At 45.9% G+C, this 71,002-nt stretch overlaps 2 protein-coding genes across 3 annotated transcripts in view; one reads left to right on the forward strand and one right to left on the reverse strand.

Annotated features, from left to right (window-relative positions):
• Positions 1–1,372: 1,372 nt before the first annotated feature.
• Positions 1,373–30,960, forward strand: CDR2 (cerebellar degeneration related protein 2). The gene is made up of 5 exons (XM_003261443.4): positions 1,373–1,762; positions 11,672–11,784; positions 27,058–27,206; positions 27,464–27,628; positions 29,089–30,960. Exons 1-5 carry the CDS (start codon positions 1,684–1,686, stop codon positions 29,945–29,947), a joined length of 1,365 nt encoding a protein of 454 aa, XP_003261491.1. The 5' UTR covers positions 1,373–1,683; the 3' UTR covers positions 29,948–30,960.
• Positions 30,961–42,687: 11,727 nt separating this feature from the next.
• POLR3E (RNA polymerase III subunit E) overlaps positions 42,688–71,002 on the reverse strand; it is a 38,046-nt gene continuing 9,731 nt past the window's right edge. Inside the window, exons 4-22 of one of the 2 annotated variants that reach the window (XR_004026992.1) lie at positions 69,887–69,964; positions 69,072–69,187; positions 68,602–68,684; positions 64,418–64,525; positions 64,017–64,066; positions 62,943–63,062; positions 61,460–61,545; positions 61,107–61,151; positions 60,940–61,031; positions 59,271–59,391; positions 54,993–55,074; positions 53,531–53,590; positions 53,284–53,441; positions 52,688–52,749; positions 51,667–52,190; positions 49,224–49,301; positions 45,598–45,723; positions 43,468–44,162; positions 42,688–43,342 (exon numbers count right to left, since the gene is read on the reverse strand). Coding sequence is in view for 1 of the 2 variants with exons in the window: in XM_030799852.1 (XP_030655712.1) it covers positions 44,106–44,162; positions 45,598–45,723; positions 49,224–49,301; positions 51,667–52,190; positions 52,688–52,749; positions 53,284–53,441; positions 53,531–53,590; positions 54,993–55,074; positions 59,271–59,391; positions 60,940–61,031; positions 61,107–61,151; positions 61,460–61,545; positions 62,943–63,062; positions 64,017–64,066; positions 64,418–64,525; positions 68,602–68,684; positions 69,072–69,187; positions 69,887–69,964 (2,046 nt within the window). In the remaining variant the exon portion in view is untranslated. Of the gene's footprint in view, positions 43,343–43,370; positions 44,163–45,597; positions 45,724–49,223; positions 49,302–51,666; positions 52,191–52,687; positions 52,750–53,283; positions 53,442–53,530; positions 53,591–54,992; positions 55,075–59,270; positions 59,392–60,939; positions 61,032–61,106; positions 61,152–61,459; positions 61,546–62,942; positions 63,063–64,016; positions 64,067–64,417; positions 64,526–68,601; positions 68,685–69,071; positions 69,188–69,886; positions 69,965–71,002 lie in introns of those variants that run through there. The other variant, XM_030799852.1, reaches the window with a different exon arrangement.

Genomic DNA, 71,002 nt, shown 5'->3' on the forward strand with positions numbered 1-71,002 from the left:
TTTTGTATTTTTAGTAAAGATGGGGGGTTTCTCCATATTGGTCAGGCTGGTCTCGAACTCTCGACCTCAGGTGATCCGCCCGCCTCGGCCTCCCAAAATGCTGGGATTACAGGCGTGAGCCACCGCGTCCAGCCTCGAAAAACTCTTAATTGCTTCCCATTTTTAGTTCTGGCAGCTCTCTCCATATTTGTGGAAACTATTCATTGGATTATCAATGTAAGGTATTATCTGTCAACTCACTGCTAAAATAGATAGGATTTAACACTCCTCTTCACCTCTTCCCTTTCTGAATTTCTAACAGTTTATTACCTCATGTTCTAGAGATAATCTTTCAATTGTATACTTAAACCTCGATTTTTTTGTTTCGTTGCTCAAAGTTAGCTAGATATTGGCCCTGTTGTCTTCCATCGGCTGCACCTTTACCTTTACGTCAAGGTTGAGAACACTGACCTTCAGGTCTGTCATCCTGCTTAAGAGTTTCCGTGCTTTGTCTGCAAGATGGTGCTTAAAGCTTTACCTACAAGCAGTTATTTGCTGGGTTATGTCGGTGGAGGACAGCGTGCTCTGCCTCGCTGGCTACTAAGTGCTGGGGCTGCAGCCTGTCCCCTCCAGGTGCAATGTCACGTCCCCAGATGCTTAACTTGTGGTCTAGGGGTACCTTTTAAAAATCGTTGCAACACTGCTTACAATTTTCCCCCTCCAAATGGACAGCTTCGGGCATCCGTCACCGCCCCAGATTCTCAAGGGGGTCTGGTGCCCACCGTTTTAGGGAGCGTGAGTTTAATTCCCAGGGCTCAGATGTCAAGGAGATAAAAGCTACTGCTCAGTGGGCGTTTTCTCAACCCTAAACTCCCGATCGACCCCGAGTCTCCCGGCCGGACCCGGAGCAAATCTCAGAGTCAAGATGCGAGAAGGGGTGGCCGGGCGGCGGACCTCGGGCTTTCGGCACCCTTGCGCTTCCCGCCGGCACTAAGGACTCGCCTCGACAACCGCCCGCCTCTCAGGGGCCGGAGTCCTAGGCCCTCCGGCCTGCGCTGCCTGTCCACAGACGCGCTGGCCTTGGGACACCCGCCACAGGGGTAGGACGCGCCTCCGCCAGCTCCCCAGCCCGGAACCCAGAAGGCGCTCCTAGGAGCCTCACAGCGCAGATCAGGGGGCGGGCTTTCGGCCGCACCCCTTCACTCTTTCCCCGCCTTCTTTGTTTATTCCGGACCCGCCATTGGCTGCTTGCCCTCGAGACCGGGCCAGCCGCCGGTCTTCGGAGAGACGCGATTGGACGAAGTCCCTGCCGCTCGGCCAGCGGCCCGCTCGCGATTGGTTGAGGCGCCGCCGGGGGTTTGAATCGCATCCCCGGCCGGGGAGGGTTCTGCCAAAGTGCCACGTTGGGCCCGGCGGCGGCGTGAGACCCGGCGGCTGCGTGAGAACCCGATTCCAGGCGTTCGCGCCGTTAACGCCCGGCCGTTGGGGCCGTTGGGAGGCGCGAGGCGAGTCGAGGCAGCCGGCCTGTCGTTGGCGGCCGCCGGCGGGAACCGGGCTGAGGCGGCGCAGCGGGGTCTGGGCGGCGGCGCCGCGTCCCGCCCGAGGGCGGCTCTGGCTGAGGGCGGAGGGGCCGGGGAAGAGCCCGGGGCAGCGGCTGAGGCGGGACGGCGGCGGGGGCCGCTGCCCCTAGAAGACCCAGCCGAGATGCTGGCGGAAAACCTGGTAGAGGAGTTTGAGATGAAGGAGGACGAGCCGTGGTACGACCACCAGGACCTCCAGCAAGGTGAGGGCGGGGGCGCCCCGCGGGCGGGCGGCGGCCTGGCCCGGGAGGCCCCCGCTGCGAAACTGTTAAAAAGTTGCTTTTTCTGGCGGCGGAGGGTGCAGGTGCCGGGAAGGGCTCGGGCTCACCTGGCGGCGGGGCCGGCCATACCCACGGATCCCGCCCGCAGGAAGCCTCGGCGCGGGGCCCACGGCCCTGCTAATGCGCAGTTGAATATCAGCCCCGAGGCGCGTGGGGGCCAGGGATGCGCCAGGCACCGTTTTGAGCGCTTTCCGTGGATTAACTAGTTTAATCCTCACTGCATTCCTCCGAGGCAGACCCGGGTGAGCCAGTGTGTCCCGCAGTAAGTGGCAGAGCCCGCGAAGCCGCCCCCTCGCAGGCTGTCTAGCCCAGCGCCTTTCATGGCCAGTGCGGAGGGCCGGCTGCTGCAGGTGGTAGTTGTTTTGCGGTGTAGCGGGAGCTGTGCGCTCCGCACCGTAACTCCAGGAGACAGTAACTTTTGAAAAATTTATTAACGTTTGAGGGTACATAGTAGGTGTGTATATTTATGGGGTACACGAGATGTTTGGATACAGGCACGCAGTGTGAAATAAGCACGTGATGGAGAACGGGGCGTCCATCCCAGCATTTATCCATTGAGGTACAAACAATCCAATTGCACACTTTTGTTTTCCATTTTCCAGATTAGGAAAGCGAAGGTTAAAACGGTTAAGTGGCTTGCCTAAAGCTAAGTGTGGGAGGGAGTGTTTTTTGAACCCACACACTCAGAAGGAGGAGAGTTGTAGTCACTGCCCAAACCCCATCTCTTCCTTACCATCCTCGTTTACAGGTTTATTTTCAGTTGGGCGTTAAGCTGTTAGGCATACTTCACCAGATGCCAATTGAAACGACAGAAGAAAGAGCTCATCTGCCTCTGCCACTTTTCTTCAGTTTGCACGCCAGCTTTCACTTAGAAACATGCCTGCCGATGGTGTCTCCAGAGAACAGTCGTAGAGCAGCCCACACTTTGGGGCCAGTGGAGCCCCCCCTTTTTCTTATACTAATAGCAGGAGCTAGCAGTTGGGGAACACTTTTTATGTGCCTAACACTGATAGGCCCATAACACAGTTGCTCATTTAATTCTCCCAGTAACACAATAGAGGTAGTAATATTGGGGAGTGCTAGGGTTCCCCTTAAGACTCCAGAGCAAACATTCTTTTTTTTTTTTTTTTTTTTTTGAGACGGAGCCTCCCTCTGTCGCCCAGGCTGGAGTGCAGTGGCGCAATCTCGGCTCACTGCAGGCTCCGCCTCCCGGGTTCACGCCATTCTCCTGCCTCAGCCTCTCCGAGTAGCTGGGACTACAGGCGCCCGCCACCACGCCCGGCTAATTTTTTTTGTATTTTTAGTAGAGACGGGGTTTCACCATGGTCTCGATCTCCTGACCTCATGATCCGCCCACCTCGGCCTCCCAAAGTGCTGGGATTACAAGCGTGAGCCACCGCGCCCGGCCCAGAGCAAACATTCTTAACCGCTGTACTGAATACTGAACAATCCTCAGGAATTTTTCCAGGCATCTTCAGTTTCTGCAATTCTGTATAAATGCTTTCAGCTCTAATCTTGCAGTGAAAATTAACATCTCATTTAGTTGAATATTAAATGATCATGATGCTTGCTCATGCTAACCACTGAACATGGCAGAAGAAAAGAATGTAGACCTGAATAACTCAGAAAAGGAAAATAAAATGAGCACCTCTTTTGGAGGAAGATAATTCCTTAAATTAACATGCAATCACTTTAACTAAAGTAATTCACCTTTATTACACTTATAGAGTCCAAGCTACTTAGGGGTTGCAGTGCAGTGTTTGGCACCATCTTCTTTATGTCCAAGAGGCAAATTTATCATACATATTAACAAACCTGTTTTCAGATTTCCCCATAAGGATTGATGGCCTAGTTTGATAGGTTTTCCAGGATTTGTGAGGCAACCACTGTGCCATTGCAGTATTTCCCTATAATTTAATTTGTATCATCACAATTAAATATTTTTCTTTCCTGTATTTAAGAAGCATAAATCTTTAAGGGCATAGAGGGGGCAGGTTCTTTTTTCTTGTATTTCCAGCATCTAGCATAATACTTGGCACATACTGGAAGCTCAATTTTAATATTTGTTGAACTGCACTGAAGCACTCGCACAGAATCGTTTTCATGGCTGTTTTCCATCAGGTGCCTTAGTCCATGCTACATTCTCCCCCTGTGGGAGGTTGTTAGGAACAACCAGCTGTAACACTTCAATCTACCGAGCAGCAAGTGCAACGTGTCAGGGTTACACGTGGAATTCTCTTTAACCTCTGATCAAAATAAGGTCATCAGCTCTTCAAGTTTAACCTTAAAAACACAGGTCTGGGCTGGGCGCAGTGTCTCATGCCTGTAATCCTAGCACTTTGGGAGGCCAAGGCGGACGTATCACCTGAGGCCAGGAATTTGAGACCAGCCTGGCCAACATGGTGAAACTCCATCTCCACTAAAAATACAAAATTAGCCGGGTGTGGTGGCAGTCCCCTGTAATCCCAGCTACTCGGGAGGCTGAGGCAGGAGAATTGCTTGAAACTGGGAGGCAGAGTTGCAGTGAGCTGAGATCGTGCCATTGCACTCCTGCCTGGATGACAAGAACGAAACTCCGTCTCAAAACACACACACACGTTTGAACCTCTTTACTGCCAGTTGCATTTCTGTGTTTTTCAAAGGGCTGTTACGTTATCACTGTAGACTTTGACGTAACTCTCTGTGTCATAACCAACTATATGGAGTACGAGTAGAAGATGTGAAATTCCAACAATTATAACTTGTGAATATGGCCTGTGCAAGAATAAAGGCTACAGTGTGAATAAAAGAGTATCCTTTCTCCAGTTTTGCTAAGTTATATGTTAACTCCTAAACTTTTAACAGATTTTAAAACTTGTTCATTTCTCAAAAATGTATCATCTGCTCTTTGCCAGGTATTCGCCTGGGCCCTGGGGCCACAGCGCCTCCCCACATGAGTGGATAGGCAGGATTCCTACTCCCATAGAGTGAATGTTCCAGGAATCTGTTCGCTAGAGAAGCCTGGAGGTGCCACCTCATGGGATGTGCCCACTACAGCACCTCGTACATTGTAGGCCCTTGGTAGACACTTGCTGCTGAATTAAGTTTGGAAGCAGGTCTGTCATGTTAAACAGATTATTCAGCAGGTCTAGTGGGATTTTATGTGCAGGCATCTGTCCATTTTTTAACATCCTCATTATTACGGAGCAAGGCTTATTTGGAGAGAACTGCTGAAAAATTTTTTTTTGTTTTTTTTTTTTGAGGTGGAGTCTCGCTCTGTCCCCGGGCTGGAGTGAAGTGGCACGCTCTTGGCTCACTGCAATCTCCGCCTCCTGGGTTCAAGCCATTTTCCTGCCTCAGCCTCCCAAGTAGCTGGGATTACAGGCACGCACCACCACACCCAGCTAATTTTTGTATTTTTAGTAGAGATGGGGTTTCACCATGTTGGCCAGGATGGTCTCGATCTCCTGACCTCGTGATTTACCCGCCTCGGCCTCCCAAAGTGCTGGGATTACAGGCATGAACCACCGCACCTGGCTGGAAAACAACTTTTAATGATCCTGTTCTCAGTATCTTACAACTACAGAATGTTTTCCTTTAGCAGTAGAAGCCATGATCTGAATAGATTGAATCTTTGTATCAAAGTTTCCTAGGGTATCCTTTTTTAAATTGAAATTGCTGGAAAATTCTAACCTCAGTAAACTCTGGTCTACTATTCATACCTTGTTAGAAACATGTAAAGCTTTTGTGTAGGCGGGAGGAGAAAACCCTTTGCTGTTACAAAACACTTTGATGAAGAGACTGTCTTTTGTCAGAGAGCTGAGTTGGCTCAGTAGGAATACTGACAATAATCTCTGTGGGTAAGATCTTTTCTGGGACAGCAGGAGCCCTCAATGCAGGTAATGATGGTGCCTGCTTTGAAACATGCCCCGGGAACAAGGTGGAAAGACTTCAGAGACTGGATTTTCTTCTAAACCAGCTGCTATTGTCATTTGGTGAGCTGTGTAAACTTAGAATAAGGATTCAGGTTTCTGTTATGTGGATCAGTAAATGAACTCTTAGTTTAAAAGAATCCTAAAATTTCAGGATGAGTACATCCTCCTTGTGTACAACTATTTTGCTGAATCACTGTTTGGAGGGTTATTAAAACTGACAACATCATTTTTCTTGATATTTATATTCAAGTTTTCTGCTTTCCCAATTATAGTAACGTTGGCAACAGGAGTTAAAACAGAAGCATCACTAAATGACGCATTTGACTTTGTAATAGGAAAAACGTTCAGCCTTACTGTTAGTGAATTACTCCTACAGACTACCAGCTAACATGGGACTATGTTTTTTTTTATTTAAGAAACTAAAGTAAAATGGGAAAAATATAATCACAGTGGGATTTAAAGGTTTCAAAACTCTGGAAGAAAGGTTCTTAAAAAAAAATTACTTGGCTGCCAGTAGTAATTTTTTGCCTAAAGCATAGAGCTGAGTATCTGTTTAAAGCTAACAGTTTACACCATTAAAAATATATTATTACCTGCAAAGACTCATTAGTGAAAGAATATTCAACATACGAAGGTATTGATATGTTGAAATTCTCAAGCCTGCAATAAATCTACGGTATTTTTAGTAGTTGCCTAAGCCAGGCCAGTTCAATAGGATTTAGAAAAGACCCTCTTAATGAAAATTCTTTTTGTAATCCTGTAGAAATGAACAGGTGTACAAGGCTTCGAAACTATATTATTTCCTTTTCTTTTGTGCCTTAAAACTATAAGGGACAAGGCCGAGCGCAGTGGCTCACGCTTGTAATCCCAGCACTTTGGGAGGCCGAGGCGGGCGGATCACGAGGTCAGGAGATCGAGACCACGGTGAAACCCCGTCTCTACTAAAAATACAAAAAATTAGCCGGGCGTGGTGGCGGGCGCCTGTAGTCCCAGCTACTCGGAGAGGCTGAGGCAGGAGAATGGCGTGAACTTGGGAGGCGGAGCCTGCAGTGAGCCGAGATTGCGCCACTGCACTCCAGCCTGGGCGACAGAGCGAGACTCCGTCTCAAAAAACAAACAAACAAAAAAAACTATAAGGGAGATTCAATATTCTATTCCCTCTGCTAATTATTTAGAAAACTTTCTTGGGCTTACTGCCAGCTTTTGACCTCTTTTGGTTATGGAAGCCAGCTGCTACTCAACAGGAAATGAACTTTTTTTAAAGACAAAGTCCGGTGTCTTTAAGCTAACAGATGAAGTAATATCCTATTATACAGTGTGACTTCACAGGAGCTTTCTTGTAGTTGGGACTTGTTAAAATTCTATCCTTAACAGCCTATAAATATTTAGGAGATCGAGACTTCAGGTTTCTGAGCCAGGTTGGTGCTTTGTTTTCCTGGAAATAAGGATTGAGATAAGGACAAGTCTCAGATTCTTTTTTGTTTGCTATCTACTAAAGAGTGCTGTCCTTGGTATCTCTTTCTGCAGGAGCAGGGAAGAGGTTCCTGGCTGCTCTTAAGTAGCACAGGTAGTTCCATAACTGAATGAAAGTGGTTGGTGATAGTCTCAAGTCAGTCTTGATTCTGGGAGAGGTTTCAGCCCAGTTGGGTTTTTTTTTTTTTTTTTTTCCCTGCTAAGAGACAAGGTCCTGCTATGTTGCCCGTGCTGGTCTTGAACTCTTGGGCTCAAACAGTCCTCCCGCCTCGGCATCCCAAAGTGCTGAGATTACAGGTGTGAGCCACCACACCCGGTCCTTGGCTCAGGCTTTGATTGCTGGTTAAGAGCATCGTTGGTGAATCTGAGCCTTCCCAGTGAGGAATTACCACTTTACACATCTAAGAAGGAAAGACTTAAGTAATACCTAGTTAATGTTTTCATACTTTGTCTTTAATACAGTGTGGTAGCTTCCATGTGGGTCTATGTATACACATTACACACTCTGTGAGTACAAAATCATTTTTTCTGGAACATGTTGAGCCATACATAGTTCGTTTTTCATTTGGTGAAAACAAGGTATTAACTTGCCTGGGGTTGTATGTGCTTTCAATAGCAGAACAGGCAATAAAAACCCAAATAGTTGAACTCTAATTTCTCATTGCAATCTGTGAAAACAAGTAGAAGAAATTAAGTACCTCAACAAGGGGGACATTTGTATTCACTACCTTAAAGAAGCCTGCAGACCTCTCTTTCAATTGCCCTAAAACTCTGCAGATGAAGATAACAAAGAATCGTGATGAGAGTGAGAGTGAGAACCTGTTGACCTAAGAGTTTCTGTCTGATCCGTGACTCACCTTGGAGCTTGATTAGGTCAGTTAACAGCTTTGTGCTTCAGGCTGTCTCATCTGAGAAACTGGACAAAATACCTTTAAAGATATAAAGACTAATAATGTCTCTAGAAAACAAAAAGTAGGCTGGGCGCAGTGGCTCACGCCTGTAATCCCTAGCACTTGGGGAGGCCTCGGTGGGCGGATCACTTGAGGTCAGGATTTCGAGACCAGCCTGGCCAACATGGTGAAACCCCATCTCTGCTAAAAATACAAAAATTAGCCAGGTGTGGTGGTGGGCGCCTGTAATCCCAGCTACTCAGGAGGCTGAGGCAGGAGAATCGCTTGAATCCAGGAGGCAGAGGTTGCAGTGAGCCAAGATCGCACCACTGCACTCCAGCCTGGGTGACAAGAGTGAGACTCCATCCCCCCCAAAAAAATAAATAATGACAAGAAAAAGACTAATGTCTCTTAAATGCTTTGAGCTGTTTGTAAAAGTTCTGTGTTTTGTAAATACAAGTTATTTCATAGACTTAATGAAGTCTTTTTTTTTTTTTTGAAACAGGGCTTCACTGTATTTTTGGTAGAGATGACGTTTCACTATGTTGCCCTGGCTGGTCTCGAACTTCTGAGCTCAAGCAGTCCACCTGGCTCACCCTCCCAAAGTGCTGGGATTATAGGCATGACCCACTGCACCTGGCCTCTAAAGTCTTAATGAATGTAATAACTGTAATAGACATTGTTAGTTTTGAAATCACAAGAGAATGTATTTTAGCACCTATCTACCAGCAGTATACTGTTTTATTTTAAGTGGGGGTAAAATGTTTTTAAATGATCTGGAGTTGGGTGTGGTAGGTTTTGCTTTTTCCAGAGTGAAAACTAACCAAGTAGAATACTAATTATGCACTTGAATGGACATTACAACAACTAATGCTGTTGTTACCATTTACTCAATGCTAAGTTTTACTATCAGTAGTGGTGGATAGCCATTAAGCCTTATTTGTCAACCTCTAAAAATTAAGTTTAAAAATCATTATGTAGTGAGTTTCCTTGTTTTTATGATAAATGTTTTTCACAGTACTTTTATGACATTAACTGAGGCTACTTTCCATCATACCTAGAATAAAATTTAAACTTTACCTACCATGGGCTATAAAATCCTATGTGATCTGATCCCTCATGCTTCTATCATACTGGCTGCTTGTCAGGTTGTAGAATATGCCAAATTCATGGCAAGTTCTTCATCCTTCAAGCTTCAGCTAAAAGGTCTTCTCAGACCTTCCTTATGACCTCCCTTTCTAAACTGGGCCCTAGGCTGGGCACAGTGGCTCATGCCTGTAATCCCAACATTTTGGGAGGCTGAGGTGGGAGGATGTGTTGAGGCCAGAAGTTTGAGATCATCCTGGGCAGCATTGTAAGACCCTGTCTCTACAATAAATCAGTAAGTAAGCTGGGTTTGGTAGTGCATGTCTGTAGTCCCAGCTATTTGGCAGACTGAGGCAGGAAGATCACTTGAGCCCAGGAATCCAAGGGTACAGTCAGCCATGAGTGCACCACTGCACTCCGGCATGACAACAGAGCGAGACCATGCCTAATAAAGAGACAGAAAAAGAAAGCCCTTTGTTCATTATCACCAAATCCAGGTTTTTCTCCCCCACTTTATCTTTTAGACTTTATATTGAATTAGTCAACAAATCCTTTAGCTTTACTTTCAAAACATGTCAGAATTCTGCCCCTCCTCTCCATCTTCATCTCTGCCACCCTGGTCCAAGCCACCATCATCTCTCACCCAGATGACTGCAGTATCTTTCTGTCACTCTGCTCCCACCTTTGTCCCATTCACTCTGTATAACATCAGCCAGAGTGATCCTGTCAAACCTCCATTGGATTCCTTCATTTAGGGTAAAAGCCAAACTCCTGACCTCTTTAGTTAGGCCCTCCCCAAACTGGCCATCTTGGAGCCCCTCTGATTTGAGTCTTCCCCCTCTCCTCCCTGCCCAATACAGTCTGCTCCACCCTCCTCGGCCTCCTTAATGACTCAGTCATGCTTGCTCCCAGGTGCTTTGCACTTGCCTTGCCTCTGCCTGGAGTGCTGTTTCCCTGGATGGATCTACATGGGTCACTTATTCCGTTCCTTCACATATTGATTCTGATGTGGCCCTGGTCACATGTTCTTAAATTTCAGCCTCCCACATCCACACTCCTCCTGTACTTCTTCCTTGCTTTATTTTTTTCTCTTTAGCATTTATTGCTATCAAGTTTTATTATGCTGTTTCTCCCAGTAGAATATAAGCTCCATGAGGGCAGGGATATTTTTTAATGTGAGTTCCTTATGGCTCCTGGGCACCATCCCAGTGCCTAGAATAGTGTCTGATACTATTGAGTATATGCATGCATGCATGAATACTGTTTATCACAGTATGTGAGTTTAGTTACTCATTTGTCTGGCTTCCTCCACTAATCTGGGAATGTCGGCAAAGCAGGACTTCATTTTATTCAATGTTCTATAGCTAATGCTTAGCATAGTGCCTGGCAACAAAAACATTCATTTGTGAATCAATGAATATTAATAGTATTTTGCATGCGTATTGCAACTTAGTTTGTAAAGTACTCCTTTATGTATTATTTCATTTGATTTTCACAATCTTATATTGATAAGACAGTCATCTCTCTAAACAAGAATGCTAACTATAGGGGCCTTAAAGTCACCATATTGAAAGTGTTGTGGTAAATGATAGAACTGGGCCTGAGACTTAACTGCCCAGAGTGCAGTGCATTTCCCACTGTATCAAAGGACTGCTCCATAAGATTTACTATGCAGAGAAGTATTTCAATGACCTATGTTACAACTAGTGTCCTTTCTTATATTGTTAACTATTTTCATTTCTGGGAGTTGAGTATAATATAAACAAATCCTGTGTTATGGACATTATACGTAAGAATAGAGAGAGTTGAAAAATGAGGTTTAAAATAAAATATGGTTCTGTGCTAAATGGAAGTATGAGCTGACATGTAATTACCTCAAAAACCACATTTCTGTTTTGCTTTTCTAGTTGCTCATCTTACAGAAGGATACGAAGAGAAGTAGAGTGACCTGGGGCAGTGTTCTTAATGCTGATGTATTTTTCCTTTTCTTGACTTAATAAATTTTAGTCCCCTTAGGAGTCCAGGATATATGACAATAAACTTTAACAGTTGTATTCACAGCAGCCAAATTCATGGGAACTTTAAAGATTTTTGAAAGCTCCACCTGTACCTTGGCTCAAGGGTCCATTCAAAAAAGTAGACTGTCAGGATATGAATACATTCATTCTACTAGCAAATAGGATTTTAGAAGTAACACTGCGGAATGATCATTCCTGAACAAAATAACTGCATCTCCATAAAGTAGATGACTGTTTTTCACTTCTTACAAGTATGGGTACATAAGAGAATACATTACCTGCTGGAGGTATCAGTTTAACTGAATTTTAAGTAGAACTCTGGTTTCCTTCTGTGCCACTCCACCTTCCATTGGGATGTGACTTAAACTACATGTTCTTTTTTGAAGGACTGGGTTATATAAATTGTTGATGTGAGATCATTTGTATTCTAAGATTCATTTGTTGTGCTAGATCTTCAACTTGCCGCTGAGCTTGGGAAGACATTACTGGATCGGAACACAGAGTTGGAGGACTCTCTTCAGCAGATGTATACGACCAATCAGGAGCAGTTACAGGAAATTGAGGTAATTCACTTAGCAGGAGAGTTACACTTTTGACACTTCAGTGTGTTGCTGTTATGCCAATGACATACTGGTAAAATAACACTTGCAATTAGACGCAGCATTTTATTTTTTTAACACAAACGTTTTAGAGAATAAGAACCGCCTCCTGAGTAGCTGGGATTACAGGTGCCTGCCACCACGCCCGGCTAATTTTTGTATTTTTAGTAGAGACGGGTTTCACCATGTTAGCCAGGCTGGTCTCAAACTCCTGTCCTCAGATGATCCACCTGCCTCGGCCTCCCAAAGTGCTGGGATTACAGGCATGGGCCACCGCACCCGGCCTAAAAAATGCAATATTTAAGATATACAGAATGTCGTAAGAGAACAATACAATGAATACCCATATATCCACCACCTAGCTTAAGAAAGAAGACTACCCACACTGCTGAACTTCCCACCGGAGAGGGAACTTATACCTCCTCCTTGGTGGCATATCCCTTCCACCTACTACCAAACCATATCCTAAATTTGAAAAAAAATAAAAAATCATAGTTTCTGATTTCACAATGCGTTCAGATGTTTTGCTTCATTCAAATAATCATAAAATACATGTTGCTTTCTCTCTGCTGTGATCTTGATTTGTTTGCATTGTTGCTGGATATTTTATTAAAATACTACATTTTTGGCTGAGTGTGGTGGCTTACGCCTGTAATCTTAGCACTTTAGGATGCTGAGGGAGACAGATTGCCCAAGCTCAGAAATTCAAGACCAGCCTGGGCAATGTGGTAAAACCCCATCTCTACAAAAAAAATACAAAATTAGGCTGATGTGGTGGCGTGTGCCTGTAGCCCCAGCTACTTGGGGGACAGAGGTGGGAGAATCACCTGAACCTGGGAAGTCAAGGCTACAGTGAGCCATGATCGTGCCACTGTACTCCAGGTTAGGTGATGGGATCAAGACCTTGTCTCAATAAAAAAAAAATAATAATAATAATACCTTTTGCCTAGCTTAACAAACTAAAATGACAGATGCTAGACTAGGGCATTAAAATGGCCCTCCATGCTGCTAATCTTATAAATGGTCCACTTCAAGTAGTTCAGTTATGTGTAGGCCACTTGACTGTAAAGATAATCATGGATATTACCCAGTGTCCCATCAGAACACCTTTCTCCATGTCCCAATCCATGCTCCCCCCAAAAAGGGTGTGTACTTAAAATATAAGCTCTTCCCCCTCAAATTGGTACAGTAGACCCAGGACTTTCGTGTCTGTGCACAGAAAAATGTAAAAGACTCTAGAACAGTGAAGCAGTTCATCATAATGAGTGCTTACTAAAGCTTTGATTATTTCCTGAACCAGGTGCTGGGAATTCAAACAAGTGGAGAATTACACAGTCCTTCCTTAGAAGTGATCACATTATACAGTTTTAAACTTTTGAATACAAATAAACCTATCATCAAAACAAAGGCAAATGTACAATCTCAATATCCATTAATTTTACCTAGTAACATAAAAGGTGTATACAGTAGACCCTCCCCTTGAGCAGGATTTCTGAAATACATTTTTATAATTCTAGGAAGGTATGGCTTGCAATGATGTTGAAGTCACCAGGTACCATTTTTAGCATATTCTACATCAAAAGAGCGTAGAATATGTTTTACACTAAATTGAATTTAATGACCTACTGTAGGCTGGGCGTGATGGCTCAAGCCTGTAATCCCAGCACTTTGGGAGGCTGAGGCAGGCAGATCACTTGAGGTCAGGAGTTCGAGACCAGTCTGGCCAATGTGGTGAAACCTTGTCTCTACTAAAAATACAAAAATTAGCTGGGGATAATGGCAAGCACCCATAATCCCAGCCTAGGCAACAGAGCAAGACTCCATCTCAAAAAAAAAAAAAAAAAAAAAAAAAAAAAAAAAAGACCTACTGTAGAGTTTGCCAGAAACCTAAAATGCAGAAAAACTAGGCATTTAAAAACTATTAGGCCGGGCGCGGTGGCTCACGCTTGTAATCCCAGCACGTTGGGAGGCCGAGGCGGGCGGATCATGAGGTCAGGAGATCGAGACCACGGTGAAACCCCGTCTCTACTAAAAATACAAAAAATTAGCCGGGCATGGTGGCGGGCGCCTGTAGTCCCAGCTACTCGGAGAGGCTGAGGCAGGAGAATGGCGTGAACTTGGGAGGCGGAGCTTGCAGTGAGCCGAGATCGCGCCACTGCACTCCAGCCTGGGCGACAGAGCAAGACTCCGTCTCAAAAAAAAAAAAAACTATTAAACTAGGCTAGGCATGGTGGCTCACGCCTATAATCCCAGTACTTTGGGAGGCTGAAGTGGAAGAATTTGAGGGTTTGAGACCAGCCTGGGCCACAAGGTGAGACCCTGTCTCTAGTCTAAAAACAAAACTATTAAACTAGCCAAATGTTTTATGTGGTCAAGGAACTCTTTCCTACTTTGTTTCGTAGACTTTGTTTTTTAACTCAGTGGGAGATTTCAGAATAGTCCTAAACGATCATCACTGTTTGTATTTGTGTAGAGACATAGTCTTAATTGTATTATCGTAGTCTATGACGTTTATCTGAGGCCTGATTATTGCTAATAGTTAATAAATTGTATTGATGTTTCCTGTTAGAGCATTTATAAAACACTATAACTGGTACTTATTTTAGCATGTCTTTCAAGTGTAGCTGAAAGAAGTGTAAATATTTGTAAGTTGGGAGAATGATGCCTATTGATTAGTGTAGGAGATTACAAACAACTGCTTTATGATCTAAGTTGTCTTTGTTTTCTGTGGTATCGAGGATAATTAAACATTTAAGCTATATCATTGGTATTCTGAAAGTATCCAAAGATATCTGAGATTCTCTAAATCTACAAATAACCCTTCATTATCTAGTATTATCCATAAGATATTGCAAAGCATCATGGAAATGAAATAATCCAGTTCAGACCTTCATGATTAACTAAGTATAAAATTCGACCGGGCGCAGTGGCTCACGCCTGTAATCCTAGCACTTTGGAAGGCCGAGGCGGGCAGATCACGAGGTCAGGAGATCGAGACCATCCTGGCTAACACGGTGAAAGCCCGTCTCTAGTAAAAATGCAAAAAATTAGCCGGGTGTGGTGGTGGGCACCTGTAGTCCCAGCTACTCGGGAGGCTGAGGCAGGAGAATGGCGTGAACCTGGGAGGCAGAGCTTGCAGTGAGCCGAGATCGTGCCACTGCACTCCAGCCTGGGTGACAGAGCGAGAGACTCCGTCTCAAAAAAAAAAAAAAAAGTATAAAATTCATGTATAAAACTATTCAGGAGATTTAGCTTGGAATATTTCGGGAAACATATTCATGAGTCTCTTTTTTCTGTAATATGTAGTCCACTGGTTCCTAGATCTGAGCATTGCACAATGCAGTATTTTACTCTATCCAAAGCTGTTTTTTGGCTAAGAATAATTACTATCTTAGATTTCTTCACCACCATTACAGTTGACTTTCTTTTTTCTTTCCTTTTATAAGTTGCTTCATGAAAGTAAGTTTACAGTCTCAGTAGGGGAGATGAGATGGCAGTAATGGCTAAGCTCACTTACCAGCCAGGGGATTCCCACAGACTGTCCTTGCTGCGTGTGCCATCACAACTGTGCCTGGGCAGACGTAGAGATCACCATGTAGATTTCTGAGGTCCCTCTAATAGCCTAAAAGAATGCCCGATGCTCTTGTAAAAGTAACCAGGCAGCTAAAGAGCCTACTTCCTTGCTAAACGATGACCCTTGCATATGTTCCTCTTATTGCAACCTTCAGGAGGCCCCCTAAACTTTATAAGGGCCCTTTCCTTAATTTGAACCTTTTCAACATGTTTCTCCTCAACTTAAACTTTTTATTGAAATCTACATTACAGAAAAGGGCACAAATCTGAAGTGTATAGTTGATGAATTTTCATAAAGTAAACATGCCCATGCAACCTATTCCTAGATAAGGAGTTGAGAGCATTATCAGCCCATCCGGTCACTACCTGGTGAACTAGCATCCTAACTCCAACACCCTAGATAAGTTTAGCTTGTTTTTGACCTTTACATCAATGGAATCACTTGTACAAGTTTTAAAGTAATTGTTTAGAATGTTTATTGGGAATTAGATTACAAAGTAATCCACAACTGAGTGCAGTGGCTCACGCCTGTAATCCTAGCACTTTGGGAGGCTGAGGCGGATGGATCGCTGAGGTCAGGAGTTCGAGACCAGCCTGGCCGACATGGCGAAACCCTGTCTCTACTAAAATACAAAAAGTAGCTGGGCATGGTGGTGCATCCCTGTAATCCCAGCTACTCGGGAGGCTGAGGCAGGAGAATCCCTTGAACCTGAGGGGCAGAGGTTGCAGTGAGCCGAGATCCTGCCACTTCACTCCAGTCTGGGCGAAAGAGTGAAACTCCATCTAAAAAAAAAAAAAAAAAATCATTTTTTTAATTCAGAAAAATATATAGTTGAAGAACAAAAAATCAGCTCCTATCCCACCACTAGTGAAATTTAAAATGAGACAGTCCAAAAAAATGGTCTGGGAACAAACTCCTCTGAGTGAATGAAAAATAGTGCAGAGAACTGGTGAAAATACTAGGACAAGATCCCTAAGATTCTGACTTATTATGGAAATAGACAACTTGGACACTGCCAAAGGGTATTTTGTAAGTAGAACCACAAATATTCTTTCAGAGACTCTTGGAGGGTTTCAAACAATCCCCCTAAAAATTGATCAGTATTTTTGGTAGGCATAATTTTTAATGTAAAAACGAAAAAACAAAAATTTCCTTTAATGTAAAAACGAAAAAGGATTAAACTATTCAAAATAATGGTTAAACTGGCTTCAGAGAAGCCTGTAGCCTGTCTTACTTTTTTTCAGTGCTAATTTGAAAAACTTAGATAATTTTTTAAGAATCCAGAACAAGTTTTTTCTGTTCTAGGTGGGAGGAGGGGAGGAGAGAACTCTTACTTGGGAGAGTAATGAGATCAGACACCACTGGATTCATTTACACTTTCCTACAACCGTGTAAGCAGCCTACAGCCTTGTGTTTTGGTTACTTCCCTGCTTAGACACCTGCATTATCCCCTACAGGAGTTGTGCCTGGCACTCAAAGTAGTCTGGCCTTCAAGGCATCCCTTCTTTCAAGAGTTCATGCCCTCTTTGGAAATGAAAAAATATTTTGTGCTGCTTTTACTGTATGTATCAATATTCTGTTGTATATGATACTTAATTGATTTGCTTTATTTTCCTTTCCCCTTATTTCCCATTGCAACAATGAGCACTGTTGTTGTGTTTATTCATGGTCTTTCACACATACTAGGTAATTGATACTGTGCTGAAATCAGTATTTTAACAGAGGAGAAACAGCTTACAAAGGTCTTCTAATAATTCCTAAACTTTGGGTTTCCACCTCTGGAGATTTTTAAGGGAGGCAGAAGGGACTCTGGCCTCTGTTTTAGGAGATTCAGGTTTAAACCCTCAATTTTAATTGCAAATAGCTAGAGAACTTAGACATATGAATTACCCCTCAGATTCTGTTTCCTCCGTTGTGGAATGGTGATAATGCTTACACTGCTTTGGTGTAGGATTTTTCTGAGGGGATGAGATGATGGAAGCATATATATTTTGAACAGTATAAATTGTTACTTTGGTATAGGATTTTTCTGAGGGGATGAGATTATGGAAGCATATATATTTTGAACAGTATAAATCGTTGCGTAGTTTACCAATGTTTTGAGAATTTTAGTAGTGAGCCGGTGGTGGTGGCTCACGCCTGTAATCCCAGCACTTTCGGAGGCTGAGGCAGGTGGATCACGAGGTCAGGAGTTCAAAATAAGCCTGGCCAAGAAGGCGTCTCTACTAAAAATACAAAAATTAGCTGGACGTGGTGGCGGGAGCCTGTAATCCCAGCTACTCAGGAGGCTGAGGCGGAAAATTGCTTGAACCCGGGAGGTGGAGGTTGCAGTGAGCCAAGATTGCGCCACTGCACTCCAGCCTGAGTGAAAGAGTGAGACTCCATTTCAAAAAAAAAAAAGAATTTTAGTAGTGAAAAAAGTCTTTAAAAATTTGTATGGATATATAATAGCTTTACATATATATGGGGCGCATGTGACATTTTGATACAAACATACAATGTGTAATGATGAAATCTAAATTGAGATAACCATGACCTCCAACATTTATCATTTCTTTGTGTTGGGAATATTCCATATCTTTTCTAGGTATTTTGAAGTATACAATAAAATATTGTTAACTATAGTCATGAGAGAACTTTAATTCTGAAAAAATAAATCTTCCAGAATTACTGGCAATAGACTTTAAAAACAATCTAATCCCACAATTTTAATAATGGGATTATAGGCGGTTTCTATTTTCATATTCATGCCTCCTGCCACCAAATTTCTACAGGGGAAATATATTACTTTCATCAGGGGAAAGAGATTTTTCAAAAGTAATAGGAAATATTTCTTCACTATTGTGGAAGTTAATTTTGATACTAAATTCAGAGGATTTAGGCTGTAATCCTTAATTTCAGGATAATCCCAACACTGCTTACAAGCCAGATTTCCACTCCATTTCTATGCGTTTTTACTTGGGGTCGTTTGTTTCTGTCTTTCCCTGTGTTCCAGGTTAGGATTCCACAATTGCAAATAGGTATTTATGTAATTCTGCTGGCCTTTGTTTTTTAAAGTTTTACCTTAATTGTAAAGGTGGGCTGTTTGTAGCTTTTATACATAACTAGAACCTTGTACTCATAGTTGAGGTGACAGTCTGTGCAAATTCCTGTACAGTGAGATAAACCCAAGGCATTTTGCTACAAGTTGACATTTTTGCCCACATTTCTGCTACCCCATGACCCCCTTCCCCCACTGTTTTGCTTTAAATGTCTCCCTTTCCTGTTTACTATAGCAGTCAGATTCATTGGAGGCTGTGTATCAAAGAGAAAACCAGCATGTCAGCAGCATGTCTGTACCTTGAGATGAGAGGTAGGAAATAAGCTAACCCATTTCCTTCTAGATTCAGAAAAAAATGAAGCACTGACTCCATAGACCTAGGTGTCTGGCCTTACATCAGTACTTGCTTAGAGATCTCATCATTTTTCTTTAAGTTGCTGACTGGTTTTGTCAGACTCTTCTGTAGGTCCCCTATAACTGAATCTTGGAGAAGTGAAGGGCTTTTCTGATTAATTTTGGTTTCATATAATAAGATTAAGCTCCTACCATGTGAAAACAAGCTCCTTGGCATTCTTTAGATTGTTGCTAAAGCCAAGTCATCTAAGACCAAAATATCACAAGTTCTTAAATGGTTTCATTGTGTTGTTATCACAGGTATCACAGGTTTTTATATATCAAACAAGGAACTTTCTATAGTTTCTTATATGGCCTGTTTGTACTTATTTGCATATTGACTTGTTTCCTGTATGTTGGCCACAACTCTAACTTGAACATTCTATCTTTAAGAGAGCAACAACTTGAGACCCATCTGGTATCTGGTAGGAACTGTAAAAGTCTCCCCTTCAGATTACCGGGGGCAATTGGTACCATGGGAATAAATACAGAGAAATAATCTATAAATGGAGAAGAGGGGAGAGAATTCATGGCTAATAGGCTGTTTTCCCAAGAGGGCTAAAGCCAAAGCCCTTCTCAAAACCTTTCAGTTAAATCCCCCTTGACATCTCACAGTCTGAGTCATGCCAAGCACAATAAGCTGTTGTGAAGAAAAGTCTAGAAACTGCCAGTTTGCCGGTATTTTTTTGGCCCCTACTGTGTGTCAGGAATGGACTAGATACACAAGAGCCTTCCATTCTTAGAAGACTACAGTACTGGCCTGGCATGGTGGCTTATGCCTGTAATCCCACCACTTTGGGAGGCCGAGTCAGGTGGATCTCCTGAGGTCAGGAGTTCAAGACCAGCCCGGCCAACATGGTGAAACCCAGTCTCTAATAAAAATACAAAAATTAGCCTGGCGTAGTGGTGCAAGCCTGTAATCGCAGCTACTCAGGAGGCTGAGGCAGCAGAATCGCTTGAACCTGGGAGGCCAAAATTGCAGTGAGCTGAGATTGCGCCTCCAGCCGGGGCAACAGAGTGAGATTCCATCTCAACAACAACAACAAAAAAATTGAATATTATTGTATTGTTTTGAGAGAAATCAAATTTAGGGTACCTTGGGAATGCTGTCGCTTTAGACCTGCTTTAAGGTGGTCTTCTTTCTTTCTTTTTTTTTTTTTTTTTTTTTTTTGAGATGGAGTCTTGTTCTGTTGCTGAGGTTGGAGTTCAGTGGCATGAACTTGGCTCACTGCAACTTCTGCCTCCCAGGTTCAAACAATTCTCCTGCTTCAGCCTCCCCAGTAGAGTAGCTGGGATTACAGGCATACACTACCTTGCCTGGATAATTTCTGTATTTTTATTTTATTTTTTAGACGAAGTCTCGCTCTTGTCCCCCAGGCTAGAGTGCAATGGCATGATCTCGGCTCACTGCAACCTCCATCTCCCGGGTTCAAGTGATTCTCCTGCCTCAGCCTCCTGAGTAGCTGGGATTACAGGCACCTGCCATCATGCCCGGCGAATTTTTGTATTTTTAGTAGAGACGGGGTTTCACCATGTTGGCCAGGCTGGTCTCAAACTCCTGACCGCCTGCCTGAGGCGTGTGATCCGCCTGCCTCGGCCTCCCAAAGTGCTGGGATTACAGGCGTGAGCCACCACACCTGGCAAATTTTTGTATTTTTAGTAGAGACGGGGTTTTGCCATGTTGGCCAGGCTGGTCTTGAACTCCTGACCTCAAGTGATCTGCCCACCTCAGCCTCCCAGAGTGCTGGGATTACAGCCATGAGCCACAGCGCCTGGCCAAAGTGGTCTTAAAAGGCTTCTGAAGAGGATATGTTTGAAATGAGGCCAGAAGGATAACTGGAATTTATAATCTTTGGTGCCATGGATCCCTTTGATTATCTAATGAGATCTATGATAATTCTCTTAAAATTCATTGAATTACAAAGGAAATCTGTTATAATGAAATACCTGTCAAATATTGAAAAAAGTAAATTTGTGATATTATATAGATATGTGTTAACATATTTAATAACAAGATCTAGAAACCACCATGATTTCAAATAGTGATGAAGGTAGGCAGTAAATCAAGATTTCTGCAACTATATTGCAATATGAAAATACCTGTGATTTCTGTTGATGAAGAAGTCACAGATAAACCTAATACTACTGGTGGTTTATTGCCTCTGTCAAAAGAAAAAATTACGACAAACATAGTATAAAGATCTTAATTAGCTTTTATTTGAGATTCTAAAGTTGGGCAACACCTCATTCTTAGAGAATGAGGGTTTCAATGAGCTGAGCAGAGGAAGTTGGTTTTATAGACGGGGCTGAGGAAAGCAGAAACAGAAAACAAAAAATGGGTGGTTTCAAAGTTAATTTATTTGTAAAGGTTAAAGCAGAGGGAAGTCCCTTATGCTGGCTAAAACTGGCATGTTTGGGGGTTTGGCTATTATCTCTTCTAATTTCTCAGAAGTCAGATGAACAACTTTGCTTTGGCTTGCTGACATGGAACTTTAGCATAAGTGACTCCATTTTGGTTTGGTTTGTTGGGCCTAGGGCAGGGACTCAGTCCAAACCAGTGGTCTCCTATAAATTTTAACAGATCAATTAGTACTTGAAAGAAATATCAAATTTCATTTAGAAGTTAGCAAAAATGAAGATGTAGCTGTTCAGACCCTTTAAATTCATCCATGTTCACAGACCCTCTAAAGTCTATCCATGGACCCCAGGCTAAGAACTGCTGGCTTAGGTGGAGCCAGCCAGGAGAAGTACATCCTCCTGGACAGGGGATGGTAAAGGCATTAGAGGAGGGAGGCACTTGCCTTGCAGTGTGGCAACTCCAAAAAAGGCAAAGATATCTCCCCTAAGTGTGAAATTTTAAAAAAATCAATAGCTAACAAATGAAGCTGGAAAAACCACTTAAGAGACAATTGGGAAAATATTAATGCTGAAACATAATAGATGTTAAGGAATTATTGAGTTTTTTTCCCTTAGGAATTGTGGTTAAAATAAAAAGTGCTAGAAATGTATGAAGATGTATACTTGAGATGCCTTGGATTAGCTTTAAAATGATTGGAGAATGAAGAAAGTAGGAGAGTAGAGATGAAATAAGATTGGCTGTATGTTGATAATTGTTGAAACTGGTTGATGGGTACATGGGAGTTCATTAAACAATTTCTCTGCATGTATATATGTTTGAGATTATCCACAATAGAAAGTTTTATTTATTTATTTATTTTTAGACATAGTCTCACTCTGTCGCCCAGGCTGGAGTGCAATGGTGTGATCTTATCTCACTGCAACCTTTGCCTCCTGGATTCAAGCGATTCTCATGCCTCAGCCTCCCAAGTAGCTGGGACTACAGGCGTGTGCCACCATGCCTAGCTAATTTTCTTTTTTTTTTTTTTAAAGTAGAGAGAGAGTTTCATCATGTTGGCCAGGCTGGTCTTGAACTCCTGACCTCAAGTAATCCACCTGCCTTGGCCTCCCAAAGTGCTGGGATTACAGGCATGAGCCACCACACCTGGTCCACAATAGAAAGTTTTAAAATGCAGTGGATGAGATTAGCCATCTGTAGAAATTCAGTATTTGTGTGGACTGAGAAGTTAGGAAGGATCACTCAAGCAAGGTTAAGGTAACTAGTTTGTAATTTCAGGGAATTAATGATTGTAAGAACATACCAAAGTGAAACGTTATGATGAAGAATGCTGCTGTGGTACAGTTAAAATATAACCTAATCTTAATGGATAACTGCATCTGAGCTGAGCCCTACGCAGGGAGATGGTGAGCATTAAGCTGAAGAGTCATCATTGATCCAGTGAATGCCTGTGTCTCCTAGACCCAAGAGAAAAGGACATTGGTCAGGGCAGGGGACTTCCAGGATTTTCCATGTCCAAGATCAACATTTCTCTAAGTGTGATCTGTGGACTGCCTGTACTAATATCACCTGGGTTTGTTGCTAAAAATGCAGAATCCTGGCTCTACTCCAGTCTCAGCCTTTTGAGGGGAAGGGACCCAAGTTCTTAGACTTTAATAAATCATCTTCCAGGTGAATCTTAGCACATGTAAAGTTTGAAAACTGTAGCTTTAAATAAAGATGACAGTAGCTTCTCCTTATTGAGCAATTTACCATCTGCCAGCTCTCATGCTGAGCTCTCTACATATATTAACGTTTATGTAAATTATATATTTGTATATGTCAGGGAGGAAAAATATTTTTTTCCTCAACCTTCATGAGTGCTTAGTTGGAAAGGACCCCTGTAACAAAAGACAGGTTAACAAGAGAAAAACAGGCCTATTAACATATCTATTTCATATATATGTGTGGGAGAATGAGTCATTCTCAAAGGTGGCTTTGAATTCCAGCTTATATAGTATCTTCAACAAAGAATGGTAAATTTTTTAGAGAAGTGACAAGACAAAGGGGAAGGACTTTGTCTAGGGGCAGAACTTGTGGGAAGGCAAGTAAGTGGTGATAAAGGCCCGTTAGCAAAGCTTGTTAGTGTGGATTCCTCTGGTGCTGTCTTCTGGCCCATAAAGGTCTAAAGTTGTTAGTGGTTAACCTTTGTTCTCCCTGGTAGAGAGGGAGGAGGCAGGAACCTTTTTATGCCAAAGATGCATGCTTTGGGGTGACACAGTCCAGTCTCTCCCACACACATATTTATCTTTACAGCCTTATGAAGTAGTTGACGAGGAGAACTCACATTAGAAAAATGTGCTTGCTGTAGGTCACCCAGTTCTAAACAGCAAAGCAAGACCTCAAACCAGGTTCTAACTCCAAAGCCTGTGCTCTTAGCTACTATACCACTGCCTCCCATTAGACTCCTCTGATCCCGTGTCTACCAGAGACTGTCATTCATGAATCGGCCTTTCACATGCCCTTTGTGGGGCAACTATGTCCTATATAGAGGATGTGAATATTCTTGTCACTGGGCAGGAACAGCTCCTGTTGTATATTAGTAAATTAATGTCTGGTTTATGCATTAGCCTTTTTAAAGGTAGTTCTGAGTCCTAAAGAATACTTGATAATTTATACTTGATATAAAGAAGCTTGAAACATTTCTGCAGCTATTATGTACATATTCTTGTGATTCTAAGCCTTTTTTCCGCTCCTGTGGAATCTCATCAATTCCTAAGAGATTGAACATGTTCCCATCAATGACAAGAACCTACTATGGCATTACTAGCCAGAGGGCAGGATTAAGGGCCTACCCCTTTAGTTCTGAAAAAGCTTCACCCATGAGAATTAGTGGTTGATTTCCAAAGGACCAGAAGAAGCTGGTGAGAGTTGAGGCAGTGAAGACTACAGACAGGCTTTTATAGACCGTGCTGTGTGCTCACCTTTCTCATTTAATTCTGCCAGTTCTACAGGTAGGTACTAACAGATCCACTTACTAATTCCGAACTCAAAAAGCTCTATAAAGCAAGATTTTTTTTTCCCCTTAAATTTGCATCAGATTCATTTGGTAGTAGATCTTTACCTGAACTGATGTGAGGCTGTTTATAGTCTTAGTTCATACTTTTTGATGCAGAAATATTAATGCTTGATCACAGGGTGCTGCCCAGACCTCACAGGTGGTATTATAAAGTGTCAAGTGTGTGTCAGGTATGAGCGCCATGTTGTCTTTCTAAAATTTAAAGAATTTTCCAAAATACTTTTGACCTCAAGAGTTTCAGATGAGAAAGTTGAAGTTAGGTTAAGTGTTTGTTCAACCCTTTGCTGCTGAGTTATGTAAATGGATTTGAAAAAACCATATATGCTTTTTTCAACACTTTAAGGGCCCGTTGAGTGTCATTTAGCCCATTCTTTGTTTGTTAGCCTTGCAAATACTTCTAGAGTTGTAGAAAAAGCCTCAAGAAGAGTGTGTTGTGTTGTGTTTGAGACAGTCTCTGTCGCCCAGGCTGTAGTGCAGTGACACCACCTCGGTTCACTGCAACGTCCACCTCCCACGTTCAAAAGATTCTCATGCCTCAGCCTCCTGAGTACATGGGATTACAGACGCGTGCCCACCACGCTAGCCTAATTTCTGTATTTTTATTAGAGGTGGGTTTTTGTCATGTTGGCCAGGCTGGTCTTGAACTCCTGGCCTTAAGCAATCTGCCTGTTTTGGCCTCCCAAAGTGCTGGGATTACAGGTGTGAGCCACCATTCCTGGCCAAGAAGAGTGTTTTTAAAGTCAAGTTCTGAGTCTTTTACAGTTCGATCATCAGTGAGCTTCAAACCATTTCTCCCCTTTCTGGTTCTGTCCGGGGAAATACTGTGACTTTTTCCTTTGGAATATATACTGTGTTTTAGTGTCTTCAGGTAGAGCTGAGCAGGGAGGGAATCAAGGTGACTTACACTGCGGCATTAAGGTTGGGATTATTCCCCTTTATCCTTGGCCATTTAGGAAGCAGTCTTAGCAGGACCAGAATAAATCATCTGATAAATTTATCATGAATAAGGAGGATAATGGTGATAAAACTCTCATAAAATTAACAGGAGTCTTTGAAGCATATTAAGCTAAAATATATTTCTCGTCAAAGCAACATACTTTTCATTTTTTTTGGTCCAGAATGCCTCACTCAGAGAAAATGGATTTTTTTTCCAAGTTAAGATCCTCCACATAGAAATAGGAACGCTTTCACACTTGGTGGGAGTGTAAATTAGTTCAACCATTGTGGAAGACAGGGTGTCGATTCCTCAAGGATCTAGAACTAGAATTACCATTTGACCCAGCAGTCCCATTACTGGGTATGTACCCAAAGGATTATAAATCATGCTGCTATAAAGACACACGCACACGTATGTTTATTGCGGCACTATTCACAATAGCAAAGACTTGGAACCAACCCAAATGTCCATCCGTTATAGACTGGATTAAAATGTGGCACATATACACCATGGAATACTATGCAGCCATAAAAAAGGATGAGTTCATGTCCTTTGCAGGGACATGGATGAAGCTGGAAACCATCATTCTCAGCAAACTATCACAAGGACAGAAAACCAAACACTGCATGTTCTCACTCATAGGTGGGAATTGAACAACGAGATCATTTGGGCACAGGGCGGGGAACATCACACACTGGGGCTTGTCAGGGGGTGGGGGATAGCATTAGGAGAAATACCTAATTAATGTAAATGATGAGTTGATGGGTGCAGCAAGCCAACATGGCACATGTATACCTATGTATCAAACCTGCACATTGTGCACATGTACCCTAGAACTTAGAGTATAATTTTAAAAATCCTCCACGTTAGGCTTAATTTCTGTTAAACATGATGTTTTTGCTTAAAACTTTGATCACATGTTCCATGTTTTTTGTCTTAAGGGATTATTATGTCTCACTTTAGATTTTTTGGTTGAATATTAATTTTATGCATGGTATATGCTTTGGAAAATTAGACTCACAATGCACTGGGGTATTGGTGAGCATTAGAGGAGCTAAGCATATAAAGGACAGCCTGTGCTCATTATGAAGACAGGGAGTTTAATTTCTTCTTTTCTTAAAATAAACATATGGTATTGTGGTATAATAAAAATTATATATTTGGTCTTTGTCCCTGGTTCCTGGCATAGAACTCCTAAAACCCTTGGAATTTCCTGATAGGATGAGGTCTGGTCACCAGAGAAAGCAACCACATGATTAGAGGATTAGATCTATCAGTCCCAGCCCCACAACCTCTGGATAGAGAGAAGGGTTGGAGCTTGAGTTCAGTCACCAATGGCCAATAATTGAATCAATCACACTGATGTGAGAAGGCCTAGAGAAAACTGAAATGGGTCTAAAGGAGCTTCTGGGCAGTGCTGGGAGGCCAGTGAGCCCAGAGATGGAGACTGTATGCCAGCCCCACCCTGACAAGAGTTGGTGCTGAGAATCAGAGAATTGGTGTTGGAACAGCAGGTATCTTTTTTTTTTTTTTTTTTTTGAGATGGAGTTTCATTCTTGTTGCCCAGGCTGGAGTGCAATGGCGCCATCTCGGCTCGTTGCAACCTCTGTCTTCCGGGTTCAAGCAATTTTCCTGCCTCAGCCTCCCAAGTAGCTGGGATTACAGGCATGTGCCACCACACCTGGCTAATTTTTGTATTTTTAGTGGAGACGGGGTTTCACCATGTTGGTCAGGCTGGTCTCGAATTCTTAACCTCAGGTGATCCACACGTCTCGGCCTCCCAAAGTGCTGGGATTACAGGCGTGAGCCACTGCGGCCAGCCAAGAAAGAGCAGGTATCTTATCTGTTTGTGTCACCTGGTCCTGATCTTCTTTTACAGTATCTGACCAAGCAAGTGGAACTTCTACGGCAGATGAACGAACAACATGCAAAGGTTTATGAACAATTAGACGTCACAGCAAGGGAACTGGAAGAAACAAATCAAAAGCTAGTTGCTGACAGCAAGGCCTCACAGCAAAAGATTCTGAGGTAAATTTTCTAGAATCTGACAAGGAAGGACTAGGGGGAAGTTCTTTAGTATAAACTAGAATAGAACATGGCTGCAGTGGGTTTGGGTCAATATGGGATAAGGTTTAATTTAATTCTTCTTGGAGAATGGAGATTAAATAGACGTCCTTTCCAATTAAGAAAGCCCAGTGTGAGTGGCTCGCACCTAATCTCTCCTCACCGCTTTTGCCCTTGATTCAATATGACAAGCAGCAGTGGCTTCTGTCTGTTCCTCACAGCCTGACTGAAACGATTGAATGCCTGCAAACTAACATTGATCACCTCCAGAGCCAAGTGGAGGAGCTGAAGTCATCTGGCCGAGGGAGAAGGAGCCCGGGGAAGTGTGACCAGGAGAAACCGGCACCCAGCTTTGCATGTCTGAAGGAGCTGTATGACCTCCGCCAGTAAGAGCCTGCCTTTCTGTGGAGTTACAGCAGGGACTGTCTCATGTCATTGGCAGATTCTGAATTCCAGTAGATTGAAAGTACCATTTTAAGAAACGCCACTTAGCTATTAAGCTACCATTGGTTTGAACAAAATCACTTAAACATATAAATTACAGAGTTCTTAGATATTAGTAATTCTCATTTTGAAAGTCTTGGAGCACTTATTTCAGTGCTTTTAATGTGTTAAATCATAGTTTAAGGTGAATTCTGATAGACTGTAGATTTGGGAGTTGTGTTTTACATTAGAGTAAAGAAAAATAGAAATACTGGTAAAACAAAAATTCAAGCGAACAGGAGATTTTTTGCTTAAAGAAGTACCTTTATAATTTAGAATTACAAGTCTGAATCTTTAAGAAGTATTTATGGAACACTTGTATGGCAAGCTCTATGCTAGACCCAAGGGTTGGCAAGCAAAATAGAGTTTCTACCCCTGTGAGCTTTCAGTCTAACGGAACAGCAGATAACAAATAAAAACACAAATAAATAGTCAAGGTGCCTCGGACTGAGCAGGAGAAATCAGGTGGTTCATTTGGTGGGTCTCAACCTTGGCTATACATCAGATCACCTGTGGAGTTTTTCAAAATGCAGATACCAACACATTTCCTCAGGCCTAAATCAGAATTTCTAGGTGCGGGTAAAAAGCTGGCCAGGCAATTCCGATGAACGTTCCTGGTTAAAAATCACCACAGCAACAGTAATTTGCTATAGTGATTCAATCGTAATTACATATTATGAATCATTTGGAGAGCCTTTAGAAACCCTCAGGCCAGGTAGCAGACCAACTAGGTTGGAATCTGTGGGTTAGGACCCAGGCACCAGTACTTTTCAAGGTTTCCCTTGTGAGGTCATTGTCATACTGCCAGTCTTTGGGAATAGATGTTCTCTAGTACTTTTAACATTAAAAAAAGATTCGTCGCAAAAATTGAGTTTGCTTTCATGTATTTATTTACCAACCTCACACAATTCCATTTTAGCCATTGCTCCAGTGTGGCTAAAAACCAATCACTGTTGGCCAGGTGCGGTGGCTTACGTCTGTAATCCCAGCACTTTGGGAGGCTGAGGCAGGAGGATCACCAGAGGTTGGGAGTTCGAGACCAGCCTGACCAACATGGAGAAACCCTGTCTCTACTAAAAATACACAGTTAGCTGGGCATGGTGGCACATGCCTAAAATCCCAGCTACTCAGGTGGCTGAGACAGGAGAATCGCTTGAACCTGGGAGGCTGAGGTTGCAGTGAGCTGAGCTCGCTCCACTGCACTCCAGCCTGGCGACAGAGTGAGACTCCGTCTCAAAAAAAAGAAAAAAAAATCAGTCACTGTCACAGCTCCTCAAATTTATTTAGTTGAAAAAAATCAGTCTTCCTCGCATCATTTTCAGTGGACCTGTGTAATACATTCTTTCAATATTTTTTTCCCTAGACACTTCGTGTATGATCATGTGTTCGCTGAGAAGATCACTTCCTTGCAAAGTCAGCCAAGCCCTGATGAAGAGGAAAATGAGCACTTGAAAAAAACGGTGACAATGTTGCAGGCCCAGCTGAGCCTGGAGCGGCAGAAGCGGGTGACTATGGAGGAGGAATATGGGCTCATGTTAAAGGAGAACAGTGAACTGGAGCAGCAGCTGGGGGCCACAGGTGCCTACCGAGCACGGGCGCTGGAACTAGAGGCCGAGGTGGCAGAGATGCGACAGATGTTGCAGTCAGAGCATCCATTTGTGAATGGAGTTGAGAAGCTGGTGCCAGACTCTCTGCTTGTTCCTTTCAAAGAGCCCAGCCAGAGCCTGCTGGAAGAGATGTTCCTGACTATGCCGGAACCACATAGAAAGCCTCTCAAGCGCAGCAGCAGTGAGACGATCCTCAGCAGCTTGGCAGGGAGTGACATCGTGAAGGGCCACGAGGAGACCTGCATCAGGAGGGCCAAGGCTGTGAAACAGAGGGGCATCTCCCTTCTGCACGAAGTGGACACCCAGTACAGCGCCCTGAAGGTGAAGTATGAAGAGCTGCTGAAGAAGTGCCAACAGGAACAGGACTCCCTGTCACACAAGGCTGTGCAGACCTCCAGGGCTGCGGCCAAAGACCTGACTGGAGTGAACGCCCAGTCTGAGCCTGTTGCCAGCGGCTGGGAACTGGCCTCTGTCAACCCAGAGCCAATCAGTTGCCCTACAACACCTCCAGAATACAAAGCGTTGTTTAAGGAGATCTTTAGTTGCATCAAGAAAACTAAGCAGGAAATAGATGAACAGAGAACAAAATACCGATCACTCTCCTCTCATTCTTAAACCTCTAGCTCTACTACTAATTTGCCTATTGCCTATCGCCTATCACCTCTCTCTCCCATTCAGACAAGTGTTTGTAGACTCTGAAGCCTAATGTTGCTCATGACGTTTGCCTCATTGCTTTGCTTATTTAGCAAATGCATACAATGAGGAAAGGAGGTGGCTTCTGGTATCAGTTCTCTGATCCACTTCCATTTAAGCTCCCCAGGAAATCCCATGACAAACTGGCCTCTGGCTGGTGCGCTTATTAGACTTCAGTTCCTGAAAAGGACCAGTGGAGGGAAGAGCTATACTTCTGGAGAAGTAGGCCTGGAGTTACTACAGTATGGGGGAAAAGGGTCGAGTTGGAACAAAGCTAAGGCAATTCCTATTGCTTCCTTGCGCAACTTCTCAAAAGGATGTAAAGTCAGAAGGCTGTCAAACTCAAATATCTTTGCAAACACTGTTTGAATACTGTGAATTCATTACGAAGAATGAGAGAAAGCAGGGGTCTAATCCAAAAGAAATGTCATTAACCAATACTCCAAGTCCTTGAGTTTTGTTATATCTGAACTAGTTGAACTGTGACTGACAGGCAATCCTAATATATCCAAATCCAACTGAATACCAAATTGTTTGATCCAAGTTAGCTTGTTAGCATACACCCTAGAGGGCCTCCGCCCCTACATTCTAATGTTTTTACTCAAAGCTGTAGCCTTTAGGATAGGTGAATATGTAAATCTTTCATCACTTTCTCAAACCAAAGGGGAAAGATCAAACCCTTTCCCCTCCTACCTGTTTTCTGAGCTGGCTGACTTGCCAGCCACAAGCTGCTTTTGTGGAGTTCTTACCATTCCTGTAAATGTTTTGACTTGTTGCAGAAATTCCTGTCTACTTTATTAAGCAGTATTGATGTTCTGACTGTGGAAACATACTTATCCTCTCACTTGTATACTTTTAATTTAAAACTATTTAAGAACTGAGGTTCCAATTATTGTATATATTTTTCTAAAAACCAAATAAAGCTACCTATGAAAGCGAACAGATGGATCTACTGTCTAATTTTCAGTATAAGCCATTTCGCTCTTATAACCAACTGTTCACTTCTTTTTCTTCCAACGAATATCGCGAGAAAGATTTGCAGTGATTTTTTTCCTATTTTAAATAGGGAATCCTTGGATTTGTGTAACTTAATAGCACAAATTCTGCTCATATTGCTAAATGTTCATTAAAACTACTCTGGACAAACATTTTCAAATTTATATACTCTAATTTTCACTATTTCAGAAATGTCAGACTTGGTTCTGAATTAATAGCATTTGATGAATTGATTCTCAAAACATTTGATCAACCATAGCAAAGAAACTATACTATTCAAACATTAAAACAGGCATTGAATCTAAATTACTTTTGCTTTTGGATTAAGTTTTTAAAAACAGGTAAAACGTCTTTTTAAAATTTCACTTTGTAAAGCAGTGGTACCCAATTTTTTGGCATCAGGGACTGGTTTTGTGGAAGACAGTTTTTTCCACAGACCCAAGGTAGCAGGGAATGGTTTCAGGATGAAACTGTTCACCTCAGATCATCAAGAATTAGTCCTCAGGAATGCACAACCTAGATCCCTCGCATGCGCAGTTCATAATAGGGTTTGCACTCCCTATGAGAATCTAATGCCACTGCTGATCTGACGGGGGAGCTCAGGTGGTAATGCGAGCAATGGGGAGCAGCTGTAAAGACAGATGAAGCTTCACCCTCTGACCTACTGCTCACCTGCTGTGCAGACCAGTTCCTAATAGGTCGTGGACTGGTACTAGACCACAGCCTGGGGGTTAGGGATCCCTTCTCAGTCCATCTCCTCCCTGGAATCAGCTATTTACCAGTTTTATGTATATTCTCCTAAAATATTCTGTGCATAAATTGGCACAATTGCTGTGTTTGTCACCCTGCATTTTTAAGCAAATGAGCATAGGTACTCTTCATCTTACATTTTTATTGAGCCATATATCTTTATCTGATGATGTGCTTTTCCTATAGTAGCTACATAATATTCTGGTCTATGGATATATAATAATTTGTTTAAATAGTACCTAGTGAGCAGATTGTTCCAGTCTTTTGTTACTACCAAAGAAAAAGTCTAATAAACAGCCTTATATACATTTATGGACATTTGTGATTCTAGAAGATATATTATTAGAAGTTAAGTAAAAAGGCATTTTGGAATTACTGTCATCCAGAGTTTACTGATACTCCCATTAGCAATGGATGAGGATGTCTATTTTTTCATACTTGTGCCAAGAAGCGTTTTGACCTTTGCCAAACTAATAGAAAAATGGTGTTTTCCTTGTAGCTTATATTTGCATTTCTATTAATAAGACAATATTTTTTAATCTGTTAGCCATTTGTGGTCTCCTTTGACTATTTAAAGAGCTCTATTACTTTATACATGCAGTTTTGCAGTTAGAAGTTTGAAAGTGTTTTGTCCCAGATTATCTTAATTTTTATCTGATTTTTTTGTTGTGTGTATGTGTTTTTTTTTTTTTTTTTTTTTTGAGGACTTGCTCTGGTGCCTAGGCTGGAGTGTGGTGGCATGGACACGGCTCACTGCAGCTCTTGACTTATGGGCCCAAGCAATCCTCCCACCTCAGCCTTCCTACCAGAGGTGCGTGCCACCATGCCCAGCTAATTTTTTAACTTTTGGTAGAGATGGGGTTTCGCCTTGTTGCCCAGGCTGGTCTCGAACTCCTGGGCTCAAGCAATCTGCCCTGCCTTGGCCTCCCAAAGGTAACTCCAAAGGCAACTCCTGGGATTACAGGCACGAGCCACCACACCCAGCAGTTTTTACCTTGTTAATGGCATTTTTTTTTACCAAGCACAATTTTATGTATATGAAATTTTTTTTTTTTTTTTGGAGGGGGGCAGACAGCATCTCACTCTGTTGCCCAAGCTGGAGTGTAATGGCACGATCTCGACTCACTGCAACCTCCACTTCCCAGGTTTATGTAATTCGCGTGCCTCAGCCTTCCCCAAGTTGAATAGCTGGGACTGCAGGCACGTGCTACCACACGTGGCTAACTTTTTGTATTATTAGCAGAGATGGGGTTTTGCCATGTTGGCCAGGCTGGTCTTGAACTCCTGGCCTCAAGTGATCTGCCTGCCTTGGCCTCCCAAAGTGCTGGGAATACAGGTGTGAGCCGCCACACCTAGACACTTATGTATATGAATCTTTAACGCGTTTCTTTTTGTGTTTCAGAGTTCTTTGATCCATCTGAAGTCTATCCACCAACACTTGAAATGCCACCCATATTAGTACTAAATGTCTACATGAATTTTAACCTATTTCTTTTCTAGGATCTGATTTTCATGTACCTAATGCAGTTTTAAATTTTTATTTTTTATTGTCTTATTTTGCAGTTTTAAGTTGCTGTACTTGGATATTTATATTTTCATAAGTGCTAAGGGGAAGTTAAACTCTCATTACTCTTTCAGAATTTTCCTGGATTTTTTTTTTGCATTTTTCTTTGCATTTTTTTTTCCCAGTATGAGCTTTAAAATTAGCTTGTCTGGTTCTTGAGGGGAAATTGGTACTTTTATCAAGATCAAGTTAAATAAATAGATTAATAAGAGCAGGCTTAATCATACAGAGGCTTCTATCCAAAGACATGACTGTATGTCTTTTTTTTGAGATGGGGTCTCACTCTGTTGCCCAGGCCGAAGTGCAGTGGTGCATTCTTGGCTCACTGCAACCTCCGCCTCCCGAGTAGCTGGGATTACAGGCTCCCACCACCACGCCCAGCTAATTTTTGTATTTTTAGTAGAGATGGGGTTTCACCATGTTGGCCAGGCTGGTCATAAATGGCTATATGTTTTTCCATTTGTTCAAATGGTCTTTGTGTGTCTCAGTTTTCAAATTTTTACCATTTAGGTCTCACATATTTTTAAAGGTTTGTCTCTTGGATGTTTTAAGTGGGATTTTTCTCCTGCTATACTTTGTAACTAGTTGTGTATAGAAAAGCTATTGATTTCAGCTATCTTGTTGAATTATCATGGGGAATATCTTTTATTTGACTCTTTCGATATACCTGGAAAAATATTGTTTGGCTACTTAATTTTTACACTTATTCTTGTTTAAATGCTCTGAAATATCCAGAATATTAAATATGGTGAGAGTAAAATTGCTTGTCTGAATCCTAAACAATATGTCCATTGTTTGATTTAGCATAATGCTGGATTTTTTTTTTATTAATCAGGAATCCATCTATTCCTGTTTTAAGAATTTATATCAAAAATGAGACAGGCACAGTGGTGTGCACCTATAATCCCAGCTATTTGGCAGGCTGAGGCAGGAGGATCACTTGAGCCCAGGAGTTCAAGGCTATGATGCACTATTACTGCACCTGTGAATAGCCACTGTACTCCAGCCTGGGCAATATAGTGGGATCCTGTCTCTAAAAAAAAAAAGAACTATACATATTTTTTTTGTTGTTTCATCAAGTAAAACTTGTTTATTTTCATTTTCCCCTTCCTTTGTTATATACATGTCTATATCCTCTTATGTTCTTTTTATTGTATATATTTAATATATTCAATGTTTTGATATACTTGATATATACAGTGATTACTAAGATCAAGCAAATTAACATACCCATCATAACATACCCGTGTGTGTCATGAGTACCTAAAATCAACTCTCTTGGAAAATTACCGGTATATGATACAATTTTATTAACTATAAGCCCTCATGTTGTCTATTAGATCTCTTAGGCTTGTCCATCCCACATAACTGCAACGTTGACTTGCCTCTTCCCATTTCCCCCACCGCCAGTAGCCACTATTTTACTGTTTTTGTTGTTGTTGATGTTGTTTGTTTTTAAGATTCTACATGTAAGTGGGATCATGCAGTATTTTTCTTCCTGTGTCTAGCTTATTTCATTTAACATGATGTCCTCCTCCAGCTTCATCCCTGTTGTTGCAAATGGCAGGACCTTCCTTTTTAACGCCGAAGTTCCATGGTATGTATGTATATTATTATAGCATAATTTCTTTATCCATTCATCTGTTGATGGACACCTTGGTTGTTTTCCATATGTTGGCTCCTGTGAATAATACTGCAATGAACATGGGAACACAGTTGTCTTTACAAGGTGGTGATTTCATTTCCTTTAGGCATATGCCCAGAAGAGGGATTGCTGTATCATATGGTAGTTCTATCTTTAAGAGCATCCATACTGTTTTCCACAGTGCTGCACCAATCTGCATTCTGATCAACAGTGTACAAATGTTCAGTTTTCTCTACAACTTCACCACTTGCTATTGTCTTTTTGATAAAAGCTATCCTAACATGGGAGATATCTCTTGTGGTTTTTATTTGCATTTTCTTGATGAGTGATGTTGAGCAGCTATATCCCTGCTGACCATTTTTATGTCTTTGAAGAAATGTCTATTCAGATGCTTTGCCCATTTTAAAATCAGGTTATTCATTTGAATGCTATTGAGTTCCCTATATATTTTGGTTATTAACCCCTCATTCAATATATAGTTTTCAAGTATTTTCTCCCAGTGCATAGGCTGCCTTTTCATGTTGTTGTTTCCTTTGCTGTACAGAAGCTTTTGTTTGAGGTAGTCCTGTTAATTTTTGCTTTTGTTGTCTGTGCTTTTGGTGTCCTAGTCAAAACATCATTGCCAAGATTAATGTCAAAGACCTTTTCCTCTATTTTTTTTTCTTAAGGTTTTATGGTTTCAGTTCTTAAAATAGGTTTTTTTGTTAGTTTGTTTTTGTTTTTGAGATGGTGTCTCGCTCTGTCCCCCAGGCTGGAGTTCAGTGGTGCAATCTTGGCTTACTGTAACCTCCATCTCTCAGGTTCTAGTGATTTTCCTGCCGTAGCCTCCAGAGTAGCTGGGATTATAGGCATGCTCCACCACTCTCGGTTAATTTTTGCAATTTTTAGTAGAAACGGGGTTTCACCATTTTGGCCAGGATGTTCTCGAACTCCTGACCTCAGGTGATCTGCCTGTCTTGGCCTCGCAGTGTTGGGATTACAGGCGTGAGCCACTGTGCCCAGCCTAAAAATAGGTTTTTAATCCATTTTGAGTTGATTTTTGTGTAAGGTGTAAGATAAGAGTTCAACTTCATTCTTTTGCATGTAGATACACACATTTTCTATGTATAAAATCATGTCATCTGCAAACAGGAACAATTTGACTTCTTTCTTTCTGATTTGGATGCTTTTTTTTTTCCTTCTCCAGAGTCTCACTCTGTCTCCCAGGCTGGAGTGCAGTGACATAATCTCAGCTCACTGCAACCTCTGCCTTCCGGGTTCAAGTGATTCTCCTGCGTCAGCCTCCCAAGTAACTGGGATTACAGGCTTACACCACCATGCCTGGCCAATTTTTGTATTTTTAGTAGAATAGGGGTTTCACCATGTTTGCCAGGCTGGTCTCGAACTCCTGACCTCAGGTGATCCACCCGCCTTGGCCTCCCAAAGTGCTGGGATGACAGGCGTGAGCCACCAGCCTTTTATTTTTCCTGTGCAATTGCTATAGTTAGGACTTCCAGTGTTTTGTTGAATGGAAGAGGTAAGAGTGGGCATTCCTTCTATAGTTAGTTGATTTTTTAAATCATAAATGGTTGTTAATTTTCAGATGCTTTTTCTGCATCTATTGAGAAGATTATATGGTTTTTGTCCTTCATTCTGTTCATGTGGTGTATCACATTTATTGATTTGCATATGTTGAACCATTGAACCATCCTTGCATCCCAGGGATAAATCCAACTTTATTTGTTTTGGAGACAGGGTCTCACTCTGTCACTCAGGCTGGAGTGCAGTGGTGGTCATAGTTCACTGCAGTCTCAAACTCCTGGGATCAAGCAATCCTCCTGCCTCAGCTTTCCAAGTAGCTGGGACAATGGGCACACAGCACCACACCTGGCTAATTAAAAAAAAAATTTTTTTTTTTTTTTTTTTTTTTCTGCAGAGATGGGGTTTTGCTATATTGCCCAGGCTGGGATAAATCCCACTTGATCATGGTGAATGAGCCTTTTAGTGTGCTGAATTTGGTTTGCTAGTTCTGGTGAGGTTTTTGCAGCTGTGTTCATCAAGGATATAAGGATATTGGTCTAATTTTCTTTTATTTTCTTTTATTTATTTATTTATTTTTTTAAGATGGAGTCTCGCTCTGTCACCCAGGCTGGAGTGCAGTGGCGCAAACTTGGCTCACTGCAACCTCTGCCACCCAGGTTCCAGCGATTCTCCGGCCTCAGCTTCCTGAGTAGCCAGTATTACAGACATGCGCCACCACTCAGTTAATTTTTGTAATTTTTAGTAGAGACAGGGTTTCACCATTTTGGTCAGGATGTTCTCAAACTCCTGACCTCAGGTGATCTGCCCGTCTTGGCCTCACAGTGTTGGGATTACAGGTGTGAGCCACTGTGCCCGGCCTAATTTTCTTTTCTTATAGTGTCCTTGTCTGGATATGATATCAGGGTAGTGCTGGCCTTGTAAAATTAGTTGAAAGTATTCGTCTTCATCAAATTTTTGGAAGTTTCAGAAAGATTGGTATTAGTTTTCCAAAAATGTTTAGTTGAATTCGGCAATGATGCCACCAGGTCCTGGGCTTTTCTTTGATGGCAGACTTTTTAAAATTGATTAAACTTTCTTACTCATTGGTCAGATTTTCTGTGTCTTTGTTGATTCAGTCTTGGTAGGCTGTATGTGTCTAGGAACTCATCCATTTCTTGTAGGTTATCCAGTTTGCTGGTAATTTTTTATGGTAGTCTCTTAGGATCCTTTGTATTTCTTTTCTTTTTTTTTTTTTTTTTTGAGACAGAGAGTCTCGCTCTGTCTCCCAGGCTGGAGTGCAGTGGCGTGATCTTGGCTCACTGCAACCTCCATCTCACGGGTTCCAGCAATTCTCCCACCTAAGCCTCCCGAGTAGCTGAGATTACAGGAGTGTGCCACCACACCCAGCTAATTATTTTTTTCGAGATGGAGTTTTGCTCATTGTTGTCCAGGCTAGAGTGCAATGGCATGGTCTTGGCTCACTGCAACTTTTGGCTCACTGCAACTTCTGCCTCCCGGGTTCAAGTGATTCTCCTGCCTCAGCCTCCCAAGTAGCTGGGATGACAGGAACCTGCTACCATGCCTGGCTAATTTTTTGTATTTTTAGTAGAGATGGGGTTTCACCACTTTGACCAGGGTAGTCTCAGACTCCTGACCTAAAGTGATCCGCCCACCTGGGCCTCCCAAAGTGCTAGGATTACAGGCATGAGCCACCGTGCCTGGTCTGATCCTTTGTATTTCTACGGAATCAGTTGTAATGTCTTCCCCTCTCCCTCTCCCTTCTTTCCTTTCTTTCTTTCTTACCAGGTCTCACTCTTATTGCCCAAGCTGGAGTGCAGTGGTGGGATCTCAGCTCACTACAACATTCCCTTCTCAGGCTCAAGTGATTCTCCTACCTCAGCCTCCCAAGTAGCTGGGATTACAGGTGCCTGCCACCATGCCCGGCAAATGTTTGTATTTTTTAGTAGAGATGGGGTTCACCATATTGGCCAGGCTGATCTCAAACTCCTGACCTCAGGTGATCCATCTGCCTCGGCCTCCCAAAGTGCTGGGATTATCTTTTTCCATTTCTAATTATATGAGAGTCTTCTCTATTTTTTCTTAGCTAGAAGTTTGTCAATTTTATCTTTTCAAGAAACCAACTGAATTTTGTTGATCTTTTCATTTTTTTCAGCTCTGGTCTTTATTATTTCCTTTATTTTTGAGACGTAGTCTTGCTCTGGTCTTTATTATTTCCATTTATGTATCTTTGTATGTATTTTTGAGATGGAGTCTTGCTCTGTTACCCAGGCTGGAGTGCAGTAGCATAATCTCATCTCACTGCAACCTCCGCCTCCCAGGTTCAAGCGATTCTCCTGCCTCAGCCTCCCGAGTAGCTGGGACTACAGGAGCGTGTCACCAAACATGGCTAATTTTTTTGCATTTTTAGTAGAGATGGGGTTTTGCCATGTTGGTCAGGATAGTCTCAAACCCCTAACCTCAGGTGATCTGCCCACCTTGGCCTCCCAAAGTGCTGGGATTACAGGCGTGAGCCACCTCACCTGGCCTATTTCCTTTTATTAACTGGGCCTAGTTCTTTTTATTTTCCTGGTTCCTTGAGGTGTAACATTGGGTTGTTTATCTGAAGTCTTTTCTTTTTGATGTGGGTGGTGATTGCTATAAACTTCTGTCTCAGAGCTGCTTTTGTTGTATTTCATGTTTTGTGTCCATTTTTGTCTCAAGATATTTTTTAAATTTTTCCTTTTAGTTTTTTTATTGGCCTATTTGTTGTTCAGGAGCATGTTTAATTTCCACATATTTGTAAATTTTCTGAAATTCCTCCTGTTACTGATTTCTAGTTTCATACCATTGTGGTCAGAAAAGATACTTAAAGATTGTGCCCTAATATATGATCTGTCCTGGAGAATATTCCATGTATGCGCGAGAAGAATGTGTATTCTGCTGTTGGATGGAATCTCCTGTACATGTCTGGTAGGTCCATTTTGTTTAATGTGTAAAGTCTGATGCTTTCTTATTGATTTTTTTTTTTTGGCCTTGATCTGTCCATTTCTGAAAGTGGGATATTGAAATCCCCTACTATTATTGTATTACAGTCTATCTCTCTACTCAGATCTATTCATATTTGCTTTCTATATTTAGGTGCTCAGATGTTGGGTGAATATTTAGTTGTTAAGTGACCCTTTTATCATTATACTGTGACCTTGTCTCACTTTACAGTTTTGACTTAAAGTTTGTTTTATCTGATGTAAGTATAGCTCTCTTGTTCTCTTTTGATTTCTATTTGCATGAAATGCCATTTTCCATTCCTTCACTTTCAGTCTCTATGTGTCCCTTACAGGTTAAATGAGACACTTTTTGGCAGCATATAGTTAGATCTTTTTTTTTTTTTTTTTTAAATCCAGCCACTCCGTCTTTGGATTATGGAAGAGTTAAACCATTTACATTCACAGTAAATGGATTGGAGAATTTAATCCATTTACATTCACAGTAGCAACTCCTTACCTATCCCTACTGGTAGGTAGGGAGTTACTGCTGCTATTTTGTTGTTTTCTGGTTGTTTTGTAGATCCTTTGTTTCTCTCTTACTGTCTTCCTTTGTGATTTATTTTCTTTAGAGGTATGCTTTGATTCCTTTTTATCTTTTGCGTATCTGCTACAGGTTTTTGCTTTGTGGTTATCATGAAGCTTATGTAAAACACAGTGATAGCAGACTATTTTAAGCAGATAACTTTGATTGCATTAAAAACTATACTTTTATTCTCCCTCCCACATTTTGTTTTTGAGGTCACAATTTACAAGTTTTATATTGTGTATCCCTTAACAAATTAGCTATTAATAGTTTTAGCTTTTAACCTTTATACTAAAGATAAGCTATATACCACCATTACAGTATTAGAGTATTCCTGAGTTTGACAGTATACTTTTACCAGTTTTATACTTTCATATGTTTTCATGTTACTAATTAACATCCTTTTCTACCAGCTTGAACTCCCTTTCACATTTTTTTGTAAACACAGAGCTGGTGGTGATTAAATGCTTCAGCTTTTGTCTGTCTGGGAAAGTCTTTTTCTCCATTTCTGAAGTTTTGCTGGATAAAGTATTCATGGTTGGCAATTTGTTCTCCATTAGCACTCTGAAGATATCATCCTACTCTCTCCTGGCCTGTAGGTTTCTGCTGAGAAGTGCTAGCCTTATTGGAACTCCCTTATATGTGATCTGCTTCTTTTCTCTAGCTGCTTTTAGGATCTTCCCCTTTGTCTTTTGATTTTTGACAATTTGATTATAATATGTCATGGTATAGTTTTGTTCATATTGAATCTGATTGGAGACTTTTGATATTCTTGCACCTGGATATTTATATCTTTCTCCAGATCTGGAAGGTTTTCTGCTACTATTTTGTGACTTCTTTCTTCTCCTTACTGAACTCCTATAACTCAAATATTTGCTTTTTTGATGCTGTCCCATAAATCCCTTAAGCTTTCTTTTTGTTCCTCTGGCTATATTTTCAAATAATCTCTTTGAGTTCGTAGATTCTCTGCTTGATCAATTCTGTTGATGCTCACTATTCCATTTTTCATTTCATTCATTGTATTTTTCAGCTTCAGAATGGTTTGTAAAAAATATATAACTTCGACCTATTAGGTTTCTTGATTTGGTTGTTTTCTTGATTTTGTTGAATTATATCTGTGTATTTTCTTGAAGTTTGCTGAACTTCCTTAAAACTATTTAGAATTGTCAGGCAGTTCATAAATCTCCATTTCTTTAGGGTAGATTTCTGGTGCTTTATTTTGTTACTTTGGTGATAGCATGTCTCCCTGATTGTTCTTGATCCTTGTGGTCATATGTTGATGTCTGTACACTGGATGAAGTGTAAGGACTGATTCTAATCTTTGCAGTCTGACTTTGCCTGGAACAGCCGTTTACCAGTGAGCCCATTCAGAGATTCTGGGCAAGTTGTCTGGTGTGGTCTTCTGTGGGCAGGCTTGCTGCTGGGAGTCCTTGAGCAGGCTGACCTAGTACCTAGGTCAGCAGATGGATGAGCCTGGTGCTTGCATGCATAGGATTAATCCTGGAACGTAGGTCTAGTGGAGTGGGCCAGTTGATTGGGTCTGCAGGGGTACAACCAGAGCGTGAGTCCACAAGGGCAGGCCTGGAGCCTGCACCCAGGGAGCTGACCTGAAGCCTGAAAACCTGCAGGGGTGGGCCTAGGTCCTGGGTCCATAGGGACTGTTCTGGAGCCTCAGTCTGCCAGGGCATGCCTGGCATTGAGGCTTACTGAGGTGTGTGCCCGGAACCTGGGTCCACTGGAGGCTGGTGCTGAAGCACACATGGAACTTGGGTCCAGGGGTATTGTACTGGAGCCTGGGATTGTGGGTGCTGGCATGGGGGTATATAGATCAGCCTGGAGCCAGGGGTATATGGATAATGGCCTGGAGACTAGTCTCTGAGGGCTGGCTTGGATCCTGGGGCCATGGGGGCTGGCCTAGAACCTGGGGCTGCAGGGGATACTGGAGCCTAGGTCTGTGAGGGCCAGCCCAGTGCTGGGGTTTACTCAGATGGGGCTGGACCAGGGTGGGGAGGAGGGGGTGCCTGCTAGAGTGTGAGCCCATGGGTGAAGGCCTGGCAGTGGGTATGCTTAGAGCCTGTGTTCCTGGGGCAGGCCTGGAGTCTGGGGCTGGCATGATTTTGGGGTCCAGTGTTCTCCTTCCTCCAAGTAGAGGGTCTCTCTCTCTCTCTCCACCCTGTGCTGCCTGGGGCTGGGGAGGGGGTAAGCTAGGTAATGTAAAATTGTCCCTCCTATCCTCTTCAATACATCTTATTTCTGTGGTACCCCAAGGTGCTGTAATCTCTAGTGGTTCCTTAACTCTTGTGAAGGTATTTTTGTGTGTGGACAGTTATTTAAATTCATGTTTCTGCAGGGGGACGAGTGCTGGAAAGTCCTATTCTGACATCCCAAGTTCCCTCAATTTTTTTAAAAACAATAGTTCCCTCCTGTATTCCTGAAGTTTCTTTTTCTTGCTATTTGAGTTTGGTGTTTTAACCAGTTCTTTTTATCAATGTAAAGTATTTAAGGCTCTGACTTCTCCACTGAGCCAATTAAGTTCTGCAAGGTGATGGGACTAACAAACATTCTGTGACATCCCGCATGAGCATTTCCCCTTTCAAAGTGAGAAGGAAGTAGGATGGAAAAGCTGAGACATACTCCAAATCGCTTTTGGTAACTTTACTTTTCAGGTTCACATATGTTAACAGAATCAATACACACGATCAACTTGTTAAGCGATGTTACCAAATACTTATTTGGCAAAGTACATCCTTGATCAATGCCTTAGTGATTCTATAGCTAAAATATTAGATGTTTTATTTTGGGGGGAGTGGAGAAATAGCATAGACCATCATTTAAACCTTCAGACAATTAGTGGCTGTGTTATACAAAAAAGATGGCAAAAGCCTTATCTATATACCAAAATTCACGTCACCTAACCTAGCTTACTCTTATTTTTTCCATCGATTTCTAGGGCTGTGCTGTCCAATACTGTCGCAGATAGCCCCATGTGGCATCTGAGCACTTACGATGTGGCTAGTCCAAATTGAGAGTGTTGAGGAAAGTGTAAAATGCCAGATTTTGAAGACTTGGTACAAAAAAAGGTAAAATATTAGTATTTTATCTTATGTTGATGTTTTAGATATTTTGGGCTAAATAATATGCTAAAATGACCTTTTTAAACTAATGTGGCTGCTAGAAACTTTCAAAATTACGTACGTGACTCGCCTCTTTCTAGTGGACAGTCCTGCTCTGTCTCCCTCCATTAGCTCCGTTCCCTCTAGATACATGTAACGCTGATCCCAACAAGATCGCCTTCCTGTAACCATTGGAAGATAGCACCATGATGCTAGTTTAGTGTTAGTATTTATTTTAAAAATACACAAAATAGAAATTTTTACATCAAAGTGTGATAACCACACTTACACATTGTTCCATACTTACCTGGTTTTGTTTGCATCTTTCTGCAAACATTAAAAGGAGATGGATTTGATTCTGATTTTTTTGCTATGGTTCATATAAACAGTTGAGACTGCTACATAAAGTAGGTTGTTGTCAAAGGTAAAGTGGCCACAGAATCCCAAGAGTAGAATAATCCAATTTGGTTTAATGAAATTGGAGGTCTTAGCAGATAGATAATCCAAGACTAAATATTGTCTTCTAGGCATTTTAAAAATTAAAAACTTTGAGGTTTTCTTCATGTTGTAAACATAACTTAGACCTTGTTGCCATTAAGTTTACAAAAGAAAATATTAAACCATGATTTTTATCATCCTGCCCATGTCAGTATACACCCTCTTTATTATGAGAATGAAACCAAATAATAAGCAAAATACATCAGGAATTTCAAATTGTACTGCAAAGGTCCCAGCTGGTCTCTTCTGGGAGTGATCTAACTTAAAGCTGACCCTGCGACTGGCTGAGGATAATCCCTTCTGTCCACTGCATCATGCAATGCCACAGGTCATGAGATGGTCAGTTCTTCTTGCTCTGTGTCGTCTGAAGCAAGTCGAGGCTCTACTTCTGGTTCCGCCCTTCTTCCTTGGGCTTAGATTTGCCGGGTTAGTAGTTTGCTACTATTGTCAAGACTGTACTGTCCCTTTAAGGTACCACATGCCACCATAGCTTACACAGCAGTCCTATGAGAGAGAAACAGGATAAGCGCAGATTTTTGCAGGAAAAGGACCTAATTACATTCTGTCTACAATGTCACCACTTGATTTATGATTAGTGAATAGAATACAAACAAGAAATCAAAAACTGCCTAACCACACCACCATGGCTACTACCAGCCACCCTTTCCTCAGGGGTAGTTTTTTTTGTTTTTTTTTTTTTTTTGAGACAGAGTTTTGCTCTTGTTTCCCAGGCTGGAGTGCAATGGCATGATCTTGGCTCACTGCAGCCTCTGTCTTCCAGGTTCAAGCAATTCTCCTGCCTCAGCCTCCCAAGTGGCTGGGATTACAGACATGTACCACTACGCCCAGCTAATTTTGTATTTTTAGTAGAGATGGGGTTTCCCCATGTTGGTCAGGCTGGTCTCAAACTCCTGACCTCAGGTGATCCACCCGCCTCAGCCTCCCAAAGCGCTGGGATTACAGGTGTGAGCCTGGCCATTCCTCAGGGGCATTTTAAAAGTGAGGGTGGGCCAGGCATGGTGGCTCACACCTGTAATCCCAGCTACTTGGGAGGCTGAGGGAGGAGAATTGCTTGAAACTGGGAGGTAGAGGTTGCGGTGAGCCAAGATTGTGCTTTTGCACTCTAGCCTGGGCAACAAGAGCAAAACTCCGTCTCAAAAAAAAAAGGGGGGGGGGGTCTACAAAATACAGATACTGACATGCCCAGAACAAGGGTGCTTAAAAAACAGTATTATTTATATGGCTCTGGATGTTTAATCAGAACAAGACATTGTCATCAGTTTTCTGTCTCTCAGTGTTGCTGCAAATATGGTTGATATTTGTACTACAGTCACTTCAGAAAAGCATTATAGGTTGTACATTAGGTGCTTTCATATAGTAAGCAGATAATATTCCTTTTTAAACTAAATTTAAGAATGGATTCTACTGAAAGTCATGTATGTGACTATGACAACAATCAATCAGAAGAGTAGTTCAAAATTCAAGGGAGAGTAGAGTGAGGATTCTCAACTAGGCCATATCATTTTAGAAGACGCCCACCCACTGCCAAGCTCATCCAACCCACCATATTTTTTTGTTGTTCTATTGTTTTAGGCTTTTAGCAGCCTGAAGCCATGGTTTTTAGTTTCTGTCTCTAGTGACAAGCAGAGAAGAGGGATGAAAGGGGCATTACTGGCCGAACCAGAAAGAGAAACAAAGCATCCATGGCTGTATTCTTTCCCTTGGACACCACTATGATTATATTGTTTGAAGGGGTCAGTCCTCTGGCATATACCCCCTTCCCCAACCAATGCCAATCATTAACAGTTGCTCAAGACAAGACTGTCTGGGAAGGGGTCCCAAGGAAGCCTGACTTCATATACACAAAGACACTAGAGTCCCTTCACGCTGTCAGCCCCTTCCAGAGCCTTTGATATTGTTATGCACAAAATGGATGTACCTTTAGTACTTTATCCACCTCCTGTTTACTGAGATCTTCTCCACACTCTTGAGTCAACCGAGACTGGATCATGTTTCGGCGTACCCGGTAATTTTTGGAAAAAATTTCAAGCAAAACCTGTCGATGCTTTAGTAGCAAAAACACGTTATTATGGGAAACTGTGATCTAAAAAGAGAAACATCCCCAAACAAGACACCCAAGCCATGCACCTGACTTTGTGTTGCAGTCTCTGATAAAAACCCTCACGCAGCACCTCTGGTTAAAGATGAGCCAAGTCATCTCTAGAGACCCAGCAAGACAGTGTACAGAAATAAAAACACAAAGTAAAGGCATTAACGCTGTGTGTGGAAACTTGAATATAAATAAAAATAAAGGTATATGCCAGCATAACAAAAGAACTGGTGAAGAGACATGAGAGGATGAGTGGCTTGAACATATTTCTGCATGGTAAAATGCAGGCGTGCATCGGACTTAGCAGGCAGGCAAAGCGACAATCTAAGCTGCACGGAGATGAGAAGAGCGTGTCAAAATTGGTGTGAAGTCTTAACGCACAAACATGCCACCGCATCCATGAAACAGGATGCCATAAAATACGTTACACCCCAAAATAAAAATTGAATAGAAAAGATTGAATTCAGTATGTCTAATATCTGTCATAAGAATTCTGAAAGAACAGAAAAAAGTAACAACTCACAGGATTTTATAAGAACTCAATTGTCTAGTACAATAATGACCCACACCAGGGCACAGCTGAAGTTGCACTGACTGATATACAGAATAATGAAAAATTCTGCAGTTTGGCATAAAGGAAAGAATACAGGCCAAATTTAAAAGACCAAGAAGGAGAATGTTACGGAATTTCAACAACTCTGAAAACTTAAACAATGGAAACTCTCTTAAAGATGCTTCATGCCGGGCGCAGTGGCTCACGCCTGCAATCCCAGCACTTTGGGAGACCGAGGCAGGCGGATTACCTGAGGTCAGGAGTTCCAGACCAGCCTGTCCAACATGGTGAAACTCCGTCTCTACTAAAAATACAAAAATTAGCCAGGCGTGGTGGCACACGCCCATAATCCCAGCTACTCGGGAGGCTGAGGCAAGAGAATTGCTTGAGCCAGGGAGGCGGAGGTTGCAGTGAGCCGAGATCGTGCCACTGCACTCTAGCCTGGCTGACAGAGGGAGACTCTGTCTCAAAAAAAAAAAAAAAAAAAAAAAAAAAGCTTCATGTATTACTATTTGTCTGGGACTAGAATTTTGAGAGGCAAATCATTTGATCACGTAAAAGTAGAAACTTTGATAACCTCACACATTGTTCCATACTTAGCTGGTTTTGTTTGCATCTTTCTGCAAACATTAAGAGGAGATGGATTTGATTCTCCTTTTTTGCTATGGTTCATGTAAACAGTTGAGACTGCTACATAAAGTATCATTTGCCTTTTAAAATTCTAGTCCCAGACAAACAGTAATACTGTATTGTAATACTGAAGATTAAAACAAAGCCATTTTAAGACATGAAAGAATGCAGACAACTCCTCTGTCTCTTTAGAAGCTAAAGCAAGGAAGAAGCAGAGATTCCAGAATTCAGCAACAGACATGGGGAAGAGCCAGTCTCACTGGAGAAGCAGAGGGACAGCCTTCCCGGGAACCAGGCTTAATTAAGCAAAGTATCACCCTCGGTACACATGTGTTCAGAAAATTACACAAGTGAAAACAGGAAGTAGTGAACAAGGAAATGCAATCATAGTATATTACTGATGTTTGGCTCTACAATGGACAGATTTTCAGTTCATTCTGTGACAATGCTATAAACAACGATAGCCAATTAAAAACAGGTAAAGGCCGGGTGTGGTGGCTCACGCCTGTAATCCCAGCACTTTGGAAGGCCAAGGCAGGCAGACCACTTGAGGCCAGGAGTTTGAGACCAGCCTGGCCAACACAGTGGGACCCCCCCGCCCCCCGCCACCCCGCCGATCTCTACTAAAAATATAAAAATTAGCTGGGTGTGGCAGCACAAGCCCGTAATCCCAGCTACCCGGGTGGCTGAGGCACAAGAATCACTTGAACGCGGGAGGGGTGAGCTGAGATGGCACCACTGCACTCCAGGCCTAGATGACAGAGCAAGAGCAAGACGCTATCTCAAAAAATGGGCGTAACATGTCTGTCTCTACAGTCTCCTAAAATAGCTGAGAGCTAAATCTCATCCACCACAATGGGAAGCCCATTGCTAATGACAAGCTGATTTTTTTTTTTTTTAAATGGGGGCAGCTATTTTAGTGGTATCTTTTGGTGATTTAAATGCCTATGATCCTAGCACTTTGAGAGGCTGAGGCAGGAGAACTGCTTGAGGCCAGGAGTTCAAGACTAGCCTGGCCAACATAGTGAGACCCTGTTTCTATTTTAAAAAGTAGTAATAAAAGTGGTCACCTCTGAGGGGTGGCAGTCAGGTCAGGCAGTGCAAGAGCTTGCCTATTAAAACTTCTAGTCTGATTTGATGTTTAAAAATCTGCATTTATGACTTTTTTTTTTTTGCCTTTTTGTTATTGAAGTATTTCAGATACCCTCTATTCTGGACAAAAGCACTCAAGCTTGCTCAGGAAAAGGCCCCAGCCCCTTTGATCCTCAGCCTGCCAGTTGGCTCCCCTAAGAGGCAGCTGGGGACAGAGAGCTCAGTGGGACTTCTGCTGACTGACTGCCTTCTCCCCACACCTTAGGAGAAGGGCCTAGACATGGTCAGACCGACTGGCGTTTCAACCATCACATTAGGTACATTCACGGCCTAAGAAAAGCTGGGATGCAGTGTCCGTGACTACACCACACACACAAAAGGTGCTGCTGCTTCCACTCACATTTCTGGGCACTGGACACCTGTGACCCTCCCCGTCACAGTGTGACTAGAGGCAAAATGGCCAATTTCTTTAACCTAAAAGTCCAGGACCTGAGATCTGACAAGGAATCCGTTTGATTCCTGCTGCCAGAGGCCGCCTGAGAAATGTGCTTCACCAGTGCTCTGTAAGCCTGGCTGGATCAGTCGCTCAGGAAGTTTTACAGAAATTCAGATACCTAGGACAGGACAGTACCCCACACCTACTAAACAGAACCGAATCTATGTATTTTTTTTTTTTTCCTGAGACACAGTCTTGCTCTGTTGCCCAGTCTGGAGTGCAGTGGTGCGATCTCGGTTCACTGCAACCTCTACCTCCCAGGTTCAAGCAATTCTCCTGTCTCAGCCTCCCACCACCACGCGTATTTTTAGTAGAGATGGGGTTTCACCATATTGGTCAGGCTGGTGTCGAACTCCTGACCTCTGGTGATCCACCCGCTTTGGCCTCCCAAAGTGCTGGGATTACAGGCGTGAGTCACCATGCCCAGCCTGTATTTTTTAAAAGAGGATTCTGATGGAGCTGGCTTACAGACTGGCATCTGGGAACCACTGGTTTAGGTTCAAACTATTGGCACATACAGCTTATTTTGTCAGCGTACAGAGTTGGAGCAGAATATTTAAAACCGAGTGTGCCAGAAAATCTGAAATGTGTGGCTGCACTTTGGGTGCACATGTTCCCCAAGGCCTCCAACCCTGCAGGAAACCCCCCTACTCTTGGGGAAGATGGCAGCAAAGTTCACCTCACCTGATCACTCATGTCTCCAGACTCCCAGAGGGCAAACACCTTCTGCTCATCTGGGGAAGCAGCAGTCTGTGGGGGAAACTGACCAAGGCCCAGGTGTGAGTTGCTTGTCCGTCTCTACCCCATGGGTCCACTTGCTTGCCTCACCCCTCCCTGTCTGCCCCAGCCCAGATGCAGGAACATGGGTTCCAATCCCAGCTTCTGCCACTCACCAGCTCTGAGAGCCTCGGGCAGCCACAAACCTGCGCCTGTCACCTCACCATGGGGAGGAGGCCGGCACACCCCCCAAGGGCCTGACAGGGCTCCAGTGAGAGGGGGAGTGTGATGAGCCCAGTGAAATGCCCGGCTTCGAGTCTGCAGATATCCTCCGTACAGTGAGGAAGCTGCCATCTGTCTCCCATCAGCCTGGCACCAACTCAACTCTGCTGTAACACCCAGAGTCCTCCCGTCCTGAAGATGCCAACACTGATGGACGGGTGCCCCCTTCCCCATAACTCCTTTGGGGTACCCTGGGGGTTCTTTTCAACTGCTTCCCACATGTACCGTGTCAGTGTGGGTTAGAGGCACTGCCTGACTCCCAAGCAATCCAGGCCACTTGGTCCAAAGGTAGACCAGGACAAGTGTGACACAGGCCTGGGTCCTGGAGAGAAGGGGACAGGGGAGGGGGCGTCTGGGATGGTAGTTTCCAGTCCTGGTTCCATCACACAAGTAGCAATAATGGTTATTACCAGTGAAAGCCCTGTGAGGCTTCCAATACACATTTGCATTTGAGCATTAGAAATCGGGAGGTAGTACGTGGGGAAAAGTAAGCTCAGAGAGGTTTGCTCACTGTCCATGGTCACACAGCTAATAAGCAGCAGAACCAGGAGTTCAAGTCCTCGATCTATTCGCTTGCCCTGGACCTCAGCTCCCTCATGTAGAACACAGAGGTGGCTGGGATCTGAGGTCTCTTACATCTTGGATGTGACTACAATACAGTCTCCTTGTCAGGATGGCAAGGAGAGCGTTACAGCTAGGGCCATGGTGTCTCCTGGAGATGCCGGCCCCACCCCAAAGCAACATGGACAGAGTGGGTCTGGAAGGAGGGGTGAGGGTGTCTGAGGGTGGCCATGTCCCGCCCCTCACCTCTGTCCACTCCAGCGGCCCAAAACAACTCACTAATGTCAGGCAGGTGTCCTCCCTGGCCTGGCCCAGCTCATGAAGAAAGGTGAGCTTGTGGAGACCCAGACCCATGTGCTGGGTGGGCAGGAGCTCCAAACTCCACCAGTACCTCCCACAGGGGGCTGCCTGCCAGCAGGGCCGATCCCCTGAGACAGCCTAGGCTCCATAGGGCCTCTTGTCCTAGTTTCTATTCCTCATACACAGGGATGGGCCTTGGTCTCAGATCATCACCCAAGGCTGCAGGCGCTCCTGACCTTGGCAATGAAAACATCAATGCTTTCTTAGAGACCACCACAGCCCCACCTCACCCTATTTTGCTGCGAGGTCTGGGCAGAGCCTTGTGGGAAAGGAGCACGGGAAAGGCGTGCTCAGGCAGCACCTGGCGCTCTCCATCCTCAGCGCAGGGAAATAGTCCCCAGCACGCACTCTGCTCCCCGTCAGGGCCCCTCCCAGTGACAGAAAAGCAGCCCAGGGGGAAGGGGGCACGAGGCTTGTAATACCACACTCAAGGCCTGGCACTGGAAGTGCTGAGAGCACAGTGATGAGCTGGTCAGCTTGCTTCTGATGCACAGGGAGGCCGCCAGGACCCAGGCCCAAGACAGGGCGCTGGCGCAGCTGTGGGGAAGCAGCTCATCTTAGCTGAGCAGAAAGGATTCAAAACTCCAGGCCACTACACTGAGGTCCAAATTCCAGCTCTACTACCTCCTAGGTAGTGACCTTTAAATGTACATTTCATTCCTTGGAGCCTCAGTTTCTTCATCTGCAGATTGCAAAGATCAAACGATCTTAGAAGTTAAATCATTCCAAACAATGGCAAAGCTAGTAGGAAACGATCAGGTGTTCTTGGTGGGGGACAGGGTGAGAAACCAGGCAGGGGCCCTGTTTCACTAGGCCCTGCCACAGGCCAGGCAATAGGCCGGGCCTTCAGACACCGTATTTAGCCCCTACCACAGTCCTGTGACATAAAACCCAACATGATCCCACTTCATGAGAATACAGCCTCGGAGAGGCTGACCTGCCCATGTCACACCTAGGCCCACATGAGAGCAGATGCTCACCAAGCATGGCCTCCCGTGTCCCCACGTGGCCTCCCAACAGCTGGTTCTCCCCACCCCCCCCCACCTCCCCCAACCCCCCACCCCCCATCCCCCTGGCAGGCAGGACTCAGGCCCTTCACCAGGTGAGCCGACTTTTCCCCACAGCTCCTTTCTGCGCAGGTGCCCTCCGGAGAGGCCAAGGGCAGCTCCCTTTATCCGCCCATCCTGGCAGCGTGGGCTCTACTTACAGGCACCAGTATCTGCTTGCAACCGGCGGCCAGCACCGTGTCCTGCAGCATGCGGTCCGAGATGCCGCTGAAGAGCGTGTGGCCGGGGGGAAGGCTCGCCAAGTGCAGGTTGAAGAGGCGCTTGAGTTCGCTTAGTGTGAGCACAAACTGTCTCTGAAAGGTGGCCTCCACGAAGGCCCTCAGTTCCCGAGCCACAGGGGTGCTGGCGCAGCCCTGGGGTGGGTGTCCGTTGAAGCTGTCTGTGCCCGCAGCCCGCCCGGGAGGCAGCCCGTTGGCCAGCTTACTGTGGAGGCCGCTGGGGGAAGTGTCCATGGGCTCCTCCTCCTCCTCCGCCTCCTGTTCGTCGTCCTCCTCGCCCTCCTCGCTCACGGGCTCCTCCTTGATCCGCACACCGGGTGGGACTGCAGGCGCCCGCAGCTGCTCCTTCCGCCGCTGCAGCTCCCGCTCCAGCAACGCGTGGTTCTGCTGGGCCTTGGTTTTGGCTACTTGGATCCGCTGGTCCCCAGAGACCAGCCCGGCAGGCCCTGCGGGGAGGGAGGCAGCACTGCTCAGGAGGGCACAGGGATCTGAAACCAAAGGCCCAGCAGGGGACCGCGGGGCTGAAGCAAGTGGCCCCGTGCTGGTCTCATCCCCAACCTTTCTCGGAAATCAGCCAACCCATCAGTGGAAGAGTGAGAACCGTCCCAATGTGCCGAGAGTCAATGCGGGGAAGGGTGCTGCTGAGTTCCTCCCCCCAGCAGCTCTTCCCGGCCCGCTTGTTGACCCAAGGGGGTGAGTGGGCCTCAGTGACCTGGAACCCAGACTCAGCCCTGGAATCCGCAAGCCTCCATCCCTGAGGCTCTGCTGCTGGGCAAGCGACCAGCTGCGGTCTGTGGGTGGCAGGAAAGGAAGGAGGGTGAAGGGTGAACGGTGAGAGCCCTCCACCCTCTCCAGGTCCGGGCCTGACAAGCTCTAGCACAGCAGCCCTTCCGGAGCCACAGTGTAGGAGCCGGGGCCTCCCAGCCCAAAGCCCCTCACACACCTGATTGTGCATCCGGCTTCTTTGGCATGGTTTCCTTTACAAGATTATAGACTTTTTCCAGTCTGAAAAGAAGAGTAACCCCATTAACTTTAAACCACGTCCCCTACCTGCTTCACAAGAGAAACAACCACCCCTTAGGCCCCAGGACATGCTAGTTACTGACAGCGCGGGCTTGGAGCTCAGCCAGCCCTACTGGGTCCCTCTTCTGGCAGTGCACAACCCCAGGACCACCCAGACCCATCAGTCTCCTGCCAATACCCCTCTGGCCCCCAGGCCCCGGCTCTTGCTCCTGAGTGCTCTCTCCATCACATCCCTCTTCCCTGAGCCCTCGGAGCACGACCACCCTGATGAGCAGGTACTGGCTGTGTGTCCTATGCTGAAAGGACAGTGGGATCAGCCAGCAATGCCTATCAGTGTGGGGGAGGAGCGTGGGGTCTGCGGACCCCCACCTGCCCTTCACACCCAGATCCAGCCCAACTGCGCTCTCCCTAGATGTGGGGTTTCTAGACACTGCTCAGATCCGCCCTGACAGTGCTCCCTGGGATGCGGGGTTGCTGGGATCACTGGGCTGCCCCTCCCCGGCCCAAGGTGCTTACTTGGCCTGGATACCCGTCCATAGCATGTGCTGCCGCTGGACCACATCCGGGTGCTTCTTGATGAACTCCCCGTCATAAGGCAGAATGAACTCCCAGCCTTTGTTGATCCTCACCACGGCCATGTGCTCCAGGAAGTCCTTCACGTCCTCAGCGCAGAGCTGGAGGGGAGGGGGCCCAGGGTGAGGCACAGCCAGCCCCCTCCCCTCCGGCAGCGGCCTAGGCCTCAGACCACAAAAACGCCACTTACTTTGGTCACGGTTGCCACCTCTTTCCTAACCACCCAGCGGCTCTGCGTGAACTTCCACATCTGAGGGAGAAGAAGCAGCGCATTCCAGGGGCGGCCACAGACTGCTCCCAGGACTGTCCCGGGAACTCACCTGGCGGGCCTGGGAGCCAGAGCCTCCTGGCCTTGATTCTTTTCAACAGTGTGGCCTCAGGCAGTCCCTTCGGCTCTGCACCTCCCTTTCTCCTCCATAAAGGAGCTCCAGGCCCATCTCTTCCAGGGGGACCATGGGACCACCCCACCCCACCTAGACCACAGCCCTCCCTGGGGCGGGAGATGCCCTGCCCAGCTCCAAGGATACGATGAGGACTCGGGCTGGGAGGGGCTCCCACAGACACACGCTGTCTGCATAGGCGGCACTTCACAGTGGTGGCTGCTAATGGCTGGTCGGAGGCCACCCATCCTTCCAGAAGCTCTCAGCCCCCTGCAGCCCCCACCCTGCCTCAACAGCTCCCCTGCACTCTGATTAGATTTGTGGGATGACTGGGAGAGAGAAGGGTGGCTGGCTGAGAGACACAGGGAATGGATGACTATCACCTACGCTAACGTAGGCTGGACCATACCCCCTCCCAAGCCCCCAGTTCTGACAGTGTCTACACACTGGAGTGGGGTGGGCAGGGGCAGCTGGGGGCAAACGGCACTGTATCTGGGGAGGCAAGCCTGGGAGTGCTGATTGTTACATGCTGACCCCTAGGAGCAAAGACGCTGCTCAGGCACCCAGACACCGACTGCCCAGAGGAGTTGGGGAGGCTCCTTCAGGAAGAGAAGAGGCAGATGCTTACTTCAGCTTAAGGGCTGCCTTGTGACTGGGACGGCACACCAGCATGCCAAGGGGTGTGGGACAGCTCCTGGGCGGCACGTTTCAGCCAGCACCAAGCCTAGGAAGACTGTGGCTCCCAGCTGCATGGAGTTCCAGGCCTTGGGAGGGAGGCCATGGGTGGGAATGATGGGAAGAAGGGAGACACCAGCTCAGGAGTCCCAAACTCCAGGGACAGGCACAAGGGAGGCAAAGGCACCTGGGACTGTGGTGAACTGGAGACCGCCAGTGCCTTGTGGGGAAGTGGCCCCAGGGGTGTCAGGGAGTCTCATTACCCTTGACAGACATCTGTCTCGCGTCAAAATTTTTTTTGCATCAAAATTTCAATTTATAAAATCTGACAACCAAGGCAATATTTCTAAACCACCACTCAGGCCGAATGAAACGTGCTTCTTGACCCACCCCCGACTGCGCTAGAGGAACTGGAAGGTTCTTTCCAGCCTGAGACTCCAGGCTTCTGAGAGGAAGGAGGAGAAAGGCAGAGGCCAGGGCCTCACACACCCACCTCCACCTGGAGCCTCTGCCGGGCCCAGGTCTTCAGAAGCCCTGCACCGCTGCCCCCCTCTTCCCACGCCCCCACCGTGGGTCCAGAGAACCCAAGGTACTTACAACGAAGTCTCGGCCCCTGCAGAGCACCTCGGCAGGCACGCCACTGTGAGGGCTGGACGAGTCCTTGGGGTATAGGATGTCACTGCCAATGCAGGTGAGGATGGCAGGTCAGTCCCTGCCCTGAGCCCCCTCTACCGCTACCCCTCCCGGCTGAGCCCCAGCCCACGCCTCTTTCCAACGTGGGCTGGGTACAGGCCTGAGCCCCAAGAGCTCCCCTCAGGAGCCACATCTGTGAACACAGACATGGGAAAGATGCACTCCTCTACCCTACGCAACCCCCCAAGAGTTCTTCCTCCTATTACCCCTCAACCTGCCACACACACCAGCCTCATCCTAAGACCCCTGCACGTTCAGGGAGAGGTCACAGGCTCAGAGACAGACAAGGTGAGGAACAGCCCGGGACCTCAAGGAGCCCAGGACTCTGGAAGACAACTGGTCCCTGCATGTGACACCAAGAGAACCAAGGATGAAGCCATCTGCAAGCCCTTGGCCACCTGCTGAAAGTCCATTCAGTCAGAGGCAGGGGAGGCGTGTTAGCCCTTGGAGAGAACAGGCCCAGCACTCAAGGTTCAGGGAACTTCAGGGGAAAGGCCGGGGCCTTGGACAGCAGGGCATGAGAATCTCCAGAATGTAGCCCTGACCCAGCTCCAGCCGCAGGCCCTGCAACCCTGGCTCAGCCCCTGCCACAGCACCTGTGCTCTGACTGCCGCTCCCTCTGCTGCCAGGCCCTCCTCCTCGCCCTGCTCAGGTCCACCTGGCAACCAACTGTCACTCATCCTGCAAGGCCATGCTCTGTGGGGACATGGACTCTGCAGATGAGGCTCATCGCTGCCACCACAGCAAAGGTGCCTACTAAGTGTATGCTGACCGAACAAGCCTGGTCCGTGCAGTGATCTCTGCATTCAGGGAGCTCAAATGTAACAGCCGCCATCCCCAGGAGCAGTGTCTGAATGAGAGCCCGGTCCATGGCACAGAACGAGCAGTCTGGCCATAGTGACTGAATGGAGGTATGGATTTTGCGTTGTCTCCTCACAGGGACACACAGGACCCTCACCCAGGGGCCCCTGACATGGCAGTGTGGGCAGCAACAGAGTAGGGCTTACAGAAGTGCCGGGGCAGGTGGAATGCCCACGGTCCCCAAGTCCCTACCTTCCAGTCCCCAGGATGGGGCGAAACTAAAAGGGGCAGCACCTCCAGGGGACACATGCAGTGCTGGGCGCAGAGCCCAGGGCTGGGCCATGAGGCTTGGGTTCTAACCGGGCTCTGCGGCTGCCTTGCTGCAAGACTTTTGGCAAGTCCCATGCCTCTCTGGGCCAGTGTCCTCAGGTGTGTGACGGGAGAACCCCTCTTGGCTTTCATTCACTCATGGTGTAAATATACACAGGTAGTCCCATGTAACACGCGATGCGCCATCGCAAAAGCCTTCCATGATGAAAACGTGTAACAAAGGACAACAGCCGCAAGGTGCTGACAAACTGCGCTGGGCGTCTGTGGAGCAGTGCAAGGGCTCCACCACGTGGCAGTAACACGAATATACTCTGCAACTATGAGATGAGCTTTCAAGGCATTGTATTTTCTTAAAATGTGCAACATTTCACATTTTGTCACATTGCTCACCTTAAACTACACTACCTAAAAAGTGAGTTATTAATGCAATTAATGCTACATTATTTAGAATCAATATAATTCAAGTAAAACGTAGCCACATTATTTAACAAGGGTCTGCATTGGTAATATCCAGGCATTATCCCGGGTACTGGGAACATAAAGCAGGAGTCAAAACAGACATTCCTAATCCCTTGAAACTGATGGTCTCGTGCAGGCAGCACATGGTCTAGGGGAGGATTCGCAGGAGAAGAGAAACCACTGAAAGGCATCAAGCCCCACGCTCAAGACCTGTGATCCCCAGCAGAGTATGTAAAAAATTCGCACTTAGACACATCTAAACGAACCTGTAGAAAGCCAAAAACAAAGAGAAACTCCTAAAAGCAGCCAGAGGAAAACAAAGGCAGGCTGCCTTCACAGGAATAAGAACGAAACTGCCAACAGAAACAATGAAGTCAGAACACAACAAAATCATATCAACACGTGGAAAGGAAAATAACCACCAATCTAGAATTCTAGAACAAAGGTGAAATAGACATTTCCAGACACATAAAAACCAAGGAAATGCATCACCAACAGACCCACATTAAAGGAAATGCTATAGCATTCTTTAGGCAGAAGGAAATGATCCCAGATAGAAACTTAGAGATGCAGAAAGAAATAATGACTAAATTATAAACATATGAGTAAAGAATATTGATTGACTGGATACAGTAATGTCTTCTGGGGCTGAAAATATACAGAGAATTAAAATACACCAGGCCGGGCACGGTAGCTCACGCCTTTGGGTAATCCCAGCACTTTGGGAGGCCGAGGTGGGTGCATCACCTGAGGTCAGGAGTTCAAGACCAGCCTGGCCAACAAAGCAAAACCCTGCCTCTTCTAAAAATACAAAAATTAGCTGGGCGTGGTGGCATGCACCTATAATCCCAGCTACTTGGGAGGCTGAGGCAGGAGAATCGCTTGAACCCAGGAGACAGAGGTTGCAGTGAGCTGAGACTGTGCCATTGCACTCCAGCCTGGGCAACAGAGTGAGACTATCTCAAAAAAAAATAAAAATACACCAATCCTGTGCTCTCTTCGGCAGCACATATACTAAAATTGGAACAATAGAGAAGATTGGAAAATTAAAAAGGTAAAAAATATATATATATATATACCAATCCAGCAGTGTATGAGGATAGATATAAAATATTCTAAGATCTCTGAATAGATCGGAATGGGGTAAAAAGCAGCAATTAACATTAAAATGTGTTAAGTCATGAATGCAAGCTGAAAACTGTAGGGCAATCAATATATGAGCCCAAATGGTATAACTTCCAAGTTAGCAGGAAAAAATAGAAATGAATCCAGCAGATGGTAAGAATGATATAAAAATCCAATGTAAGGCCGGGCGTGGTGGCTCACGCCTGTAATCCCAGCACTTTGGGAGGCTGAGGCGGGTGGATCACGAGGTCAGGAGATCGAGACCATCCTGGCTAACATGGTTAAACCCTATCTCTACTAAAAATATACAAAATTAGCCGGGTGTGGTGGCGGGTGCCTGTAGTCCCAGCTACTCAGGAGGCTGAGGCAGGAGAATGGCATCAACCTGGGAGGCAGAGCTTGCAGTGAGCCGAGATTGCGCCACTGCACTCCAGCCTGGGTGACAGGGCAAAACTCCGTCTCAAAAAAAAAAAAAAAAAATCCAATGTAGGCAGGACAAAGGGTACTACTACAGGGTGACTATAATTAAGAACAATTTATTGTATAATTTTAAATAGCTAGAAAAGTGAAGTTTGAATGTGCCCAACACAAAAATGAGAAGTGTTTGAGGGGATAGATATGTTAATTGCCCTGATTTGATCATTACATTGTATACATGTATTTAGATTTCACACTGCCCCCATAAATATGTACATTATGTGTCAATTTAAAAAATGTTTAAATGTGGCCGGGCACAGTGGCTCACACCTGTAATCCCAGCACTTTGGGAGGCCGAGGCGGGCAGATCACGAGGTCAGGAGATGGAGACCATCTTGGCTAACATGGTGAAACCCCATCTCTACTAAAAATACAAAAAATTAGCCAGGCGTGGTGGTGGGTGCCTGTAGTCCCAGCTACTTGGGAGGCTGAAGCAGGAGAATGGAGTGAACCTGGGAGGCAGAGCTTGCAGTGAGCTGAGATCGCACCACTGCACTCCAGCCTGTGGGACAAAGCGAGAGTCTGTCTCGAAAAAAAAAAAAAAAAAGTTTAAATGCAATGTAGGCAGGACAAATAGAAAGAACTGTAGATTTAAACCCAAAGCACTAGTAACTGTATCAAATTTAAAAGGACCAAATGCTCCCATTAAGAGAACACAGCGTAGGCCGGGCGTGGTGGCTCACGCCTATAATCCTAACACATTGGGAGGTCGAGGTGGGTGGATCACTTGAGGTCAGGATTCGAGACCAGGCTGCCCAACATGGTGAAACCCGGGTCTACTAAAAACACAAAAATTAGCTGGGTGTGGTGGCGGGCACCTATTATCCCCAGCTACTCAGGAGGCTGAGGCAGGAGAATCGCTTGGACCTGGGAAGCAGAGGTTACAGTGAGCCGAGATTGCGCCATTACACACCAGCCTGGGCAACAAGAGTGAAGCTCTGCCTCAAGGAAAAAAATAAATAATAATAAAAAATAAAAAAAGCAACTTACCTCTTCACCACCCAGTTCCCTTGGACCAACATCGCCACCTTCTGGATGCCCCGCAGAACAGCCACGGAATCGATGGAGGGGCCCAGGAGGCTCATCAAGTTGGCAAAAGGCATGACCTTCACTGAGGAGGACGCAGGAGACATCAGACAAGGAAGAGGGGCGAGGCCCTTCCCTCCCCTCCACCAAGTCTGCATAGCTTCAAGTTAATGTAATACCCCCAGAATGTGATAACTAACAGTAGTGACACCCATCATAGCCAACAGCTGACACTCTCAGGCTGCTCACTACATGCCAGGCACCTCATGAAATCTGAGGATTCTATGAAGTGCCCCTTGAGGAAGACTTGAGGGGTGCCTCAGGAAGGGTCTATTACTACTCAGACCTGGAAAGGCTTCAAAGCTCACCCATAATCTCTTGGCTAGGAAGTGGCAGAGCCAGGAAGTGAACCCAAGCCACCTGGCTCCACTTGGTGCCCTCACTGTGCTCTGCTCCTGCCCAAGTGAGCCCTGGGCAGGGCCCAGGGAAAGTCCAAAATTTGGCCGGGTGCTTTGGCTCACACCTGTAATCACAGCACTTTGGGAGGCCGAGGCAGGCAGATCACTTGAGGCCAGGAGTTTGAGACTAGCCTGGCCAACAAGGCGAAACCCCATCTCTACTAAAAATACAAAAATTAGTGGGTATGATGGCGGGCACCTGTAGTCCCAGCTACTCCGGAGGCTGAGGCATGAGAATTGCTTGAACCCGGGAGGCAGAGGTTGCAGTGAGCCAAGATTGTGGCACTGCACTCCAGACTGGGCGACAGAACAAGACTGCCTCAAAAAAAAAAAAAAAAGTTCACAGCCTCTGCAGGAAGGAAGCCTACAATCCCGAGCATATCACGGAGCTCCCCTCTCTCCTTAGACTCCTAAGAGCTCATGGTGGCATCTCAAAGGACGAGCCCAGGTTCTGCGGCTCCATTCTGAACTCAAGGATCAGGTCTGTTGTTCACCAGCCACAGGTATCCTGAAGGTTCTGGCACTCAGAGTCCTTTGAGAAAAGGAGACCAGTCCTTATGGTGCCGGGTCTGGTGAGGGTACCCAGAAGCAATGCCAGTGAAGACACTGTCATGAAAATGACCCTAGTTGAGCCGGCGCAGTGAGTGGCGTCTGCTTGTAGGCCCAGCCACTCAGGAGGCTGAGGCAGGAGGATCACTTGGGCCCAGGAGTTACACAGCAAAACCCCATGTCTCTTTAAAAAAAAAAAAAAAAAAGCTCCTAGTCCATGTTCACCTGCAAGGCCCTGTACTTTAGAAGCCTCCTCTCTGATTCCTCACATTGGCCCCCAGGAACTATCATTAGTCTCTTTTCACAGAAAAACAAACAAAGCCTCAGAAATGTTCGTGACCTGCCCAAGAGCATGGCAGGCAAGTGGTGAGCATGGCACGGGAACCCAAGCCCGCCTGCGGGGGCCGGACACACTACTGTCCTGCATTCACGGGAACTTGGGCTGCCTGCGGGAGCTGGCCGCACTGCTGTCCTGCGTTATCTTTCCAGACAAGGATGCAAAGCTGGGCAGGCTGTGGGCAGCAGGGGCCTCTGGCCTTGCCCTCGGTCCTCACTGTCCCACAGAGTCCGTTCCTCAGGAGCCACTGGGACTGGGGCCCCCGGGAGGGCAGGGGGTGGGCACCCACCATTCTTCATCAGGATCTTGATCTGATCGGCCAGGGGCAGCGTGCGCAGCTGGGCCATCGACAGGACGTTGCTGGGGGCCACAGGCTTGTCTCTGGGGAAAGCAGAGGGGATGGGTTAGAGGCAGCCAGCCCCGAAAGGGAGAGGGTGTCCTGCCGCCTCTACTCACTTCTCCTCCTCCTGGCTGGGTGGCATCAGCATCATCAGGTACTCACTGCAGGGACACGGCAGGGGCAGAGGCTCAGGGCTGATCCAGGCTGGACCCTCCTCACCAGCCACCCAAGTGAGGGTCTGGGGAGGGGGTGCAGACAGCCCACCCCTGCCCTCCCCCAGCAGCCCTGAGCCCCTGCAGAAAAGGGGACCATCTCTTTCCAGGCCCACCCTCCTGGCCTTCTCCAGGGGACAATGGGCTCCACCCTCATGCTAGAGGAGGGGCCACAGTCCTCTGGGAGGATCCACACCAAGGACCCCTGGGGACCCTGGGCGGGCATCCAGTTTGCATGCTGGCCCAGCCCATCCCACCTGGGTGACTTGATGAGCTCCGTGTTCTCCACCCCGCTCGAGCCGGGGCACAGCAGGTACTGACGCTCATGCTCAGAGCGACTGTCCTGTTGGAGGAGGGCAGGGTGTGAGAGGAGCCTCAGCTGATGGCCCTGGCCTGCGCCCCCTCCCGCAAGGCCTCCCGTCTTCCACTCCATGGCCAGCCACAGGACCACATCCAACCTCCTGAGCACGGCACCCAAGGCCTCCGACATGGCCTCAGTCACTCATCTTCCTGGCCTTATGACCTGCCCAGCCCCAGCCCCCAAGCCTCGATGCCTTGTCTATAACACAGGCACACCACCAGCAATGACAAAATGATGGCTAACGTTCACTGAGCATCTAGGATGTGGTGGACTCTGTTCCACTGACTGTAAATATACTAACCCATCTCACCCTCAAAATAACTCGGCAAGGTAGGTACTATTATTACTACTCTCATTTTATAAGTAAGAAAACTGAGGCTCAGAGAGGTTAGCTAACATGCCCAAGGTCACACAGCAGGAAACAGCAGTGCCTAGAAGTTTGACCCCGAGTCTAAGGGTCTCTGTTAACACAAATCTCTTCCAAGAAGTTTCCAGAGAAATCAGGAGTTGTTCCCCACCCCAGAAAATATTGGGAGCCCTGGCCCATGGTGTCTTTGGAAGCTTCCCTCACTCAGTACGCAGTTTCAAGGGTTAGGTTCTAAAGTCAATGCACCAGGGCCAAGTGGTCGTGGCTCACACCTGTAATCCCCGCACTTAGGGAGCCTGAGGTGGGCAGATCACTTGGAAGTCAGGAGTTCGAGACCAGCCTGGCCAACATGGCAAAACCCCATCTCTACTAAAAAAATAAAAACAAAAAAATTAGCAGGTGCCTGTAGTCCCAGCTACCTGGGAGGCTGAGGCAGAAGAATCACTTGAACCCGGGAGGCGGAGGTTGCAGTGAGCTGAGATCGAGCTACTGCACTCCAGCCTGGGTGACAGAATGAGACTGTCTCAATAAATAAATAATAAATAAATAAAAATAAAAGTAAATAAAGTCAGCATACCAGATGAAAACCAAGTACAGTAAAAAATCCCCCTGGGCAGGTGTGCTGGGAACTCTGGGGTGGTAACACACGACCGACTCTCTAGGACAGAACCGGAGAACGCATCTGGCCTGCGTTTAGGGCCTGGGCTGCAGCGAAAATATATTACCAGGCACTAGCCCCACTGCAAGCCCAGCAAGATGCCCATGCCCAGGGGCCAAACCCCACCCAGGGAACCAAGGACTCGCATCGTTTTCTCTTGCTCTCCTGGGGCCCACGCTAAGTGGCTCGGCTGGAGTGAAGTGTAAACTGCCCACAGGACTCGATCCTCTATCTGTGGCTATGACTCATGAATTTGACTTAAGTTCAAGGTGAGACATGGAGGCCACACCCTGACCCTTCCGGGCACCGGGGTGTTTCCCCCAGGACCCCACGAGGCCCCGCTCACTCACTCACCCTCAGGCCATAGTAATGCAGGTGGACCCAGGGCTCCTCTGCGTGCTTCTTCTGCAGGAACTCATAGGACTGCACACGGCGCTGGCGGGCCTGCTCTGACTCCGGCCGGGAGAACCGCACCTGCGGTGGGAAGGGGAAGAGGTCATACCCTCAGGCCTGTGACCCTTGCTGGGCTGCCGTCTCGGCGCCTGCCAGAAGACCAGAGAACTCCGTATAGGGGTTTTCCACTCTCCCTTCCTTTCTTAGCACAGGTGGTTTAAATTCCGTCCCAACCGTGTCCCTCCCAGAGCTGCCTGCACACGCCAGGGAACAGCTTATACTTGCTCGTGCCTGCCCAGCCCAGAGGCTTGAGGGGGATTACAGAGTCCCAGGCGCCACAGCCAGCAGAGTCCTTAAAGCAGACGGGCCCAGGACGCCTTTTCTAAGTTCCCCAGAGCTTAGGAAGGGAGTTTCTAAGGTTCTAATAAGCTACGGAGAGAACAGGATGAGCTCCCTGCGCCACCTCCATGTCCATTATGCCCGTGTTCCCTGGTCCTCAAGGACATCCACTCACTCACCACTCTCTAGCCATACTTGTGTATCATTCTACGTTTAGCATTTTTCTTTTGGTACTACTCATTTTAATCTAAATATGCTTAAATAGGGAAAACTTTACAAACCATTAATGGAAGGTTAAGATTCTTTGAAAAATCTTTAAAATTCAGGAATAACTATTAAAACGAAAACTATGCATCCGTGCCCCATAAAGAGGATAGAATCACAGTTAATTGACTTTGGCTCTGTTAAGATACGGGTTCATGGCAGAGCTGGTCTGCGGGTCCTCAGGGCTCCTGGTCGCAGCTTCCTGCTCCCAGGTGACTCCAGCCAAGCCCCAGGCACACATCTCCAGCCAGGGCTTCCGTCTTGTGTACAGCTGGAACAACTCAGGTTGTTCCCTCCAGGTAGCCCAGCAAGAAGGCTCAAAAGCATGGACCTGTTTGCTCCACCTGCTTTCTGCGAAGACCCGCTACCCCCTGGTCTCTGGTCTTGCTGCCGCCCAGGCAGCACCCTCCTCCTCCAGGGGCCAGGGCTCACCGTGATCTGCTTAACATCGTCTTCTGCCTCATCCTGTGAAGAGTCCCCTGCTGCAAGAGAGACAAGCCACTGAGTGCAGTCCTGGGGAGCCTCCACCTCCCTTCTCTCAATCCCACCCACCAGGGAAGCCTCAGGCCGGGTTGCTGGGAGTTCTCCTCACAGAGAGAGCTGCCTAAGATGGTGGTTCTCAATCGGGGACAGTTTTGCCCCTTTACTCCAGGGATACTGGGCAATGTAACCTTTTTGACTGTCATGACTGTGGGGTGGGTGCTTCTGGCATCTAGTAGGTAGAAGCCAGGGAAACTGCTAAACATCCTATCATTCCATCCTTCTTCCCAGGACCAAGCCATCCCACCAGGATGAAGGCAGGCAGGCAGCAGGGCTGGGGATCCCGGGCTCACCTTCGTTGGCCGCCTCCCTCTCCCGGTGCTTGGCGTCAGCCTTATCCAGGTAGGAGAAGCTGGGCCGCAGCTGCAGGATGCCATGTAAAGGTGTCAGGTGGAGCTCACCTGGTGAAGGAAGAAGGGCTTTGGACTCAACTCTAGAAACCCATCCAGTTTGGCTCAAGGGAGTCACCAAGTCCCCTGAAGGCCTAGGCCCACCATCAAACTGCCTCCCATTCCCGCTGCAGCCCCCAATCCTGGAGTCTTGGGACCACCAGGCCAGGGACCATCCCCAACTCCACCTGGCCCTGCTGGACACAGCAAGCACACAGCCCAGACTAGGACAGGAACCTGGACTCTTCTGTTCGAAGCCACTTCCTTCAGTCCCATCTCCCAGCCTGGTTCCACACCCCCCTCCCCAGCTGCTTGCTTTGCCACACTAGGCAGCTAATCCTCATCAAATTTGCCCTGCTGTTTACCCTCCAGACCTCAGCCAGATCACCCTTACTGTCCCACCCCACACACCTGGATTTCCTCTCCTTCTTATCCTCCACCTCTTCCTGCCAAAATTCCACCCGTTCTACTAGGAAGTCCACTAGTGCCACTGTGGCTGGAGAAGAGGCCCTGCTAGAACTGGGTGGAGTGTCCACATGGCCTCTGATAATGATGATGACTTCCTCCCACGCTGTAAGGGATGTGGCTTTCAAGAATTACATGCTTGAGACATGGGTTCTAAACAGAACGCGCAAGTTATATGACGCTACTTTTGATCCTATCCTGTTTTGTTTCCTAAGTGTTCAGATTAGTTTCGTTCATTGCTTTTGAGACTAAATACTTAAGCACCTTGTACATTTTTTTTTTTTTTTTTGAGATGGAGTGTTGCTCTGTCACCCAGGCCAGAGTGCAGTGCCATGATCTCGGCTCACTGCAACCTCCACCTCCCCGGTTCAAGTGATTCCCCTGCCTCAGCCTCCCAAGTAGCTGAGATTATAGGTGTGTGCCACCAAGCCTGGCTAAATTTTGTATTTTAGTAGAGATGGTGTTTCACCATGTTGGCCAGGATGGTCTCGATCTCCTGACCTCATGATCTGCCCGTCTCGGCCTCCCAAAGTCCTGGGATTACAGGTGTGAGCCACCGCGCCCGGCCGCGCCTTGTACTTTTTACCAGCTTTGGGACAAGACTCACGTACCATACAGTCCACTCATTTAAAGCATACTAATCAATGTATTTTTTTTTTTTTTTGAGATGGAGTCTCACTCTGTTGCCCAGGGTGTTCAGTGGTGCGATCTTGGCTTACTGCAACCTCCGCCTCCTGAGTTCAAGGGATTCTCTTGCCTCAGCCTCCTGCGTAACTGGGATTACAGGCACTCACCACCACACCTGGCTAATTTTTTGTATTTTTAGTAGAGATGAGATTTTACCATGTTGGCCAGGCTGGTCTCGAACTCCTGACCTCAGGTGATCTGCCCACTTCGGCCTCCCAAAGTGCTGGGATTACAGGCATGAGCCACCACTCCTGGCCATAATTCAATGTATTTTAACATATTCACAAAGCTGTGCAGCCAGCACAACCAATTTTAGAACATTCTCATCACCACAAAAAGAACCAGGCAATCCCCACTCCACTCTCCCACTAGTCCCTGGTAGCCACTAATCTACTTTCTGCCTCTGTGGATTTGCCTATTCTGGACATTTCACATAGAGCCACACATCACTTAACAATGGGGATACGTTCTGAGAAATTCATCGTTAGGTGATTTCATCGTGTGCAAACATCGCAGAGTGCACTCACAGAAACCCAGACAGCAGAGCCTACTACACGCCTCAGCTCTATGGTATGGCCTATCGCTCCCAGGCTACACACTGTACAGCATGTTACTCCCCTGAATACTGTAGGCAGTTATAACAGAATGGTATTTGTGTATCTAAATATACCTAGGCTGGGTGCAGTGGCTCATATCTGTAATCCCAGAACTTTGGGAGGCAGAGGCCAGATGATCACTTGAGCCCAGGAGTTTGAGACCAGCCTGGGCAACATAGCAAGACCCCATCTCAACAAAAATTTTTTTTACAAATTAGCCAGATGTGGTGGCATGGCCTGTAGTCCTAGCTACTCAGGAGACTGAGAGAAGGCGATTGCTTGAGCTCAGGAGATAGAGGCTGTAGTGAGCTATGATCACCACTGTACTCCAGCCTGGGTGAGAGTGAGACCCGGTCTCCAAAAAAAAAACCCCAAAACAAACAACAACAACAAAACACACCTAAAAAACCCTAAACATAAAAAAGGTACAGTAGAAGTATAGTATAAAAGACTAAACACAGCTTATAGGACTGAAGCTGCTCTGGATGAGAGTGAGTGGTGAGTGAATGTGAAGGCCTATGGACATTACTATACGCTACTGTAGACTTCATACAGACTGCACACTTAGGCTACACTAAATTTGTAAAAAAAAAAAAAAAATAGGGTGGGCGCAGTGGCTCGTGCCTATAATCCCAGCACTTTGGGAGGCCAAGGCCGGTGGATCACCTGAGGTCAGGAGTTCGAGACCAGCCTGGCCAACATGGCAAAAACCCAGTCTCTACTAAAAATATAAAAATTAGCTGGGTGTGGTGGTGTGCATGTGTAGTCCCAGCTACTCGGAGTCTGAGACAGGAGTACTGCTTGAAAGCGGAAGGCAGAGGTTTCAGTGAGCCAAGATTGAGCCACTGCACTCCAACCTGGGCAACAGAGTGAGACTCCCTCTCCAAAAATAAATAAATAAATAAATTTATGAAAAATATATCTTTATTGTATATGCTTTTTTCAAGACAGAGTCTTGCTCTATTGCCCAGGCTGGAGTGCAGTGGCGGAATCTCAGCTTACTGCAACCTCCGCCTCCCAGGTTCAAGCAATCTTCCCACCTCAGCTTCCTCAATAGCTCAGACTAAGGGATGTGCCACAATGCCCAGCTAATGTTTGTATTTTTTGTAGAGAAGGGATTTCACTCTGCTGCCCAGGCTGGTCTGGAACTCCTGGGCCTGCCTCGGCCTCCCAAAGCACTGGGATTACACGTAGGAGGCAACACACCCAGCTATATGCTTTTTACCTTTTTTTTTTTTTAAACTTTTTAAACTTTCTGCTAAAAACTAAGACACACGCCGGGCATGGTGGCTCACACCTGTAATCCCAGCACTTTGGGAGGCCGAGGTGGGTGGATCACCTGAGGTCAGGAGTTTGAGATCAGCCTGGCCAACGTGGCAGAATCCCATCTCTACTAAAAATATAAAAATTAGCCAGGCGTGGTGGTGCACGCCTGTAATCCCAGCTACTCGGGAGGCTGAGGCAGGAGAATCGCTTGAACCCAGGAGGCGGAGGTTGCAGTGAGCTGAGACTATGCCACTGCACTCCAGCCTAGGCAACAGAGCGAGATTCTGTCTCAAAACAAAACAAACAAACAAAAAACTAAGACACAAACATACAAGTTAGCCTAGGCCTACACAGAGTCAGGCTCATTAAGACATCACTAGGTAAGCCAATTCTTCAGCTCCATTATAATCTTACGGGACCACCGTTGAGTATGTGGTCGGTCGCTGACTGAGACGTAATCACACAGTGCGTAGCTGCAAGTGAAGAAGCACATGGCTTCTTTCACTTAGCACAATGTTCTCAAGGCTCATCTGCGTGGTAGCATCAGTGCTTCATTCTTTTCCATGGTCAAATAACATCCCACTGCGTGAATGGACCACATTCTGTTTCTCCATGAATCCAGCGGATGGGCATCTGGGTTGTTTCCACTTTTTGGCTATCATGAAGATGCTACTGTGAACAACTGTGTATGGTTTTTTGTGGACACATGTTTTCATTTCTTTTGGATAGATGCTGCCTAGGAATGGAATTGCTCTGTCATAAGCTTCATATTTAAAGACAAAATTCTGTCCCCAAACTTATGTTAGCTACTTGTATGTATCTGTGTCCCGGGAGGACAAATGAACTTGGAGCCCCACCCAATCTGGTCAGGCAGTGTCCAGCCAGCAGTCCCCAAAGGGGGCCACTTCCAGTCCCTTGACAATGTGTCATTTCTGTTATTTCCACACCTGCCCGGCCCCCACAGGTGTCTAGCTTTCAGGGCAGGTGGGAGATAGAAACCAGGCTGGGGAGGTTCTCTCCCTGCCCAGCCCCCCCAGCGCCATGACCCCACCGCGGGATGCCAGCCCCGGTTACCTTGCCTGTAGAGTGCAGCGGCATAACGGGATGTGTTACTGGTGGTCTGGGAAGAGCAGAAGGTCTGCTTGTCCATCAACTTCCTGAAGCACAGGGAGAAGCAACGTTACAGGGGAAGGCAGCTCCGAGTCAGGGCCTGTGGCCACAGTGCACTCCACCACCTAGACACTTTCTGAATTGCCACAACCAGGGACCAAGGCCGCAGGGCAGCCTACGTGAGTCTCAGGAGGGCAGCCTGGGGATGAGAAAACCCATGGCCTTGTTTGTAGACCAAGAGACGAGGAGTGGGTAGGAGCTCTGGGACCAGCCAGTTCAGGAGGGCAGGGTCTGAGACAGGCCCAGCCCTCCAAAGGCTGGGATGCTGGTGGGGAGCCCAGTGAGGGGGCAAAGGGGGTCAATGTCTTTAAGGTCTTTCGGAGGCTCCTGTGTGAATGCAGGGAAACCGGACAGGCTTGAGGCCGGGAACTCACGAGGAATACGTGCTGGTCTCGTCGGCGCAGGCCCCGTCCACGTTCAGTGCGATCTGCTCCCCTTTGCTGCGGCAATAGTTGGGGTTCAGGGTGTCGATGGCCATCTCAAGCTCTACCTGGAGGCACCAAGCACCCCCACCAGCTATGAGGACCCCAAGGCATGGATCCCCAAGGGACACCCCAACCCCGCCATGGCCACCTCCTAACCAGGTCCCTGCCCAGAAGCGGGACTGACACATGTCCCCAAGGGCCCCTGGACTTCAGTCCACACCAAGGGCCACAAACCCAAATTCCAACAAAAATGTCAGAAGGAAGTGGAGAGTCCTGTAATCTTGTTTGTCCTCTATTTCACTCCCAAAGACCTAAATTAGGTGCCAACACCTAAAAATAAAGAGATTCCTCATAAAAATCCTTATTTCCCACTTCTCTTGAAAAGCCAGCAGAACTGGCAATACTGGGATGGCACTTCCCTATGGCTGGAGGGGCTAGAGCTGCAGACCCTCCATGGACAGGTGCTAGATTCTCTTCCTATCAGACCTACTCCATGTTCACCCGCCCGCCCCCGTCTTATCCTGGGAACCAAAGCTCACATCTGGCCCCACTCTCTAATTCATCAGTCTCATGCGTCCCTGGCCTCTCTGGAGGGGCCCATCCCTGTCTTTCTGGACACTTTCCTTCCTCAGCTTTCAAGGGCCTGGGAGCTGCTGGTTCTCCTACTTCTCCAATGACTCCTTCTCTGAGTTTCTCGCCTCCACCGGTTCCCACCCTCATCACCCTCTCTTCCCGCCCCCACTGCCCTCAGGGGGCAGCCCCACCTTCTGCTGCTTGGGCTTGATCTTGGCTGAGAGGTGCGGAATGTCATCGTAGGTCATCGAGGCTGGACGCACAGGGTACTGGGGAGGGGAAGGGAGCCATTAAGTCCACTCTGCCCAGCCCTGCCCAGAGCTGGGCCCCAGCCAAGAATCAACAGCTATCTCCAAGCCCACCCCAAGCAGAGACCGGCTTTACCCTACCACAAGGGTACCAGCTGCCCAGCACCACCTGCAGACCTATTCTCATCAGCTCCCCATGGCCTCCTTCCAAAGGGCCACTGCAGGATGTCTCTGACTTCCGAGGGACGTGCCTACACACAGGAAGCCGAACTGGCACACTGCTGCTCCAGGAACCCACAGAGCACGGCCATGGGGGGTGAGGATGGGGGTCCAGGGCCTAACTACCAGTGGACAGGCCATCCGGGGAGAGAAGGACGAACAAAAGGAGTCCATAAGGAAGCAAAGAGTGAAAGCAACACAGGCACATGCTGCTCACTGCTGAGGCCAGACGACGGGCAGGTGGGAATTCGTGATTCCATTCGCTCTCCTTATCTGATTGTGTGAGCTTCCTCACAAGATGTTGGAGAAGGGAGCTGGGCAGCCATGACCCACTCTTATCTTTACGTGAATGGCTCACACTGCAATGCGCTCAACATGCAGGGGCTCCTGTCCACATCTGTCCTCACAGTACACTGTCCCTCGCTCTCTCAGGTGAAGGAGTCAGAGTCTGGACCCCTCCTCAAATGCTCTGCCTGGTCTCACGACAGCCTGTAGAATGAGCCTGGTGGAGGCATGGCAGTGTGGAAAATAGGCCCTTTCAGATTAGCTACATTCTAGCGCAAGGAGATGGTCATTTCCTAAAAGCTCACTCACACAGCAAAGCCGTGACTCCTCCCTGCTTCCTGGGCTGGGGCTGGGGGCAGTTCTGAGATCACCTGACTAGGGGTGGGAAGGCTGAAGGGCGCAGGTTCTGGAATCACAGGCCTGGCTTCCAGTCCTCATCCTGCCCCTTGCTAACTGTGGACTCAGGCGGGCACCTCGCCTCCCTGAGGCTAAGCATCCTCACCTCCCAGGGCCGCTGTGAGCACGGAGGCGGCAAACAGAGCCGATGGTGGCTCA

Source organism: Nomascus leucogenys, chromosome 2 (genome assembly GCF_006542625.1).
Source record: "Nomascus leucogenys isolate Asia chromosome 2, Asia_NLE_v1, whole genome shotgun sequence".
Classification (NCBI taxonomy): domain Eukaryota; kingdom Metazoa; phylum Chordata; class Mammalia; order Primates; family Hylobatidae; genus Nomascus; species Nomascus leucogenys.

Coding starts and splice junctions, on each gene's coding strand:
- CDR2 (XM_003261443.4), top strand. CDS start 1,684: ATGCTGGCGGAAAACCTGGTAGAGGAGTTTGAGATGAAGGAGGACGAG. Junction 1,763..11,671: donor CCACCAGGACCTCCAGCAAG/GTGAGGGCGGGG, acceptor TTGTTGTGCTAG/ATCTTCAACTTGCCGCTGAG. Junction 27,629..29,088: donor GAGCTGTATGACCTCCGCCA/GTAAGAGCCTGC, acceptor TTTTTTCCCTAG/ACACTTCGTGTATGATCATG.